This window comes from Pyrgilauda ruficollis, unplaced genomic scaffold (assembly GCF_017590135.1).
Source record: "Pyrgilauda ruficollis isolate IOZ18807 unplaced genomic scaffold, ASM1759013v1 scaffold55, whole genome shotgun sequence".
Classification (NCBI taxonomy): Eukaryota; Metazoa; Chordata; class Aves; order Passeriformes; family Passeridae; genus Pyrgilauda; species Pyrgilauda ruficollis.
In genome coordinates, this window is record NW_024527155.1 from 8,698,199 (window position 1) to 8,765,426 (window position 67,228).

Consider the following 67,228-nt stretch of genomic DNA (forward strand, 5'->3'; position numbering starts at 1 on the left):
TTCATGTATGAAAGCATCAGTAAGACAGGGAACCTTCATTTTTGTACACAGCATTTGCATTCTACACAGGATTTTCCAAACATGCTTCCAGATTCACGTCTTATTCTTCATGCTATGGATTATATGAACTCATCAGCCCTGCACAAAATTCTGAGCTTCTGTGACACAAATCTACATCAACTGTGCATCTTTCTATCTCAGTATCAGATGAATAATTTTTAACACAAACATGGTGTTTGTCTTAAAGCACATGTCCTCTATGTTTGTCCTTTCATCTACACACTGCAATTAGTAACCCTTAAATGTTGAAACATTTTTACTTAAAGACACTGAGATTTGGTGCAGTTATGTGGTTTCTTGGACTTTGTAGCCCCTAAAACAACAGGTAAGCTACACAGGTTGAAAAAAAAGAGAGAAAAACCACACACAACTACAAGGAAAAAATTATATCGTTTTGAAATGGTAAGTACTGTTTTTCTCTTTTTTTTTTAATTGCTGCTACCTAACAAGTCTGCCTCTTACTTAAAAAGGCTCTGCAATTAAATATTAAAGGAAATAATTAGTGTTAAAAATACAGGCTAAACACATGGTCATTAGATTTAGAAACATCTCTATATTAAGTAAGATAATGAAATGTTTTTGAGGCAAATGAATTGCACAATTGCACTGATATTAAGAAACCTGAATAAAAAGACAAATTTGTAAAAAGTCTTAATGTAAGAAAATAGTCTTCTTTTTTTGGTAAAAGTCAATGTGCTTTTGATCACCCCAAGAGAGTCTAAAAAGGGTTCTCAGAAACAGCATAATCTATAGAATACCAAATTTTATGGTTCACAAGTGAAATAAATGTATTTTTCTCACCAAAAACTGTATTTTTAATTCTGGTGTTACTTCTAGCACATTTTGAAAGCAGAAACCATTATACGCAGAAAGTATAGAGTGCCAGCTAAACTACTGTGTGAACTAGAAAATACACACAATTGAAAACACACAAGCCTTCACAACCCATTTCAAAAAGAGGAAAAGGAATGTATGTTGTACTTTACATTGTAAGAATACAAAATTAATTTTGAACTTGTATTTAATTCCTTCCCATCTAAGGAAAGAGGAAAATGAAAAAAAAGAAACCAAAGGACATCATAAAAGCTGAAGAGAATAATCCCAAGAAACTTTCAGTTGCTTGTCTTAATTCTTGTACTTACTGTGAAGTGAGTAGAACAGAAAAACGCTCAAGCAAATAAAAACTAAAGAACATATTCCAGCATGCTCCCCCTCAGGGTCTTCTCCCCTGCCATTACAGCAAATAAATGACAATTGGAATTTGAAAGGGGAGCACGACCTTTAACTTGAGTGTGTGTTTTACCCTTCTGATGGCTTCTGGCAAATAAAAGCAAACAGGCTCCACACCTGGAGCATTTGCTGAGAGATTTCCACACCCAGCCCCTGTTGCTGTTGGGAGCAGTATCTGTGCTGGTACGGGGCTCAATGTGAAAAGGCTTTGTGTTTCAACTTCTATCAAAATTAAAGACTATATAAAATTATAATAATAAATAATGAAAGAAAGCATGTGAAAATATTTTGAGCAAGGTATTATTTAGGTAAAGAAATACTTCTGTACATTAAAACCGAAATTCAAATATTTTGTTGCTGCTTAAATGAAAACGTGTTCTCCATCTAAACAGCACTAACTTTAGGACAGCAAAACCCAGGGTTTTTTTAACAACTTCCCGACATTTCCAGTTCACATAATTATCTAAATATTACTGAGACATTCCAAATCCCATGACTAAAGAAAATCCCGTAGCCCTCAAGGCTTCTCATTTATAGAGAAACAGTGTCCCTTGGTGGCAAACGGGGGTAAATGCAGAATTATTCAGGGGCTTGTGCTAAAAGTGATTTATATGGAAAGTAATCTATATTAAAACTTCAAATAATTTAAACATATCTATTACTCTTATGTTCCTGGAGTGCCTAGCAATTTTTCAGCTAAAAAATAAATTAAAATAATAAGTGGTGGTGTCTCCATTACCTTTGGCTCATCTGCCCTGTTGCTGCTTAAGAACACAAACACGAGCAGTTGCAAATGAACAATCTATGATACACTAGCTGACAGTATATTATCTAGACAAATATATAAATTTGTACCTATATAACATCAAAATATCTGGAGACAATTTTTGTTTTTATTGTACCTGACTGAAGATACTTATTTCGGTTGTGATAGTCAGGAATTAGATTAACTAATTTTAGCTTTTGTGTGCCACAAGTGTTTGTATGAACTGTATTTGAGTACCTACTTCCAACTGGTGGATAACCTGGAATGAAAAACTGATGATTAGTTTAAATCTAATGAGATGTAATTCCAAGCACATAAAGATTTTCCTATGAGTACTACCTAAAGCTTCATAATTACAGCTGGAATCTCTAAAAACAAATGGATCACTGTGCATTAAGATATTTGCTTTCCCCACCTTGATTTCTGGAAGCACCTATTAAGATCTGAAACTATAGCTCCTTAACACGCCATTGTAACACTTCATTTCATTTATTTAGTTGTGGTTGATAAATCAAGAGCTTTCCCCAGGATAAAGAAATCTTCACATAGATTTTTCTGTTTGTTAAACAGCTGTTGAATAGAAAGTAATATGTTTTATATATATAAAATAGCACTATATATATATATATACACACACACACATATGCAGCAGCATAGCTAGATAAAACTTATTGCAAGTTCAAGGAACTACCTTATTATTCTTGATACGGCATTTACGAAGTGTGACTTTCCATGCTAGCACAGTACAAATGAGCCAATTTTCTCTAGCATATAATTTTGCTATCAGTTACAGCATATAATTACCACAGGGCTGGAATGAGTTCTGTGTGAACATCTGGCTTCCTCTGCTACACTGTGCAATGCTAATAACTTGCAGCCAGACTTATAAACATTTGTACTCTGAAGAATTGCTGTCTCAGTAACAATACTGACTGTCTCTCTTACTTCAGCCAGTAATATGAAGTTTTAAATCTTAACAGGTGTGCTTTAAAACCTACTTTAAATCCCAAACAAAGATAATAAATTTTATAATTTTCCTGCATAAATAATGTTTTTAAAAGACTCAGCATGTTCTATGATTCTACGATTACAGTGTCATCTTCCCAAAAGTCACACTTCCAGAGTAAGCCTTGCTGCTCTCAGTACACACTTTGACCCCTGAATAGACAACCTTAAAAATCCTGTTTTCTAATTACAGAGTACCTTTCAGAAACATCTTTCATGAAAAGCCCAAATTTCTGTAACTCATCTTGCACATACCTCGGAATTTATATTTAAATAAGAATTTTATATTTGATCAAGAATTTTAAGAGAATAATTAAGTTGTAAAGAACATCCCTGCACAGGCAAGGGCTGCTGATGTTAGAGGCAGATTTGAATACTCAGCCCTGGTCCTTTACATACGCTGCAAATGGGAAAAAGCTCAAATGTTAATCAATCAGCTGCCCAGGGTTATTTGGTGCAGTCCCACTTGGCAGTTTGGGTTCAGGTGGCCTTAGGAGAAGATCCCTTCCTAACTATCCTGAACTGGAATCAGAATGTGCAAGGGAAAGACAGGAGCCAATTAGACTGGAGCCTTGAGGACCAGAAACAGGCAAAAATTCCAGATGCTATTTTGCCTTGCTTCGCAATGTAGGAAATCTACAGAGCAACATCTTTCTTTGCCTCTCACTTGTGAACAGATCAGATAGTGTTTGAAAGCACCCCTTACCCTCTGGCACTCAGAATAAAGCCCATTTTAGACAGTCAGTGGTTGGACAGATTCTTCCAATTAGCATAAAACCTTGCCTGCATACTTACTGTTATCATACACAGAAGCACAAGTGTGAGGTAAACCACAGATATCACTGAGGGAATTCTAGTACATAAAATAATGCATGCCTTGTGTATAAAAAGATTAGTGTTTTAACCAAGAACTCCCTTGCAGCATCAATAAAAGATTTTGATGTCATTGCAGTATTACATTCTTGTGAAAGAAATATTACTATTCTTTTGTAAAAGATGTGCTGAGGGAAACAGTTTGAGCATTTCATGTCTTTGAAACAAAAACATTTATTCTTACCTGCAACTGGAGACAGGAATGATATGAACACCTGAAGAAAAGAAACTTTTACTTGTAACTATTTTATGTATTAAATGATTCATTTTTAAAAAGCCAAATGACCAAACAAAAACCATGACTTAGTGATGCTGAAACGGGAGCATGGATTGTATTCAAGTGTAACACTGTGAATAGTCAATTTAATTGTCAATGGCAGAATGATTTCTGCTTGTAATTCAAGTAAAAATATTCCTAAAGAATGACAATGAACAGGAACATACTTCACAGTAACACTGGCATTCAGTGTTTTCAACACCAAGAAGCATTCTCTTATTTCTAAATGGCCCTGAAGAAGTTAGGCAATAGTCACAACCAAGTATGTAAAAAATGACTTAAATTTGAACTACATAAATTGACAGGATAAGTGGGATTTAGTCTAAGTAAGAAATAATCATCTGAAACTGACTACAAATTCAGCTGTACCACAAATCATTGTTCCAAAATGAACAACTGAGTGCTGTGGCACTTCATCACAGGTGTGGTGCCACCTGAGCTCACAGGAAACCAATCTTTCACCTACCTTGCCAATCCACCAACTCATGAATGGAAATTAAATCTGAGCCAGCAGCCAGGAGGGCCAACCCTGTCCTGGGGGCATCAGGGACAGTGATGCTGAAACGGGAAGTTACATATATTTTCATAACATAACAAAGCATATAACTGCTGTGGCCTGTTCAGCATTACCAGATATCGTTACATATTTTTAATATAATTTGTTTTTTCTGTTCAGTTCTGGTTCAGATGCATTCACAACCATAATAGCATCACACTTAATACCTACATTTGTGTTTTCAAAAATAAACCAACTAAACAGAAAATGGAACAAAGACAGAAACCAACTACAGCTGGGTTTTCTAGTTTCAAACTGGAATTTGTTCGAACTTGACAATTTGCTCTCCACCTGTGTGTGCTGCGCTTCCTCCTTACATAGAGAGCAGTTTAGGAAGGTAAGCAAGCAGCATAGAAACAAGCAATCAGTTTTATTTCAATACAATTTTTCTAACCTGATCAGAATTTCGCTCTAATACCTTCAAGAAAAAGGGCAAAGGAAGGAGACATTCATATATAGTGTGATGATAAACTGTAAAAAAAGCAAGCTGGTCACAAAGATTTTTCTAAATTTAATTTATAGCTTCTGGTACAGAGATGAACAAACTTTCATTATCTTCAACTTATCTTTCTTTCAAGAAAGCAACTGTTCCACCTGATCACATCTTTATTACCTGTATGACTGTTCCTCCTGGAGGGAGAATGCTTGAAGTTGAACACTGAAATTCCTATGTGGCATCACTACAGAAAAAAGAAAGTGGACACAATTTGATGGCAGACAAGGCTGAATCCACATGTTCAGCTTCTTCTGGGAGATTTAATTCCTTGTAGTTTTAATTGTTCATTAACACATTCCCTATTAACTAGAAGACATGTTTAAATCACTGCTAAAATAAACTGAACAGTTCACTGCTGCTGTTCCTAACTGGATTTAGCAGCAATGGTTTCACAAGTCCTGAATTTCAAGCGACTACGGCAAGGGAGCTGGGAAGAAGATACAAAAGATATTAAACATTGTTCTAAGTAGTGGTAATTGTGAAATTTTATTTTGTTTTTTGAAGTCACAGAAGAAAGTAGAAAATAGAGACAAAGCGTTGGACGTAAATAACCAACAACAGATGTAAAGTAACTAAACAAGATTAAAAAAAAAATCCACCACCTTAAATTAATATATTTTACATGAGAAAACAATTGGTACAAAGGCTGAATTAGAACCATGATTTTCAAGGTCAGGCACACACTTCCCTAGTCGCTCAAAAGCCTCAAGCCTTAAAAGAATATTCAGCTGGGAACAGTACTAATCCTGAACAATGGTACCCTGTAAATGGACTCCATGCTTGCCTAACTTCTGCCATGAAATAGCTGAAATAATAAATTTGAAAAATGCTCACTCAAAGCATATTCCACCAATTCCACATTGCCATTTCGTAAACAGAAAAAATTATCATCATCCAACCTGGCTTTTAGCCACCTCCTCAACCCTAAATTTGATCTCCTAAACAATTAATTGAGAATCAATGATTCAAAGTTTTAGTATCAAATTAGCAGTTTTACTGGAACATGAACATTTAACTTTACAATAAAATACACTGTACTAGAAGGTTCATTCAAATCTAGGTAATTTCAGTTACATTCCTATGGCTTTGAGCAAAAAAACCCAAGCAGTTTTACTCTATGTACACAATATTGAACATCAAGATTTAAATTATTTATTAATAACCTACATTCACTGTGGATTTCTAAGATTTACATCCAAAAAGCATATTTTATTTACATGCTGCTGACATTTTAAAGAAAAAGAAATAAAATATTATCTGCTCAGGAACTATATCTATTCCAAAATTTAAAAAGATACATTTAACACCACAAAATATTTTAAACATTTACAATAAAAAACAGCTTTCTGTGCCAATCATACTTACTCTCCAAGAATGCAAAATTGCACTAACAACAATTAGACTAGAAACACTTAAGACCTGAGAGTCAAATCTAAACCTTTTTTTTTTTGTTTAAAGAAAATCCTAAAAGCTAATATGTTAATTTAAACACAGACTGGTCAGTGGTCAATTAAAAAAAAAAAAAAAAAAAAAAGCCAACACTAAAAACACCCCCCAAAACCCCCAGTGCATTATTTTTGCAGCTCCAAAAATAGATCACTATAAAATTGTTGCAGTAGCTTGATAAGTGCCAGGCCTGCCAGATGCAGTAAGGCTTATTTCAAAGTGTCCTTTCCCACACACTGTACCCTAATCAAATAATGAGTGTCTTGGATCATCTCCTGTGAGGATTCCCACATTTATGTTAGCATGCAGTCACTTAAGTATGCATCTTGGATTTTTGAGGGTTCCCACCCCAAGGACACACACACAGGTGTTTGAATAGCTAGATCAGAGTAAAAATAAGCATGAAGAGGCATAGAAAATTAGAAATACTGGCCAGAAAACATTCAAAGTCTAATGAGAAGTTTTATATCCACCCCAAGGGTCTTTTAAACTCAGCAGAGCTCAGGAGCATCATTCACTGTATTAGTAACCATCATGTACCATATATAAAATAATATTTATAATAACAAAAATGGTTGTGCTAACAAGTTCACTTTACTGCACTGCAGGATGTAAAAAAAAGTACCACAGCTATAAAGCCTGGGGAAGAGAAGCATCATGCAGAAGTTGCTCCATTTGGTAGCAGCCATTTTATTTCTGCACTCAGAAACACCATGCTCCTTCCTGAGTAAAAAAACTTCCCCTCCCTCCCTCTATCCTTCAGAAACTGCTTGACCAAGAGCATCTCCCAGGAGAGGTTTGAGAAGGCCACGATTTTCCCACTCTGGAGCTATTTCCCATGGCTTTAGCAGCTTGCCCTTCTCCTGCAGGTGGCTGGCAATGCAGCAGTGGTCCTTCCAGGCAGACTGCAATCCATCAGCCCACACGGGCAGCCTGGCTTTGCAGGCTTCCCAACAGCTTGGGAACTCAATTAACGTTTCCCAGGACCCAGAAACCCAAGTGACCACCAATTCCACCCACCAAAACAAACACATGAATATCTGTTAATCCCAAACAAAGTCAGTCCTGCCCTTCCTAAGGACCGACCTTTGCTATTTCAGACAGGAGCATTTCATTAGAATTTTAAACCTGACTGCACCACTTGGCAACATATTCACCTCTGCTTATGCCACTTCATCCTAATGTGTAATCTGAAAACCAGATCTGCCTTACTACAACCTTCCCTCTTTCACCACTGAAACAACTCCCAGCATGTGCCTTTTGCCTGGGCTAAGGATCTTGTTTTTCTAAGGCACTTGCATGAACAAGCACACAGGTCCATTTATTTATACAGAAATAAAATCAATGTCATGAACAGGCTTGCAGGCAGTAAGAAAAATGTGATACCTGCTAATGAGGGGACACATTGTACTATCCAATGGCTGGGTTTCCTTTTTTTTTTTTTGCTTTCAAAAATCATAACATTTCTACAACTTAGTGTGTTAAGGTGGGTTACAGCAAAGATTTTTTGGTATGTTTGACAGAGTTTACCTCTAAAAAGAAACCAAGGAAGGCAGATGGCCACAAGTTTTGTCACACGTTTGCATAAAGCAGCAGATACACTGAAGAACATTTTGCTATTAATACACAGCAAATCTAGCTTTTTCTAGTATTTAAGTCTGTGTGTTTTATCCCTTTGATTCTGGAAACAAGTAAACGAATTTAAAGTTAAAAAAAAAAAAACGAAACAGAGAAAGTGTATACAAATTAAGAGAAAACTGCAGAAGTTAGAATATACATGACTTCATGCAATGATACTATGCTTCCTCCCTAGAAACACAGAAGATTTTAGAAGTCATCCTTTGTTGAAATAAGCTCTTCCATACTACTGACAAAAAAAAAACCCCAAAACAAACCACAACAAAAAAGACACATTTAATATACTGCTAAGGTTTTAATAGGTGATCAAGAAGGTGCTGACTCAGTTTCTTCTCCAGCTACTCTTCAACAAACCTTGCTCTTGTTCACTGTGCAGCAGAGTTCTCATCCCACCAAGAGGAGATTGCTGGGCATCAAGAAAGCAGATCACTTGGTGCAGTTTTTGCTGAGGTTAAATAAAGCCATGATGTCAACCATTGCTTTCTCGATGTTCTTTCCAAAGCGATGAGAATCCTTTAAAAACAAACAAACAAAAACCAAAACCAAATTCTTGTACTGTCCATCAACAGATATTTTTCAGGCAAAAGAAGAAACTTTTAAATATTTTGTAGTTTTCGAGCTTCTGGAATTCAGGCATCTATTTTACCATACAATGGGGATTTTAATAACAGAACTTTTAATGCTATACAGATTAATCCAGGTTTATGCAGTACTGACCAATGAGTTCTTCATTATGCATTTACTTTCCTACAGTCAGAAATGAGATCATATCCTCTTGAAATCAGATGCAGGCATAGCTTTCTGCTACTTTTACAACTGCTGGTTTTGATATTGCTTTTCCCACAAGATTTTGCAACAGCTCATTTTCAGAAAACAAAGGAGTGTTCAGTGAGTGGATGACTAATGACCAAGAAGTACTGAAAGAGCAGAAAAATTATTTTTATTTGAGTTCCTATCAGAAATGCTGAATCATTTGCCATTGAAAAAAGAACTGGAAATGAAACTTTCTAAGTGTAAACAAAACAGGAAGTTGTTCTGTTTATTCTAAGCATCAGATGAACGGTATAAGAAAGAAATTAAGATTACAAACGTAAATTATTAGGTACATTACAGGATCTACAATGACCCTATTAATATCAAGGCCACACACACAAAATGGCTGCCTTTTCTGTATGGACCTTTGACTTGATTGATAAGTAAAAAGAACAGAGTGAAATTTAAAGTACAAACTAACATGCATCTGAAGAACAATTTCAACTATGAAAAAAACAAAGTTGTATGTCCTAATCTTTAATGATTAACCAGAAGCACCATGATCTCCTGGACAAGTTAAGGTCAAAAGAGGAAAAGTAGGTCAGCTATGGAACCATGAATGAACTCAGCATACTTAGTAAGGCCATAAAAATATAAAGGGGAAGGATGAATTGAACTCAAAGCAGTCCTCCACAACAGCAGCATATTCAACGTATGACATCTACTATCCTCTAATAATGGGTGTTATTTTAATAAATTTTTTGATTAGTTATGTTTCTTAAGCACAGATTACAATTTATGGGTCAGCTTTGCTCAGTATTATTTAAACCAGGAAGGCTTAAATAGACAGCATACATTTTACTCTGTCTTTTCTGTCTTTACAGCTGCAGCCTGAGACCAACCAAAACTGTAACAAGAAAAACCAAGATATGCCCATCTTTCTGTTCAGGGGACACATGATCATTACACATGAGTTGCAGGGAACTATACATGTGCAAAGATGATCCTGGACCACGTGTTTTCTTTATGCTTGAAAGTGTAAGTGAAATAGAATATGGTATCCTTGATTCATGAAACTATTAAATTGATACAGCTGGAGACAAAAAACTCCAACAAAGCAGCATATACTGAGAAAGAAAAAATACATTATTTATATTTTAGACAATGAGTAGAACAGTTCTATAAGCACACAGCAGAACAGATTTATTAAACCATAAGAAAGGACTGACTCTTACCGTCTCAGAACAAGATATTTTGCTGGAGACATGGAAATGGATGCAATTTTCACCCAAGATCATGTAAGAAACACCATAACCATCATCAGCCACCTAGGGGAGAAAGAAAAAGTTCAGAAGGTATTTGTTTCTTCTTTCTCCTTCATTCTCAATCAAGTTATGTACAATTAAGAAATTGTTACAGTTTTTAAAATCAGTTGCAATTTCCTCGAGTCAAATTTCAACTTCTATATTTAATGCATAATTTCTGAAGATTGGCTCCACTTAAGGAATAGTTCTAGTCTCATCTGAAGTGCCTGGAATAACCACTTTCTGAATATTTGTCTGCAATATTTCCCAGCTTTAACAGTTTGAAATGAAATGCCTATTCAGGTACTTTTTGGAAATAGAAAGGCAATAGGAAGTCCTGGTGCTAAGCACCTATACAGCTTCAGTGTTTAAGCAGCAAGGAATAAATTAGTTCAGTTGTACACCTAAACCATCAGCCTCCTGGGGTGATCCTGCAGATGTAAACAAACAGTGTAAAAGCCTTGCATCACCAAAAGCCTTGCCAAATGCAAGTTTTCTTCTGACTCTACAGCAAACACCTGATTCTGAACACCTGTATCACGAGCAGAAGTCTGGTCCAATTTCAACATTAGCAGCATTAACTGTGCCAAGTTTCAGACTGATGTTATATTCAAACTGTGCCTGGTAAACACAGATTATCCTGATGTCACCCCTCTTCATGTCCTTCCTAACTCAAAGGATCACAACCTTCCATGTCCTTGCTGTGACTGCTGCTTAGCAGTTTGACAGTCTTCTCACTCTTCTCACTGTGAGTGCTACAGAGATAAACTCTACTGAATGCTTAAAAAACCCTTTAAAACCAACAAAAACCACATGCATGGAAAGCTGAGGTACTGAATCTCTGGGCTAATTCAGCAAACCAAAGCACAGTTTTTGTAAAGAAAAACAAAAGGAAAACAGTGTTAGAAATTCCTGCAGTCAAGACCCTTTTCTACTGCCTTTTGAGCATTCAGAATAGTGATCTCATAATGGCTTGAGGAAGTCAGTATCCCAAAAATGAGCCATAGCTAGGCCTCCTTGATACTGCAAGTCAAATCCATTCCAACTTCAAAACTACTGAAAGCTGAATCAGAAACACGAGTAAATAAATATCAACAATTTAACACACCCCACCTCCCATGCCCCATCTTCCAGCTTGACAACCAGCCAAAATACACTGGACTTGTCACCCAGATTTCTGTGGGGCAAAGAGCAATCCTGTGATACCTCTCATTGTTCCTTCAATAGAAATGCTTCTTGAAAACAGATTAATCTATTATAATAGCCCCATAAAGGCTGCTTAAGAGGTCTTGTTGACACCAATATTCTCATCAACGGTCAAGCTCAAATACCAATAAAAAATCACAGCAAATAAGCAGCTTGTCAAACCTCTAACACTGGTTTCTTGAAAGTCTACAGAAGCCACAGAACACGGCTGTATTCTTGACTTGGCCATTATTCACTCTTAGGTGAAGCAGTACAATGTGAGCAGCTTAACCTGGAGGAATGTATGAACCTACTCATTCATCAAGCAGGAAATATAAGAACAAGTGAAGTACAAGTACTTTTACAGATCCCAACCTCAAAATCTAGTTTAAGTAATAAGGCATTTGTCACTGTAATAACAGCCTGATGTACAGAAGATCTAGGCACATGCAATGTGCTAAAAACCCAAACTTCATCAGAACTCTTTGCCATGGAGCCCTGTACCACATCTCATAACTGTGCAATTCCTTAAGAATAATCCCTTCTTGTAGTGGGACACCAGCAAAAGGTGATGCAGATTTTTCTGAGCACAGCCACATTATAGGAAAGTATTAAATACATACATTTAAAAGCATGATCTGCCCCTTTGATATGCAACAGTGAGGGATTACAGATCTGAATTTTTTTGACTGGTGTCTTGAATGTAAAACCCTTATTTAGTGGGTACTTGTATTCAGGAAACATACCGGTCCAAACCCTCCACCAGAGGACAACATCTCTGGGTTCTTCTTCAGATCAATGTGCTGCTGGGGTGTCTGGCTCGTTGATAGCCTCCAAGGTTCTGACAAAACCTTTATTAGATATGAAAGAGATGCAAACAAATAGAAAACACTGTTTAAGAACATGCAACTTTGTCAAAAAGTAGTCAGGATAGCAAGTGCAATACTGCTTTATAAAGCAATATTAAGGACAACTCCCATTTCAATGGAATGAAAAGCTAAAAGCTTAATGAAACAGTTAAACTTGTCCTGATGTGGAAACCATTATCATATGAGGAAGTGATGTCAATTCCTCAAAGAGAATAAAATAGAATTTCAATAGAAATGCTACTTCAAACAAGATTATCTGGTCTACAGCCTTGTAACTTACACACAAAAGGTCTGGTTTTAACAAGACCATTTTTAGTCATATTCAAATCCCAGGAAGATCCTACATCAAGATAGAAGCTTGTAAAATCTCTAACAACACATCTTGATAGTTTGTGGAAACTGTAGGAAGTTGTTTTATTCTTGACTTAGCCACATTTAGGAGAGCCAGCACACAAATGTGAGTAGCTTAATTTTGAGGCAAGGTGGAACACATTTTTTATTAACCAGAAAAACTGAACAAGTGCAGTGTAATTACTTTTATAAAATCCAACCTTAAAATCTAGTTTAAATTACTAATTTGTCAGAGTAATAGACAGCAACATTAATGCCATATACAGCTCCTTTAACTCTTAGTAAATTAAAAGGATTTGAATTTGCCAGTTTCACAAGAAAATTCTCAGAGAAAACACACAGCCTCTGCTGTACTCCTTTGAAAACACACAAAGAAAAAAATCTTTTCAATACTGACTATATATTTCCTGCAATTCTAAGTAACATGTATTATGCTAAAAAGCTCACTGAAAGCATTCTTCTAGGTCTATCAACAAATGCATACATAAAGGAAAATAAAGGAAAATGAAACTAACGCAACAATTTATCAGCAGATGTTAAACAGCACTAGCAGCAATTTTTCCTTAGGAAAACCAGAGCTGTACAAGTATCTTGAGCAGACACCACAAGACACTAACTCACCAAAGGACTAATTATGAAGAGTTACCAACAAAAGTCACCTACCTCCTTGAGGAAAGGAGAATCCACGGCGAGGTACTTGGACACGACGTAAAGGCAGAAGAGGTGGCGGTCGATGCCGGCCCCGGTCATGGCGAGGCGATACAAGTGCTGATGCTTGTCAGCTGCCTGCCGGAAGAACTTCAGCGTATTTTCTCTCTAGCAAAGGAAAAAAGATTAAGAAAACTCAGTTTAGTGAGCTGCATTAAGGGTGAAGGCGCAGAAACTAAGTACAGCAATGACTCTCAAGCTTGAGCACTTAAAGGTCAAGTACAAGACAACTGATCTCAAATAATATCCCCTGGCTTTTCAACCTCATGTGTTTAATTTCAGGTATTAGCAAGTGTCTGCTGCTACCTGCTGCTAAACTGCATAATGAAAACGAATCTGTATTTTAAGTGTTATCTAACCCTACAATCAAACATGATTACAACTCAAGTTTACTACGTTATTTATAGCTTCTATAGATACTGGTATTAAAGAGTTACAGAGAGCACATCTCAACGTGATTTAAAAAAACAAACTGCCAGGGATATTTTAGAAGGCAAACTGCCAACACTGAAGGTACAGAGGTCCATAAATGCTGGTCATCACAATCAACATATAAGAGCAACCACTTCCTTCCTGTTAATTATTCTTGCTCCCCTGTCAGAAAGGAAAGCTTAACTGGTATGAGATTAGTTGTTCTACAAATCTATGTCTGAGTTTTACAAGACAAAATTTTCACACATAATCACAGTTTCCTGGAGTTCAGAAGCAGGTAAATAAGGGTATATTTGGTTAAGTCCTGCTATTCTTTTTTTGGTATGCCCCAGAAGTTCTGTTTTATTGACAGAAAACATGGACAATTACCTTAAGGAGCTCTTCCTTCTGAAAAAAAAACACATTACTCTAAATGCTTAAAAACTATTTGGTGACTTACATGGTTATCTAGTGGTAACTCATGTGCCTTATGAATTATCACAGAATCCTAAGTTGGCTGGGTTGGAAGGGACCTTTAAGATCATTTCATTCCAACATCCCTGCCATGGGCAGGGACATCTTCCATGAGACCAGGTTGCTCAGGGTTCCATCCAGCCTGGCCTTGAACACTGTCAGGAATGGGGCAACCACAGTTTCTCTGGACAACCTGTCCCAGTGCCTCACCACCCTCACAGTGAAGAATTTATTCCTAAAACCCAATCCAAACCCACTCTCTCAATTGTATAAGGCACCAACACCATGAGCTTACACTCTCAGTGGGGTCTTCCATGGCTTGGACGAAACGACAGGACTCAACCGTGCACGAACGAACCGTTTCGGTCCTGCCTTCTCGGAACAGCCGCGTCATGGACGCTTCATACGTTAAGGAAAACTTTCCCATGTCCTTGAAAAAGGGACAAATAAGAACTTCAAGGTTTAGATAGACTTGGGCCCTCTTTCCTAATCAACAGCCCAAGCTAAGCACACAGGCTATGAATCACTCCACAGATTAAACTCAACATTTAAGTTTGCAGTAGCCCACTATTAGCCCGCTTACCCAAAGATAATGAAGGCAAAAATAAGATTAGCAGCAGGATTTGATAAACACTAACAGAACAACCAGACTAGCAAGGATGACTCTCTGCATTTCATATTCAACCTTCTTCAGTTTATAAGAGAAGCTGAATGTTGCTACACTGGTCTTTTCTGACAGCACATTACAGGAAAGGAGAACTAACAGAAGAAATACGGATAGGCATTTCTGTTAATCCTCTTAGGGAATGTCCATGACTACTGCATCCTGTGTGACTCTAATCTAAAAGGTAAATTTAACATTGTTTAGACTATAAACACAGCTACTAGAAGTTTCATATCTTCCTTCTAGTCTAAAATGCCTAGGGGTAGACCAATTAAGCAGAAGAAAAAAAATCAGAAATGTATCAATATGTGAACCACTGCAGAATTGGTTTCCAGCTAGTAATCTGCTTAGGGTTTGTATCCTTTTGCACTGAATGTCTTTAACAACCTTGTACAAACAGAGCAAGATTACCCTACCCAGGGACATGTTTTAGCCACAGACACATCACGCCCAGCCTCAGGAGGTTCTGTGGGGCAGAAACAATCTGTTCTTACCCGGTAGTGAGCGAGCTGCAGGGCAAGCTGCACAAAGGCATCAGGGCTGGTTTTCACTTTCTTTATTAGTCCTTTCCCAAAAGTATCAAAACAAAAGGAACAGAAGTCCACATCATCTGCTAGAGCTACAGCAGTGCTCAGAGACTTCTCAATCACTTCTTGGCACTTAAACAAACAAACAAACAAATACCTGTGTGTATACAAACATGCATTCATGGTATTTGAGAGAACTATTGAAAAAGTACAAGTATTTTTAACTGTTAAACAGGAAATGCTTGCCTTTATGCATGCTAGGAACATCATCACCTAAATAATTTCCCTTTAGAGAAAGAAGCAATCTTTGCTAGAAAGTTAAAATTAAAAAAGCTAATAAAAATGTTTTAAGCCAGTACACCTCCAAAAATAACTCTTATAAAACCCACCAGCATTAAAACTGTTCAGATCAGAAGAACAGAAAAGAATGGCCTACAGTTACAGAATGGCCTTAGTAGTGCGGCTTCCAAGCTCCCATACATGCTTAATTAAATAAATCACCAACCATTAGCTTTTTATTAAAAATTAAAATCCAAATAGGTGGTGGCAGTTCTTCTAGAAACTCGGACCAAAAAAACAACTTAGAAAAATCAAATCTTATTAGGTGAATTATAAGCACAAAAAAATGAAAGCTATTCTAAAGGAACTATTAGACAAGAGTATTTGTTGTGACAACAGTAATGAAGCCTCAGCCAGTAAACAGTTATTTTAATACAGTCACTATTTAAAAGAGATGGCCACTTATTTTTGACATATTGCCAACCAAGAAACCTTCTAGTAAAATGTTGGCATTTCCCAGTCAGAATTTTTAAAGATTGCTATCAAAACCCCCTGATTTTCTAAGCAAACTCAGTAATGGCTACAACCTGAAGTACACAACCTACAGCACTCAAAGGAATTTAGAACTGATTTATAGGGTTATCAATAATTACATACATTATTTGACCACTGGGGATAAGAGACGTTTCTCTCTCATACCACTAAATCTTCTGAACTTACTTCTTCTGGAATTTCCCACTGCAGCTTGGTAGGAATGGGAATGTTCGGATTGGGATCTCCTCTGCAATGTCCATCTACTGAATAGCCCAGTTCAAGATACTCAGTCGCCATCACATTCTGCAAAGAATGACACTTCTTCAGAATTGCAACACTTTACTTACTGCCATTGTGAAAGCAATATAACCTATTTTCACTACACAGCAAAATAAAATACACAATCCATTTCCAAATACAGAAAACAACTGCAAGTGAAGCCCCCAGTTTTACAAAAAGAACACCGGATGTGCACCAAACACTTATTCAATTACAGGGGTGCATTTTGTTAGATGCTACTGATTTAATAAAAAACTCTTCAATTCAAAACACACCTCAAACTAAGTAGGAGCAAAAAAACTGAACTCAGACTTCACCATCTTTGTTCGATTTAGATTCTTGAGAATTTCTTCAAGTTTGTTATTTGTCAAAACTTATTCATCAAGGAATAATTTATTTCAGAGTAAGTGCAAATCCCTGCAAGAACTCATTTATTTTTAATATTTGTATCTCTTTCAACATTGCAGTTTATTTCACATGTGCACTAGAGCTCCTGGGTGGGAGAGAAGACTGTTTCCGAGATGAAAAACACAACCATAAAAGGCCTTGTCTTATAAGAGATCAAGCATCCTCAATGTTAAAAAAAAAAATTTAAGAAACAACAAACCCACATACAAAACAAAGAACTACCAAAAGATTTGAATCTGCTCAATATGGAAAGAAAAAGCTTGATGATTTATTTCTAATCTCTTATTTTAATTTCATTTTCTCTTCATTTTCTCATTTCACTTACTGGTCAGAACATGACAAATATGAAATAAAGCTTAATCCATTCAATTCTAAAAACAGACAATCTGTAAAGAGCTAACAATAGACAACTTCCTAGAAAATTCAGTCTTGTTTCAGTAATCTTAATTCTTGGCAGAAAAATGTATCAACTAATATTAAGTACAGATATATAAATTAAGCATATAAAATCACTCATTGAAAGCAAAAAAAGTATCCCTCTTTCACTGAGATAGTCTACACTGCACTGTCACGTCACTCTCAAATCCATTTGGCCTTCTTTCTTCCCTGGGTGGAGAATGCAATGAGGCTTTTTTTTTTTTTTATTCTTATACAGATGGAAACATTTCTATAACAAAACTCAGAAATTACTTGGGGGCCAGTTAGATGCAAGACCCATATGAACAAATATATACAAAATAAAAATTAAATAACATTTCTGAAATAGTTTTAATTTATCTGAGTCACGTAACTGTTTGTAGGTTTAAGGTTCAAAATGAAAAAAGGAAAAAAAATCAATTAGGATTTCAAGAACTAAACTAAGCATATGATGAATGCAAAGCAAAGTGAATTTATTGCATTCATTGCAAATAAATACAAGAGATAATGTCAACAGCATATCAGTCTGCATCTTAGCAAACAATACTTGGACAAAAAGTTAAACTGTGTATAATTTTTTAAATTTTAAAAGCAAGCATGGGAGTTTTATAGCACAAGAAAACTTAAGAGCTTTAGGAGAATGTACATACAAAAAATACAATGCCATACCAAAGAGGCAATGATCTGTGGACTTAAAACATTAAAGAAAAGGTAGCTGGGGAGCTGTATCACTTTTCTGTGAAGACATCTAAGCTCACTGAAATGCTGTCCTTCAAAAAATAGCAGCAAGGGTTTGGGCTCTTTTTCAAATTCTACAGCTGCTGTAGACATAGGCCCCAGGTCACTCATCAGCAACATGAATGCAAAGGAGTGAAAGTTGCTGCTGGCCTTCAGGGCTGCTTCAAGCCCCTGTCACATTATCTTCTGCACCAGCTCTTTGTGCCAAACACCTACCTCCCACAGGTGTCCAACAATAGGAGCATCTGCCCAGGAGTGCTCTGCATTCAGACCCATTCTGCCATTTTTGAATATTACAAGAGTGAATGTCTTATCAAACCACCTACAAAAGAAATCAAGATTTCTTTATGGTTTTGTACATTTCAAAAGTGCTTTTGTATTGTAACTTCCTCTCTCTCTAAAATTCACATTCAAATGCACTAGAACTTATCCTTTTTTTTTTTTTTAATAAGAACATTTAAATAAATAGACAGAAATCTGAACCTTGGAATTTCAAAAAGGCTAACTACAAGGCCCTGCACCTGGGTCAAGACAATGCCCAGTTCAACAGACATGGATGAATGGATTTGGCAGCTCTGCAGAGAAGGACTTGGGGATGAAAAGTTCATCATGAGCTGGCAAGGAGCACTTGCAGCCCAGAAAGCCAATCATGTCCTGAGCTGCTTAAGAAGCAGCATGGCTAGAAAGGTGAGGGAGGGGATTCTGCCTCTTGATCTGTGGTGAGATCCCACCTAGAGAGCTGTGTCCAGCTCGGGTTCTCAGCACAAGAAGGACATGGAACTGTTAGCTGGGTCAGAGGAGAGCCATGAAAATGGCAAGAGTGCTGGAATACTTCTCCCATGAAGAAAGGGTGAGAGCTGGGCTTGTTCAGTCTGGAAAAGGCTCTGGGAACACCTACTTGCAGCCCTTCAATATCTAAAGAGAGCTTATAAGAAAAACTGAGAAAGACTTTTTATCATGGCTCATAGTGACAGGACATGGGGCAACAGATATAAATTGAAAGAGGGTACATTTAGATGTGTTATAATGGAGAAGTATTTTTTACAGTGGGCTGGTGAGACACTGGAACAGATTGTCCAGAGAAGTTGTGGATGCCTTGTCATTGCCAATGCTCAAGGTCAGGCTGTACTGGGCTTTGAGCAATCTGATGTATTGAGAATTGTCCCTTTCTGTTGCAGAGGGTGTTGGAACTAGATGAAGGCCCCTACTAACCCAAACCCTCCTGTGATTCTATGGAATTTATCAACTTAAAAGTCATCAATAATCCATATGTATTAGGCAAATTCCAAAAAAAAGGAAGGCATTTTCCACAGCATCAGTACTGCACCTGTCATAACATTTGCCGTGTATCAATGACTTTGCATATGCATCCAGGGACCTCACTGGGTCCTCCTTCTTGTACCCCTGCTCCATGTCATCCAATGTCACAAAAAATGCTGCTTTCTCAACAGCATCTAAGGACTGCTTGTTCTTTCCACGGCTAAAATAAGCCTGACGAGCCTTAGCCCATGGTACTCTGTAGAAAAAAAAAAAAAAATTGGTTTGTAGCCAGATTACATAAATTTGTCAATGTTTGATTACCTTTAAAATCACTATGAGACATTCCCCCTACTTCTGTGGAATTTGACACAACTACTTTCTTTGCATTTAAACTATGAGAGCTGTGAAAAGCTCTGACAATACTAGTACAGTGGAATCCTAGGAACCAACTCAACACATCATCACACACATGCAAAACTTCATCCTCAGAAATTCAACATTTCTGCACATGCAATACTACAGCATTGATCATCTTCACTTAAAACTAAATCAAAGAAAGTGTCTATTATAAGGAAGAAGACAACAATAAAAATAATAATCTGCATATAGGATTGCCAGTGCAAAATTTTTTTAACTCCACACAATTACAAGTGACTTAAGCACTATTACACATCAAAATTACACAAAATCAGTGACCAAAGTATAAAAAACTGACTGCAGACTATTAAAAAATTCTAAAGCCGATATTCAATGATTATGTTATGCAATGATTTCTAAATACTAAACTTATTTAAAAAGTAATAACCACCATACCTATCTCCTGCAGTAAGAGCTGCAAGTTTTTCTTCACCCGGCTGAGGTTCTGAATCATCCTCAAGAATTCTCTGTATTTGCTGTTCAATTTCTCGGGGTCTCAACAATCTGCCATCATGGTACAGCCACACTTTGAAGTAACGGCCCTTGTGATACACAACAATGTGTTTGCTGTCTTTCACATGCTGGAGGGTATCTAGAATTGCAATCACTTACGTCAACACAAAGCTGAAGTCTGAAAACACTAATGCACTAAATAACATCAGATGCCTATTGCATGCACTACAAGTTATTTCAGCACCCCATGGTATTTCATCACAAACATGCCCACGTGGAACAGTCAAATACCCAGATCTGACAATCATTTCCACATATAGCACCACCAGTTTCCACATTGGAGGCCACTATTAAGCAACTAAATCTATACTTCTGTGTCTGAAAAACGAGCACTAGCTGCGTAGCCTGGTGAAGCAGTCAGAAAAGAACCTGCCAGATGAATATCAGGAAAGGTATTTTTAAATCATTTGCACTCAGGTCCTGGACAATTCATGCAACGTCTTAAGAAACTCAGAATTTATACCATCAGCTTTTGTTTACACTTGTCCTGGCAGATGCAGAGTGAACATTCCATATATGGCCAAAATGTGTAATGTTATGTCAAGCACAAAACTAGACCACATTTTTCCCCTCATTTTACTATCTGTTTGGCTTAACTGGGATAAGCCTAAATTTAGTCAAGAAGGCATTGTATCAAACCACAGGTGAAGTCGTTCACTTCATAGCATGTTTTGTCAAAAATCATGACTATTTAACAACTGTTCAAGTGACAGGATAAAATGTTCAACATGATTTTATCACCAATTAATATCAAGACTATTTTTTCTCTTTTTTTTTTCTTTAGGAACTGTAATATACATAAAGTAATTGAAATCAGGAGACAAGGAGTCAAGCTGCTCATGAGAACGTGCGAAAAATGTTTTTGGAACTCACTTAGACATATACAAATGACACAAAACACAACTGTTTTTCCTTTAGAGTTAACATATACAAATGACACAATTGTTTTTCCTTTACAAAAACAGAAACAAAGCAAAATGGAAAAAGTATGATAGGAAACGTGAAAAGCCTAGGAGAAAAAGACAGTGATTATTATATTGACTGTAGTTTAATTTGAAAGACTTTAAACAGGAGAAACTGTGGAGAACCACTAAGATATACAGGATGTATTTTAATCAGGTGCTAGTTAGAATGAGCCAGTTCTACACGTCTGTGCAAAACTCATTTTAGAGTTGAAAGAAAACCAATGCTAAATGTAAACTGTTTATACCTTTTATTTTATTTATACCTTTTATAACATGGAAAGGGCAAGGGTTGCACTCTTAGCACTTGAAGTATTGCAGTATTCTAAATAATAGTAGCTCATAGACTAAAGTTGTCCAAGAGAGATTTAAAAACCCGCTCGTCTACTTAAGCTAGTGGTTATGACACAGAGTAATGACACCAGGGATGTCCTTTCCTTCAGTTTGCAGATAAAGCTGTCTGAGGCATAGCTTGAAAAAAAAATCCACAACAATCTAGCAAAGGCCAGCAGCAGAACTGAGAGCAAAGTCCTTATCTGACACGTGCACCTACTGCTTTATCCACTACCCAATGCCACTTCTCCCCCTTATCCAACTTCTTACAGCAAATGTCAGCCTCCAGCAGGGAAGAGTGGGCAGATCCCCGCATCTGTTTAGAAACTCTTTGTTTTGAATTCTGTAGCTGAGTGGGAGTAACAAGTCTGAAGGCAGTTTGAAACATCAGAGTGAGTTACAGGCCCCACAGAAAGTAAAAAAACCCATCCTGTTTTCAAGTGGCAGCCCGTACGTGCATTCCCAGCGGAGGTGACTAAACAATAACTCCTGCTTGTATTTCACTGTGATGCTGCCACGAGGATGCACTGTTGGGTAAACAGGTGAAATCAGTTCTAAGAGGCTTTTCAGCATATGACACGATCAGAGAAGCCTAGATACAGCTTAAGCTTTTGTAGAAAAACACACCAGCACAAGTCTCCACTAAAATCGGCTGCGAAGCTCTCAAAGAGAAAGGAAATGAATATTTCCAATGTTTTCTTCCACCTGCTGATTACAAATGGTAAGTCCTTCTAGATATAATCTGACTCCACTTACAGTGACAAAACTTAGGAAAAAAAATAAAAGGCAACAAAAAAATGCCACTTTTAATACCTCAAAAATCATCTTGATCTTGGAAAAATAAAAGTAAAGATTATTTATAATTTCAAAAACAGGACAGACAATATTATCTTGAAGTTGGTTTTTTAATTTAAGTAAAGGAGAAAAATCACTAAAAAAAGCTTCAAAATCTCCCCAAAATGAAAATCGTCTAGGAACTCTACAGCAATCCATTACAACCTCAGTCTGGAACACAGTATTGATATACACTTGTGCCAGTCAGATCTTTATCTGGAAAACCAGATTTTTAGTGAAGAGACACCAAGCCCTGAATTCCATCAAGGTGCTTTTTCTCCTTGGCTGGCCTTGCCTACCTGATTCCTCTCCTGGGATACGGGAAGTATTAAACATTCTTTCCCACTGAGCTGAGCAGAGTGGAACAGTGGATCCCATCAAAAGAATCTGTGAAGCAAACATACATTAAAATGTCATTTTGCATATACAATTAGAAAATTAAAAAGTAAAGAAAAAACCCCAAGATCTGGTTAAACAAAGGCTTCAGAAGAGTAAGATTTGTAACACATTAATGCAGTGTTGAGTTTTTTCCTCCCTGTTCATGGTTTTTCCTTAAACTACACGTGGAATATTCCACGGAAATTCCAGAGCCATTATTTTTTCCCCTTCTACCAAAAACTCACCCTCCATGAGGGAAGACTGAAGCTAGCTAGCACCTGAAATCCAAAGAGTTCTCCATGGGTGGTCTGGATGCAAAACTTAACACATGCAGCATGCATTACCCCTTAATTCACTCTTTTAAGCTATTTATGGCTGTGTAGGTACAAAAGTTCACACTTCTCAGATTTGTAGTTCAATACAATTAATTACATCCCTTCAATGGTCTTGAAAAAAACTACTTAATTGTTTCCACAGCTGTTGTTTACTACAATACACAGCCATTGGATAGTACAGGAACTCAAATGGGATATGCCTACCTGTGCTACCTAGAAATTAGCGCAACACAGGACATTACCATCATCTTAAGCTCCCACTGGCCCACTCTTGGTGGCCTCCAGACCTTTATTCCAACCATCCTGTATTGTATCCATACAATTCTGTATTTTTGACAGTTGCTAGTTTCTGCCCATGTGCAATTCAAGTGATAGCCAAGATGATTTGGACCACAAAAATTTGTAACAATAAGACATTCCTCTCCTCTCCCATTCTGAAAACTGGTCAGCTTCTCACAGATTGTGCTGCAAGAAGATCAAAAGCCATTTAAACTGATATACATACTGGCTTGATTTCTTGTCTGTCCAGTTTTTTCCGATAGAGCAGGATGGCATGGATAACATTACCAGCTCTAGCTGCCTGCAGGGTTGTGGGATATAAAGAAAGGAAGTCCTGTAAAGTAGATAAGAATCATAAGTTAATGATTACCAGACTACATTAGAAAAAAAACCAAACCTGATAGTACTTCTCATCCACGTACTTAAATGTTTATTCTGGATAATGCAGAAAAGGCTTTAAAATTTATGAAGTGCACAAGTGCAGTGAGCTGAGGAAACTTTTCTTCAGCAGTCACAATCTCCTTAAACATTATTAATCACATGAGTAGAAAAGACAGTGCTACATAAAACTTGATCCAAGACCATCATATTTCTTTTTTCCTTTTTATTTTCAGTCTTTTACAATTTTACTTCTTGTATGTACATTTGCTAGTATGACCACACGCCTCCTTCAGCTGTGTTACCCATTAAGTTTTACATGGAGCTTTTGGAAGATTTTTTTAAATATTATGGGGAGATCATGACTCTTTACAGTCAGGACAAAACTGTTTAAGTCATTACTGCATGAGTTTGCCGAAGTGGCAGCTGTGCTAGGGCTGTTAAGATAGGTGTATGTGTCACATACTTATGTGTACATGTACTTATATGTCACATACTTCAGGTATGTGACGCACCTGAAGGCACCTGAAGACACTGGCTGCAGGTTATACCAGAAGAAAGGAAAACAAAGGTTACATCCTCAGTGGCAATAGATTTCTAAGCAGAAAGACTCCATGAAGTAAGATGCCTGCCAGAAATGTTACAGTTTCTATGCAACATAAGGTGTTTATAGGATTTACCTACCATTGCAAAATAGTTGCTATTAACCATGATTGGTCCACGTCCTCTAAGGTAGATATATTCTTCCCACCAATCACTAACCTGCAGCAGGAAGGAAAAAGAGAAGCAGTAAAAATCTCATCATTTCCACAGTTTATGTCCTCTACGTTGATGGCTCCACCAGACAACATTCCATCCAGAAGTGGGAAGGAAACTGCTAGCACTTAAAAAGACAATAATCCCCACCCTGCTAATTTCTATCAGACTTCAGGGAAAACAGGGAAAAACGGGCGAGAAAACTAAATAAAATTCAGCTATATCTCTCTGATAAGGTTTCAAAGAAGTCATGATCTCCCCATAATATTTAAAATGTATCAATCTCCTGAATGCTTTACAGCCTTTGCCAGGACAGGTTAGGCTACCTGGGTACAAGTATGTTAGATAATATATCAGGAAGGAATTAACATTACAGTCCTCACTATGATGTTGAGGGTTGGATTTTTTTATTTGTAAGAAAAAAAAGAAAAGACAGCTCACCAACTCAATTAGATACAGTTCTTTATTTTTCTTATATTTGCCTCAGCTGCTCTATATTAAAAAAACTGTTCTAAATCATTCTTCTAAACTACCTGGGTAGCCAGGCCCATTATTGAGTTATCAAGCTCAACAAGCAAATAAACAAACCCTAAAAGCAATCCTAACAGTAAAATTCTCCAGAATAACAAAATGCAAAATAAGGATTAATTTTTTCAAGTTTCATTCACCTTTGCTCACACAGTTGATAAACCATACTGATAAACAGTTGGTAAACCATACTGTTTACCAAATCACACAAATTATTTACATGCAAAGTCACATGTACTTTAATAAAATATTACGCAGTTTCAATTTCCTTCTTTTACATTTAAGAAAGAATGCAGTTTAAGCCAAAAAGAGCACCAGGGAACAAATAATGTAATTTGAACAACTGAGCCTCCTATTTATCTACTTACATAATTAGTGGCCCACCAGGATTTTAGCTTCAAATACCACTGAAGTCTTGGTCCCAAATTAAAAGCAAAATCTTTGGCAAGACCCTCCATTCTTTTGAACTTTTCATCATCCATAAGTGGTCGAACTGACTCCAGATACTAGGACACAAAAAAAGAATTAGCATCAGCACAGGAACTAATATGTAGCTTCTCACCATTCCTACATAAAGCATGTTAACAGCAAATAAACATTATCCAGTCTCAATCCATAAGGCTGCAAATACCATGTTTTTAAAATAAGAGTATATGCTCTTCTAAACGTCTGCTGCAAACTTCAAAAAATAAAATATTTTTTCAGACGTTTGTGAGCAAAACACAAGTGGAAGAGGTAACTTTTCTAAATATTTTCCACTCCAAAGGGTAAGGCATACTGTTTCTTCAGTAGCAGAGAGATTTTTTTTTTTTCTCCTCTAAAAATCAAACCTTCAGTTTCTGTGACATACTGCCATATTTACCCACTTTGTTACAAGGTTTTGTGTTACAACACACACATTTAACAACACTGTACAACGGGGGAGGATAACAAAAGTGTGCTTCAAGCACCCTGGAAATCACACCTTGTGGCACAGCCTTACAACAGGCATGATGCCATCCAATGTGAATCACACTGGCTTCAAACTGCCACCAGTGTCACTGGTTTGTCACAGCCTTTATTTTAATTTCCATGCAAAAGTTTGAATCTGTTACACCATATTAACACACACAATGCAGTTTTTCATGAGGCATGGCAAAAACACCCCAAAAGGCATGGTATGGATCCTGTGTTACTGAAGAAAATGAACTGGTGAATGTACATACCCTATTGACTGTGTCTTTAACAGCTGGAACTGGTAATCGTGGTAAAGATGTCTGGAAACTGTATAACATGGGTTTACGCCCTGAGAAAAGTTTTACAAGGGTCTGGAGAAAAGCAAAAACAAAATACACACACCAAATTATTAGGCTCAATGGAAGAAAAATGACAGAGTAAAATGTGTAATGTAACTCATTGTCCTTTTCACTGGTGAATTGTACTGTACTAGATTTAGGAAGCTACCCCATTTATCACGGTTTCACATGTGAGAAAAGGCCTTGACAGAAACTAACTCCCTAAAGGTTACACAACATGGCAGTGGAAGAGCAAGACAGGCATGGTCATTCCTGACTTCCCAGTTATCATCCTCTCTCAGACAATATTGCTGTTTATGTAGGGCACACCTTGATTTCAATATAAATACAGTTACTTAGCACTTCTTTTCTTCATACATTCCCCTCTGGAAAGATTAAAAAACTCACGTCTACCCGCTGACCTTTTACTATATTACATAGTAGATACAAGAAACATATCTAAATTGTGCTTCAAAACACAATCATTATCAAGCCTGTGACTCAGCTACGGTTTCTAGATAACTACAGTAATCTTTCAAAATAATAATTATGCTTTTGTATCATGGTTTAATGTTTTCCAAAGTTACAGCTCAACATCAATAATAGGATCGATGTTACAGGGAGTTAATTCAAGCATGAATCAATCTCAGGTAGTCTACTGCATGATTTGAACACACCAAATTGTGCAAGCATGCCAGTGTTACACTCAGTGCTTGTGTTACCAAAAAACCCCCCAGCAACAAAACAAAAACGCCAGAGAGAACTTAGCTTCAGATGTTGCAGAATCTCCTGTGAACACAGGAGTGAAAACAGAAGCAGCTTTTCTGTCCACCGCTACTTTTCAGTTGCAGCACACACTAAGCCGAAGTTCTAGGCCATGCAACCTCTAGGCTACTCATGAAAGGATTTCGACACTGTCACCCTATTTCAGCACGAAAGTCAAGTGAAGTGACTTGACTTTCCAACAACCCAGTGGAACTTTTACTGTCAAAGTGTAATCTTGGTCCAACACACAGGGTAGCATATATAAGCCACCAGACAAGATAGAATAAAAGAGAGGACGTCATTTCACAACTAAATTATGAAAACTTCTTCTAACAAAACTGTTAGAATATAGAGCTTTTCCTCCTTCTCAGCTTCCTGGGTCAGCACAGCTAGTGGAGACAGTTTCAGGCAGCACAAAAGAACTAACAATTGCGGAGTATTACCAGCAACAAAGACCTCCCTGCAAATGGATCTGTATCACAGCCATCAGATGTACATGGGACGCACCACACTGGGCTGCCAATGAAATCCAGCTGTGCTTCAGGACAAAATAATTTTGGAAACAGGTGGGAAAGAGAAAGCTCAGCCTTTCATATGGAAATCTAATTTCATACTTGGAGACAATTTTATTCCAAAATTCTTAAGCCAGAAAAGGCTAAAATTATTTTAAGAGAGTACCCGCTCAACTGACAAAAACCAGCAAACACATTTCACAGTACTTATCTCTAAAGAAAACTTATAATAGAGAATTTATAATAGTTTGAGACCAATAAAGTGCTCTGACAGACACACACATTGCATTACATCACTGACTTCATATGCAGACACAGCAAATAATGTCATTCTAACATATGTTGCATCTCTTCACATAAAATTAACACTTTTTCATTTATTTTTTTAAAATGGCAATGAATATTTGGATTTTCCCCTAACACTGATACAGGAAATTTGATTTTACAAGGTGAAATATGCTGATTAGAAGTGCCACTAGACTTCCAAACAGTCTGAAAAATCACTTTGTACTGTGACTGAAATTAGAGTTCAGGTTTTTGATCTGCATGATCATTTGAAGAGAAAACAGTATTATAAAAATCTAGAAAGGGTAGTTGGAGCTGTTTCACTAGTTTTGCTGGGTCTAGTTAAATAGACCTTCATAGATGAGACACTGTTGGGCATACACCTGCAGTGTTCTGTACTTTTAAAACACATACAATACACAGCAAAATACATATGCAACATATATGGTAGAAAAAATTGATAAATACAATATGCACCAAAGCATGGTAAGTAGCATTACAGTTCATACTGATTTAAGGTTGATAAGGCAATATTAAGAGCTTTGAAGAATCTATCTGGTAGGACATGCTGAAAACCAAGGCAGCTACAGCTCCAAGCAATTGACAGAAAGCCTTACCATTCAGAGCCTCTGCACTGTACCAGTTTGGGTCATGAGGCTGCTACTGCTTCCAGGAGAAACCATCAATTAGAAATTTCACTTGTACCAGACAAACATTAAACTCTATTTTAGTGTACACCATTCTGGATACCTAACCTTGAATCGCTCCCATAGTAAATCATGACCTGTGCTTAGTTTGACACACATCTGTTAATTTTTTGAGGCTGCAGAGACTAATTTATCGCAGTACAGAAACTGAGCTATTTCTACCACAATACAGGCAAAAGTGAGATGAAAGAACCGAGTCCAAACAGCAAAACCTCACTTCATCTCTTGCAGCACCAACACCTACGTTTCCTCACTTTATACCTATCATATCCTTTAAGAATCCTTTTCCAAAGCACCACAACAATCCACAGGAGACATACCACTCTCACCTTATCCTTACCTGAAAACTGCATAACACGCTACCTACACCTTACGCTCCTTTCCCAACTCATTCTGGAGGCATGCCAATAAATCGGTTCAAAGAACACTCAGCAATATTTTCTTCAAGCAGAAGAATAACTTTATAATGGATGACTATTTATAATTTTATAATGGATGACTCTATCAAAGGAATCCTAACAAGAATTACAACAAAGAATTAGGGGAGCACTTTCTGTGAGGACAAGATTCTTTGGTGCTGCAGACAAAGACCTTTAACTGTACTTGCACACAGAGAAAAAGCAGGTATTGAGTCACACAGGCCCAAGGTGTTGGACAATTTAGAATTTACTCTTGAAGTGTTTACTCTTCCTTCTAGAAGGCCACGATGATTAGTTTCATTACAGCATTAGAAGGGTGGCAGTAGAAATAGCTACCTAACAGCCTCCTGTCCCATGACACAAAAAACACAAGAAAGAAATAAAATTACAAAATTTTTTTTTAAGGCTTTTAATACTGATCAGTTAGAAGTTAAGATGAAATGAAGTCAACATATCCTTACCATCCAAAACTTGGTGCCAGCACTAAGCTTGCCATGTTCAGCGAACATCCAACCATGGTAGGAGAGCAGCATTTTCAGGGAGTAGCGCATTGTGACGATAAGGGCAACCCAAAGCCCTGTGCCAAAAAGTACTCCACTCACAATGTTCTGTGTTTGGTTTGACATATAGCCACTATTTAAAACAAAAACCAGCATATGCCAGTTAGTGTCCATTTAAGTTCCAAAGAGAAGCTGGTATAAGAAAAAAAAATCTAATAGTACGGACAGGCCTTACACAAGATTTATGCCTGCTCACCCTGCTTTCATAAATTCCTTTCCAAAGAGCTTTTCCAGCATCAAAGGCCACAAAAGTTCCCAAATGTGCCTCCCAAATACCCAGAATTTTGCAGCAATACTTGTACAACCTCCCTATTTCATATCCTCATAATACAGCTGTTTATTTGGCTTATGGTGTCACAAATGTACTGTTCCAAAACGGATACATTTTAACAGAAATAGCTTTAAGAGCAGCTGCAAATAAAACTGATTTCCCTTTAGAGAAACATTAACATTTCAGTCTACTTACGTTGTATCAAGTGTTCGGTTGATCTTGGCTATTATCCCTAAGGAAGGATCAATTTTAGCATACATGGTTGACATCACACCCACAACTACAATAAGCCAGCTAGATGGGCTAGCAGGGTAAACACCGGTGATAATTCCATTCTGCAAAGAAAAGCCTTCACATAATTTTTTCATACCAAAGTGACTGACTTCATATAACCATGGAATGAAACAAAAATCAACACATTTAAGTCATTTAGTTATAAACAAGTAGTTAAGATTATCCAACGTTTTCTTACATGAGATTATCTCAGCAGTAAGGAATGTTGATTGTTTGATTACTACAGAAAATTGTAACAATAATATCAACAATGAAAGGAACTTTTTACATTCTCTTGTAGACACCACTGATCCTGCTGCAAGTCTTACTAAAAATACTGAAACTAAGTAACAACTCTAAAACAAATGACACTGCGATAATTTCAACTTTCACCGAGTTAGACCCTTCCACATGAATACATGGCAAAAATATCCTACTGAACAAGACAATGAGAACCAGAATTAACTTTTTTATACAATTTAAACAGTTCTTCTCATGGCTTTAAAAGAAAATTTTAACAAGATTTCTGTTAATATGTTTATAGTTTTAAAAGAGATGTTGAAGATAACCTCTAGTTTATGTAGATTGCTACTAATGAAACAGATATTTACAATTATAATCCCATGAACAAAACAATCTTTATCAAATACCTCATCAGAAACAATACTACTTAGCTATAATAAGAGTGTAGCCTTGTACCTCTAAGACATATGACACTAAAGATCATGACTGGTTGTACTTCTGACTTCTAAAAGACTACATTATTACGTGGTGCATTAGGAAGAATGAAGTCTGTTAATTTCTACATCTCCTTCACCTTGCTTCAATGGAATAAATAAAAAATATGTACCCTTTCAGTCTTTACAGTATCACCTTATGCCACCTTCCTCAGCACCCCTTGTCTTAAATAAAACCCCTAAGTCTTTCACAACGAAAAACCTTATTTACCATAAAGGAAAAAAAAAATCAGTTTTCCCTAAAAAAACTTCAATAAATTCATGAAACATTAAATAACCCATAAGTTTGGTGGACTGCACTAGTTTAGCATACCTTGAATCTGATGAACTTCTTCTTCCATGAATAGACACCAGACAGGTAAATCTGTTTGAGTGCCTCATGGCTCATACGCAGGTCAATCCCATCTGGAGTTACTGTAAACTGAAAAGCTACTGCCTGGTGAGCTTCCGCCATTTTCAGAGAGAGTTCTGTCAGAAAACAAAGTTTAGAAAGAGTATTGCCTTCTTGTTCAGAGGAACTAAGACCTAGTCCATTTCCAGCAAGATATTTTCTACACCATGATTTTGGCAAAGATTTCCAAGTATGAAAAAATTTACATATAATACTTGCCTTTTCCTTACAGGCTCTGCTTGCACTTCAGTCTGAGTGTCCTGAAGGTTAATTTAAGGCACCTTTTTTAACCAAAGCAGCTGCAAATGGAAACAAAACATTTGTGTAACTCGGGCATTTTGGCAGCATCACAGATAGCTGCGTATCACCTATACACGCAATACATAAAAAAATCAGAGCAGAACAGAAAGTGAAAGCCGAAACATAGAGAAATAGCATATCACAGGTACAGAGCACCTTACATTTCAAAGAACATTCAGAAAAAGTTTTATTTGAAACAACAGGTATCTCAAGTTTTCACCTCAGCTAGAGAAAAAAAGCTGCCATATCTTCTCCCAACATTTTTTTCATATCCTAGTTTCAAGATGATTACTCAAAGCAATAAGAGACTATAGTCCCTGTGGCTCTGGGCTGTGACTGACAAATAACTGCAAAAATCAAAACTATGCAGAGTTGAGGAAACCAAACCACAACTGTCAGAAAAATTACTTCCCCAAAGAAATCTGAAACCATGATGAAATTTCATGGAATTGCAGCTCAGCTTAACTGCCCAAACAAATATCAACAACCATGCCAATACAGACAGAAGACAATTATATCGGGCAGCCACAAAAGACTCAAACTAAAACCACTGGAAGTTTAAACAGAAATGTAAATCCAGTGTAGCCCCAAGAACCCTACCATGTGCCTGAGAGTGATGTGCAAACACCTCTTGAATTCTGTCAGATCTGGGGCTGCAACCACCTCCTTTGGGACTCCCTTCCAGGGCTCAATCATCTTCCGGTGAAAAACCTTTTCCAAATATCTAACCCAAACTTCCCCAACAGAGCTTCAGGCCATTCCCTCGTGTTCTGTCACTGGTAACCAGAGAGAAGAGACCTCTACCTGCTTCTCCTCCTTCCCTCACAAGGAAGTTGTAATTGCAATGCAACACAAATGCAGAATCTGGAACTTGCCCTTGTTAAACTTGTGGGTAATTCTGTAGCTTTTCTTAGTTTCCATAACCAGCATTTACACATAAACACCCTGGAAGTCACTCCTACTAATTATTGATTCAGACAAATGTTTTTTAAGCACTTACAATTAGAAAGTAGATTTTTGCAGATAGAATCTATGTATAACATTGAAATGGTCAAAACTGTGTATTCCTGAGGAGATCATCATGATTCCAAAGTCGATCTCTTGTCCAGCCTAATTTATTAGCTTACAAAACTTTCATGAATAGCCCCAAAAACAATATCCTCCTAGAAGTATGACTAAATAGTAGTGGAATTTATCGTCCCATCTGTAGGTCAGGACTCATGGGCAAGTTTTAGATTGAGATTGGTACAAAACACATTATCAATACCAAGTGTTTTAAGGTTGCACTGGTATTTCTATGTAAGCAGAATCAAAAAAAAATACAACTACTTTACCCTTTTTAAATCCTAAAAGCTAAAATTCACATTTTGTTTGCAAACCTGAAGTAGTAATTAAATTCTGGTAGAATCTCATAGCCTGATGAACAGCCTGTGAGGATTAACCAGTGCAATTTAGGTGGGCATTTCAAAAGCAGTTCATTACGACCAGAGTGCTGCTGCTCTAGTCTGTAAATACCCTACTTAACCAAAGTCATCCGAAACACAAAGCATGGGTGCCAAGGTGGACGAGCAGACAACCAGGCACTTGGAATGCAGCCATTACAGTAGGCTTAGGAAAAAATGCACAATATAGAAAGAGAAGGAGTACTCGGCAGAGATGAGTGAGATATGTGCCGCTGCACATCATCTATTAAGGCTGCTGACCAACAGGCATGGATTCTTTGCAGTATTTGCCGTGCCTGTTCCTGGACCAGCCCACAGTGATCCACCTCTGCCATACAACTACTGCTACAGTGCCTGATGGTAATTCACAGATCTCGCAAATCCATCAGCCACTGCTCGGGTTTTAGAAGCTGGGTGAATCAAGGCACCTAAAGCTCACAGTATCCTACAGATAGTATGCAATTGATTCATATGAATAACACATGTGATTAGAATAACAAAGAAGAGCAAATTAGAAGAACACAAACCAGCTCTGAACACCAGTTTCAAAAGCTTTAGCACAAGCCCTGTGTGCCGAGGAACAACTGCAATTTGTAGTACTTAATGACTCTGTCACTAACAACTACTTACAGGGGCTCTGCTGCAGGCAAGTACGAGGAAGTCAAAGTCAGCTGTCCACTCATTCATTTAAATTGGTCATCACCAGCTGACAAGGGAGCAATAAAGCAGGGAGAGGCAGCAGTGATACAGGGTATAACCTGAACTCAACAGGGTTTGCAAAAGCTTTCGAAGTTAAGAATTTATCATATGTTTACAGTGGCACTATTAAGGGTGGGATGATAAAACCCCAACAAACACATACAAAGAACTCAACCGTAGTTGCATACAAAGAATCAGGCGTCTGGATTTGTCTCAAGAAGGGCCAACAGGTTCTGCTCAGTTCACTCCTGGAATTTTGTATTCTGGAATGCCAGTGTCTGAAGTACAAGATCAGCTGGTTTCCCTTACCCTTCAACTCCTCTGTGACTTCTCAGCCTGGAAATTTGTAATTAACCTTCTTTGTTGATGAATGGAAAGAATTTCAGGAACCCTTTCATTTTTAAGCACATGCTTTTTTTACTGCCCAAGGCAGAAAAATATTCTAAATAGCATCAAGCATTAACAGTCAACCTGACATTTTAATGAATTAAAATTTAGCATTCTCATAAAAATAAATAAGCTTCATTAAGGAAAATATTCCTTATTCCCAAAGGAAAAAAAATCCAGCAAGAATTAATCCTGAATAAAGCAAGCCAGCCCTGAAAACAAATACAGCGCAGTTCTAGGACTGTATTGCTTGACGTTAAGACGTGAAACAATAAAGCAGCTTGTTTCCTTTCATATTCTTTCCCTTCACTTTAAAAACCATAAGCCTTTAAAACTGCCCTGAATTATGATGGCGGAACACCAAAGGCTTCCCTCAGCCCGCCTCTTTGAACACTTGTTTTCCCCCTTCAAGGCCGATTTAATCCTAAGCCGCGGTACACTTCCCCTCGCCGCATTCCTGCGCTGCCACGTGCTCGCCAGCAAAGTAGGGGAAAGGGCGCGGGCGGAGCCTTGGACTTTTAAACTTGACTTGCCACCGTTCCCCAGGCAGCACCCACATCCATCAATCGCCCCAGCAGCGTCCTCCAACTGCGGGTCGGCAGCAGAATTCTGCACAGCGTATACTAATTAACCTCCTTCCCAGCAGAGAGCCATGAACAACAGCTTTTGACTTTGCTAGCAGCTTGGCAGAGTCTCACTCAAAGGGGGAAAAAAAAAACAAACCCCAGCACAATAATTTCTACAACTCCCCTGAAATTGCTACTTTGATTCCTTTCAGCGTTCTCTTATAATACTAATGCACCTTAAAAAAACACACACTTGCCCCTTAAAATTTGGTTTATTGATTGTCTGTGAGTTTTTTTCCCTTTTATTTAAAGAAGAAAGCTGCCTGCCCCTTGCTCTTATCTGGTTTTATTTAAATTCAAACATGCTCTAACAGTTGCAGATGTTTCTCCTCTTTCTTTTTCATAGCTTTGCTTGAGCCAAACTAAACTAAGCACAATTTTTTCCTCATTGTTATAAACAAGCACTGCCAGGCGGGATGTCGCTTTTAAGTCAAGAAAACACATTACACACCAGAAAGCCTATGTGCTGATGGTCTGCAAAACTATGCTGCTACATCTACAATGCAAAAAGCATCCTCACGCTGTTATTTTTGCAGTTTCAGGACATTTACACCACAAAGACTGAGGTTCAACTCGCAGACCTTATGACTTCAGGTTGCAGACACTGAACAGTCAGTGCTGGGGCTTATATGTTCCTACAATCACAGAAGGAGATAAGGCTTCAGCTCTGGAAAATCTGAGGCTAAGAGAGGTCCTACATGCAGGATGCTTCCATTTATGTCAGGCATGCAAGAAGTTGCCAGTGGCTGGCAATGTCTCTCTGAAGCACAGCGAAAGGACAGCCATGTGCATTTTGAAATAGCAGCAAGCCGTGATACAAAAGCTAACTGCATTACAGCACACTGCACAAAACAAGGTATTAATTCTTGAAGCAGTTACTCCTGGAAATGCTACTGAGTATGAATCTTTATCTTTCTGTGGATTTCATACATTTTACATGGATAAAGTGCTAGTGCTAAAAATAATAAAGTCACACCTATACCTCACAACAAATGCAAATCCTAGGCTTTAAGAGGATGTCACTTACTTCCTATACATTGCCTGGCTCATGCAATTCACTTTTTTCCTCATTTCCTCTTCCTCTTGAACAGAAAACCCCTGTCCTTTCTCCCTGTCAGGATTCTAAACATCTAACAAAAAGACACATATTACCTTGATCCCAAACAGCTTTGGTGAAAGACTTAATTCTATGACTCTCACTTTCAAGGCACATTGATAATTTAGTTTGAGTTTCTCCTCACAGGTCTCTAACACCTATTAATAGATTAGCTTTAATATGCAGGGCATATGACTGTCAGTAATCAAACCAAGCTCACAAAACAATTCTCTCCAATTATTCTACTTGGATAATCAAAACTTGACAGTTTTCTACAAAAAGTAATGGCTGCTGCATAGTTTCTCTGAGAACACGGCTAGGTATCACCACACACAGGTCTGATACTGTCAGAGCTCTCAGACAGGTATCACTGGCACCCAAGGCACAGAGTGTTCATAGCAGGTATGATGGCAGTTCTGAAATCAGAACTGCCTGTATCATGGCATTTCTGAATCCAAAATTACACAGAAACCCTCATAACTTCAGGCAGATACAAGGCACCACCAATCAAGCAATGAGAAGCATTTTATGACAAAGGCTTTGTCTTCTGACTCCTGCCAAGTTCCTACTAGGCAAGCTTAGAAGCAAAAAAAAAAAAAACAAAACAAAACAAAAAACCAACCAAACCAAAATAAAACAAAAAATCCAACAAACCAGAACAGAAACTTGACCCTGAAGAATTCTTCATTCGTTTCTCACAATAAACTAACTTACTACAATAAGCTTGGCACTCCAGTTTCAAATAGAGGCTGGTGAGGAGAAAAGTATGATACTAAACTATTTAAAATTACATTGTTTAAGGAAGCTTTCAAGATAAGAAGTGGAGAAAAATATCAGATGAAAGTACATTAAACCCAATTTTAATTAGTAAACATACTTAAAACTCTATTAAAATTTCCATTTAAAGCTAGACACCTTGAATGAAGAATGGTTTTGGAAAACCAAGCAAGTACCCTAAAGTCTTGGTCTGACCCCAAACCAGTTTATTTAAAAGAGAAAAGCGAGGGAGAGGGAATCTATTTCTATTAACATGCAAATCAGTAAGAGTTACTGTTTGAATGTTAAAAGCAGCCACAGAAAACTACAAAATAATTCTGGAACTCCCAAAAGTTCTCCTAAAAGACTTTAAGTCTGAAACCTCTTTAAATATTGAAAATATTGAAGAAATTTATCCAGTATTTTGCTGTCTACACATCAGATTTCCCTTCAGGAGGTGAGCTTACTACAGCTTTTAAAAGGAAACAGACACCCAAAAGATTTATTTTGTACATTTAGTGATAACATATTTTGACACTTTAGGGTAGGTCACTGAATTTCACGAGTCTGAGGACAGACCTAATGAAATTAAAGCCAGTATTTAAACACTTGAACAGCAGCACTGTGTTTGTGCTGACACAGAGACCAAGTATTTTCTCTCAGCTGTGTAAGCCACTACTATGGAAATCTGCGTTTTCTATCTTCCAGAAAGCCAAAACTATGAATGTATTTTGTTTTTCACAGATCACTAAAGAACTTTGTATGCTCATATCTGTTCATTTCATACCAGGCATTAAATCGAAATGAAGAGAATTGCAAACACTGAGATGTTTATCCAATCTCCTCATGCATTATGACACGTTTCACTTGCATTTCTGTTATTGATGGTCCTGTCAGTCCAAGCCTTCAGTACCACCTACACAAAGTATTCAGATGAAACTATGGCAGCTGACTTTGCCCAGACAGTGTGTTTGCAATGAAATGATACATGGTAAAGCACAACAAAGCCAGTGCCAACATCCTCAAATAACTTCCTAGCCCGTTCATTTACTTCCACACTTTGCCACTTGCTACAGTTTAATTGACCTATACAATCATCCCAGAAGTGGATGCAAAAAAATTAAAAAATAAAACCAACAAAAGCCCCCACCCACCAGAGGAAAAAAAATACCCAAACTGAAACTGCTGATGGATTTACAAGTACAGGGACTGAAACTGGGAGCAGTGGCTGATAAATTAAAGGTTTCCACTGCCATCCAGATGGACCCTGACAGGCTGGAGCAACAGGCAGGCTGAAACCTTGTGAGGTTCAACAAGGAGAAGTGCAAAGTCCTGCAGGTGGGGAGGGCTATGCCCGCACACCAGACTGGGAGGCTGGAAACAAAGCTCAGCAAGTGGCACAGGGGCAGCAAGGTGCCCTTGCAGCCAGGCTGCAGAGCATGCTGACAGAACCCTGGGGGCATTAGGAGCACTGCTGCCACCAGGCTGAGCAAAGTGACCCTGCCCTTCTACTCAGCGCTGCTGAGACCCCATCTCAAAAACTCTGTGCAATTCTGGGCTCCCCAGTGAGAGAAATGAAACTACTGGAGACAGTCCAGTGAAGAGCCAGTAAGAGGATTGAGGGCTTGAAATATCAAACCTGAAGAGATGCCTTAAGAAATTTAATGTAGGAGTTTTCATAAGACATCTGCTGCAAAAAATAAACTTACAGAGCACTAAGGCCTGAACAAGAAATCTTGTGCTTCAGTTGCTTTAACTGAACAGCATACCTTGAAATTCAAATGGGTAGTAGCAGCCAAATATTCAAAAAGAGCAAGTTTTCTGCAACTGACAAAAATATGCCAGTAGTTTGGAGGATAAAAGAAGCTGGACTTTGAAGAATGAACCCTTTAGAAAATTATTCACCTCAGTTTTTCAGCGCTACTCCAGTAACTTTGCCTTCACTGAAAAGTACCAAAGTGCCATTATACAAGGTTTTCAAATGTATATTGGTATTTTAAACACCACTACCGTGCCCAGTGAAAGTCTGCCAGTTTTAAGGCAGCAGGTAGATTTCCTGAGCTGCTCCTATCAAATTAAAAATGACTGTATGATCAATAACAAAACAGATGTCACTTCAGTAAAGTATATGGAGGTTTTTCATGGGGTTTGCTATAAATACAGTAACTTCAGGCACTGAAGTAACTCAAAGTCCCATCCACTCTTGGGTCAGATAGTGGTGGGGAGGCAGTCACTCACATAAATGCCAAAATTCTGCCCTACTGCAAGAGGATCGATAAGGTGATGCAGCTAACCAGGGAATGTCAAAAGGATGCCAAAAATGCTCTCTCATGTGTGCATGTGGTGCTCCTTTGATGCATAGTTGAACAAAATTAAAGCTATAGAAAAAGCATTCAGTTTAAGAGAAATCTAAACAAACAGCAAATTTGTCTAGAGTTCTATGCCTTTCAAAGGAAATTCAGGTCTTGTTCTATAGAATCTCCAGTAAACAGTACAAAATATTCAGATGAAACATTGAAACACATGAACAAAAAGACTGTCTGGTCTCTCCTATCTGTTTCTTTGATATTCTCTGAGGTAATGGCACCTCTCTGTATACAGCACTTATGCAAAAAGGTATCATGATACCAAAGCCTCAAAAAGAGCAGTTTATTGAGTTTATACTTAGCTCATGTGACATTCCACAAGGTGCTCACTTCTGAACTTACTATAATGATTAACCAGACATAGTGATTTGCTTGAGAATTTCTATTTCTAAATTGCTTCTCTGCCTACTAACCTTCAATAATGTCTCATCATGCTTCAGTATATAGGATGACAAGGATACTTGCAGCTTTCAAGTCTTACCATTAACTCAGCTATCTTACAATGACTAATCATATTTTACAGATACAAAATCTTTAAGAGAAATATGAGAGGAGTGAAGCCAAATCATATCTGTGCAAAAATTAGCCACAAGGACTAAGTTTACTCAAGGCTTCTCAGGTGAACCTAATGACTATGGCATACAAATAAAACAGAAACCAAAGAGCCACTCTCCTTTAAATGCTGAATTAACATAGCACTGATGAAAACAAAATTAGCCTGACAGGTGTTATCATGACACTTATGTTGGGACAAGTTCTCATATTTGATTATTGCTAATCATGGGCCCCAATCCTTCCCACCCTCATCTACACCTGAAACAGGCGTGGTCTCTTGGAATTGCAAATGTCTTTAAGGATTTCTCACAACTAAGAGATGAACAAATGCTGTGGCTCAAGCCAAGGTAGAGAACTGAATTCATGTATCTGCCCAGCTACAGCAACACTGGGACCCACAGCAAACCTCAGCCACAGGGGAGAGTTTGGAATCGAACAGCTAAGGAGGCTTCAGTGACTTGTGGCTCCACAGACAGTCCTGACCTCAGCAACTTTCCAAGATCACCTGTGGGTGAATATATTCATTACCCTCTGCAGATATCTCTTTTGGAATCTTGGGCCAATTTTCTTATTCCCTTCCTTGGTGGTAAACTGGAGCAACAGGTCTATATGGATGGAAAGAGATAATGACAAAGAGGCCGACGAATGCAACATAAACATATCCAAATATCTGTCTTCCTTAAAAGCAGGCTTGAGATCTATGCACAAGCCTTCTATCCCAGCAGCTCACTGGCCCTGGGATCCTGAATAAGTCAGGACACAGCACGAGGCAGACTCATTCCAATGTTCCCAGCTCCTCACAGACACTGCAGCAATGGCAATCACTCAGCTGTAGCTGCAGCTCTCAAACAGAAAGTCAAGAGAAAGAGTCTGAACTTTGATTCACACACGGCTTTCAACTGCTCAGAGGGGCTGGATCAGATTGGAACCATTTCAGAAAAGCTGATGCCAATGGAGAAAATAGTCACAGACCGTGGTTCTGAAACACTATTTTCGATTACACTGAATGTCACTGTTTACACTGAACATGTCCAAGATGGTGAGGAACTGTGGAGTGACAGAAAGTTCATGTGCTCCCTGCTCAGTTATTTCCGAGGGCTCCAGTAGTGACTGCCAGCTCCTGTGACAAGCAAGTTAATTTCAGGGGCCAGACTCCAGTGTTAGGCTCAGTATCCAGTTTAAGGCATCTAACCAAGTGTTTGTCTGCAGGCTTTAAACTCCCATTCACCCCAACACAGATGCCATCAAGATTTCTCAGAGTGCAGACTGTTTTCACAGGCACTTCAAGGAGAAAAGTCACAGCAAGTTGTCTTCTCACCTGATCTGGAAACAGGGAAAGCAGAGGAGATTTGAAAACAATCTGTTAATTAATTACTAGGCTAACCCTAAGGAATATTAATCCCTGCAGTTTCTGGATCATATGATCTCTCTTCTCTTCCCAATAGCACGCTCCTGTAGAAGATGGTTCCAAAATGTACACTTCAACAAATAAACACACAACCTCCCCAAAAACCCCAACAAACACAAACCACCAACATTCTCCAAAATCAAACCAGAAACTTTTACAACTGTTGGATTATTTCTAGGGGTTTTTTTTTCCTCATACAGGACATACTATATTGTTCCTAGGCCTCTTAGATCATTCTAGCCTCTATTGCAATGCATGTTATATTGTCCACATCCCAGCAAGGTACATCCTCTGACCTTCTAGAAATCTGGAATAATCTAAGAGAGAAGCACACTCTGCTAAAACACTGTGCAGTTATCATACCCCGCAGAAACCTCCCCCACCTCATAAAAACTAGGCTCTAGACCTGGGTATTTCTTTTAAACTCTATCAAAGACATACCCAGGCATTTAGAATATACAAGTTGAACCCTTCTCTCTCTGAAATTAATGAGCTTCTGTGCTCCTGCAGTAAAGAAGAATTATTATCTTCCCTATGACAACAAATGCTTCTGGAGTGACAGGACTTTTACGAGACATAAAAGATGTCACATTTTAGGACTTAAGAGATGCTGGAAGATGGACAACAATGTGTGGTGACGAGAAAGCAAACTGAGTTAATTGCTTTCACAGCAGCTTAATGGCCATTTACTGCACAAGGTTGGAAGACCTCAATAAGGTCTTTCAGCTTGCAGAGGCTCTAAGAATGAAGAACCGGTTCCAAGGATTTGCAAAAATATTGAAATTGACATTAAATTTAACCCAGACTTGAAGAAAGAAGGTTCAGTCTTTGGATCGTGTTTTTCCAAACGTGGAGTTCAGGACTACGATACAAGCATGCTGCAGGGCACAGACAATGCGTTTGGAATGTTAAAAAAAAAAATAAAAAATAGAGAGCTTAGGAGTTCTGTTCACCGGCTGGGGCTTCATTTGTGGATTTTTTTCGGGGGGTGGGGGCGTTATTTGTTTGTCTTTTTAGTGCAAACATTTGCTTAAGTCGCCTTTCACCCCAGACTTTTGAGAGAGGACTTGGGATTCACCGCCGCCCGGGGGGCACGGGAGGCCCCTCGCGGCTCCGGCTCCAGCCTCCCGCCCTTCCCGGCTCGAACCGGGAGCGGAGCCGGGGCCGTCCCCGGGCTGCGCGCGCGCCCCCGCCCCGGCGCGCTCCCGCTGCCCGCGCGCGCCCACGTGACGGCAGCCGAGAAGTGGGTGAAAGGTCGCGCCGCGCCGCCCCGCCCCGGCCGCTCCAGGCCTTTCCACGCGCGCCGGGAAAGGCGCTGCCAAACAAAAGTTCCCAGGGAAAAGGACCGCGAGCGATGAAAGGAGCCGAGCGCAGCTCTCTCAGCGAGCTGGGGGGAAAAGGGGTGCTGAGCTCGTGCAGCCGAGCCATTTCTAGTCCGGTTGTCAGCGCTGAAAAGCCTCAGTAGTTCAAGGTTATGCTTTTCTTGAACAAGGAATAGTGATTTCTTCCTGGAAGAGGCTCTTCAATCAGGGCTGAAACTCCCCAAAATTTTAAAAAGGACTCAGATCAACTTTCAAACTAAGTCACAGCTGTGGCAGAGCGCGATACCTGTGTGACCATGAGAAGTCACGGTTCCTGCGCTAACAAAGATCCGCACAACACCACCTGTGCTATTGTAAACCGGCAGTCATTAGTTTATATCGATATGCTTACAAAAGGAAAAGAACCTGCTAGTTCACCACTTGTTTTATGTAGCATCCAGTCCTGATGGCCAGAAAAAGCATAAAGGAGTTAGCAGATCTGGAAAATGAACACGTCAGATACTCGGGAAAACATAATGAAAGAAGAACGAAGGAATCAGATCTCCATTTTCAGTGCTAGTCCCTTACACACACGTGAAAAGGAAATGAGCAGTTTTCTGTACTGTAATTTCCTTTAGACTGCAGATTGTCCTCTAAGTGCTGACAAACTGCCAGGTTAAGAGGAAGAATGAGACGTTTGTCTTGGTCCTACTTTGCACTTTTCTCTTCCCAAAAAAGGTGCTTCCTGTTACAGTTTCATCAACACTAGTACACATCTATTATAACTGGATCACAGCCCAAGTAATAGTTTAAGTTCCATTTTCTATTTTAGACCAGAGAACATAGAGCGAAGACCAAAGCTGTGGGAATATGAGGCGAGAAAATGTGATGCTGCGAGAACCTCGGTCTACCTTTTTACAAGAAGTCTAATTAGCATTCTCATGCAGTAAACCTGTCACGCCTTGAACAAGGTACTACATTTCCTGTGTTTGTAGTTCCAGCAGTTTGTAGTGACTGCGGTTTTTATAGGTTTTACCGGCTGGAATCACATGGACGTACAGACTAGTCTCTCTCTCATACACACACACCCACAATAAATTCGCTTCCGCACTCGCAAACCCACCACCGATGCCACGCAGCGCGCACACTTCCACAGACGTGAAGCTCCTCCCGGCTACGAGTCAAACCCACGAAGCTGCGGGTCACCCGTGTCACCTTTGTTTCGGCGGCGCCACAGATCCAGCGATTCTCCCGGTAAATTCTCCCGCTGTCCCTGTGTCACACCGCTCCCCCGCCCCCATCTGCGGCACTAAGGCACTGTCCCTCACACCGGGGCAAATCGCGAGCGCGATGCCAAGGACACCGCGCCTTTCCCGGACTCGCCAGCACCGCGCCCACCACCCTTCCCTGCGTTTCCACCCTTTTCTCCAGCAAGAACGAGCCCGCCTAGGAAGCGGCACCCGGCGCACTCGCACATGCACCACGGAACTTCGCGCTCGACCTAATGGAAACAATAATTAGGCTAAAACCGGACCGAGCGAGCCCGTCCGCCTGTCCCCGATGCTGCCCTTCCTCAGCCCCGAGGAAGGCGCACGGCGGCGCCGCGGGAGCGTCCCGGCCGAAGGGGGAGGGGAATTCATCCCGCGGTGAATCAGCCGGACACGGCGGGCACACGGCCGCCGCCGCCCCCCGCCCGGCCCCGGAGGCCGGCCCCGTGCCGCTCACCTGCGGAGACCGGCGGCGACGGGCGGCGAGCGGGCCGAGTGCCGCGGCGGCCGCTCGGGAACAGCGGTGGGACGGCGGCCGCTCCCCTGCACGCCCCGCGGAGGCGGAGCGGAGACGGGCGGGGAGGTGCCGTGGGAGGGATGGGGTGGCCTGGGATGGGCGGACGGCGGGGAGCCGCGACGCTGGCCGGCAGAGCCGCGGGGAAGTGTGGCCGTGGGGGTGGCGGTGCTGGGGTTGCGACAGGAAGCGGGAAACACGGTCCTTGTGGCCTCGCAGTCGTCCGCGGGAAAGAAGCTCCGGGACTGCGAGGAGAGGATGCGGGGCCGTAAACGAGGCGGGGGGAAACGTGCTCCTTGGAGGAGCATTGCGCGTGGGACACCAGTTCGCTGGTGAAGGGACTGCCAAGGAAAGCTGAGATTTCGAGCCCCCAGCCCCTCTGTGAGCCCAAGGCAGCTGCTTTCCTGGGCTCTGGCAAGAGTGGGGTCAGATCTTAGAGCAGGTGCAGATGGGAGTGTGAAGGAGCTTCCAAGGGAAGGCGCAGGACAGCAACCGCTCTCCCTCCTGGTGCCTTTTGCTCGGGAGCCCTGCTGGAGGGTCTTTCATTTGAGTTTTCTCTTTGGAGCCTGGGTTCTCACTGGTGCAGGTGAGCGGTGTCCTTACAAGGCAGCGCAAGGGCAGAGCCCCGGTGAGTGCCAGCAAGAGCTCCCTTGTGTGCGGGAGCCCCAGCACGGAGCCAAGGTAGCCCGCCATGGGAAGGACCAGCCAGCCCACTCTGCTCCAGCCAATAGTGGGATTGGAGGGAAAAAAGTACACTCAATGCATCTCAGTACAAGTGACTACATTCTTTTAAAAATGCAAAATCTTGAAAGTAATTAAAATTCAAAGGTGCCAGTCTCAGGGCAGAATGGCAGATGGCAGTCAGTTTGAAAATGACTAGTTTTTGAATTTGTAATGAACTTGCCACTTTCAAGAACTTGGCTATCAGATGCTTTGTTTGATGTTAGCATGATAACAGCTGGAAGCCTGCTCTGTCCCAAAAGAAGGTCATGGCCTGTTTGACTACAGTGGTGTCAGTATGGAGTCTCTCCTTCGAACTGCTAAGAGCTGGGATTCCTACATTTTTCCCATGTGGGCACACCCACCCAGCCATGCAATCCTCCCTGCTGCAATTTCCAGGATGTGGCTCAAAGCTTGAAAATACACAAATGGGACCAAATCCAGAAGCATGGACACTACAGACTAAATCTTTCCCTTACTCTAAAGATCATGGAGTGTCAATGAAAAGAAATCCCCACTTCTGATCAGAATTTTCCCTTCTAGTGTTGTATGCCTAATGATGCAATTTTAAGGTGTTATTCTTCCAGAAGGAAACATAAAGCCTAGGAAAAAGCAAGGGAAGGAGAAGAAAAAGCAGAGGCATTTAGATCTATTAAATCAGCAGAGCGAGAAAGAAAACAAAAGAATAAATCATCAGCTACACCCATCAACAGCACTCATATCTACATACGTTTGGCTAGGATAGGAATAGTGGATAGGAATGTAAGGTGGACAGTTACAAGAAGGTGATTGGGTGGGAAAAAGCAGGTGTGTTTCTCATTAGACACAAAGGTAACGTAAAATGTCTTGTTAGACATTTATTTACTTATTGTATCTTGCAGGTGCCTTTTACTATCAAGATATTTGTATAAAAAGAAAAGAACAAAAAATAACAAGTCTGTCTTTGTTCATTCTACCAGTACTTGTATACATATCTTAGTCTCTAGTCCTTGTTTTCATCTACACATGAAATCAGGAGAGTATCAGTCAGCTGAGAACATATGTTGATGTTAATTATTTTGTTCTCCAAATAATTGTGTGAACTGTCATGACTTAGGAAGCTCTGTCAAGACAGAGTGCTTACTTTAACATGATTAGGCCCCCTGCAGATAACCTTAGTGAAGATATGAAATCTATTGCCTTACGTAAAGCTGTGATGATTGCAATTTAGCTAAACCTGACTTGGCTCTGTTTAGCTGGCAAGTGTAAACATCACAGATAATCCTGCGAGTAATTCCCACTGGTCCTGACACTGGCATCTAGGTCAGGTTGTATTCACCCATTAACCCACAGAAGCCAGGTTGGTAGTTCTATAAGAAGAACCTAATCAGAACATTTTGTGCCTTTTACCGTGGCAGTACGCACTGCTGAAATGCTCTATGTCCTCTGCTAACTGTGTTTCTTCAGCTAAGAAGGTGATAAGATACAAGGTGATTCTGACACCCATGGCTGCAACTGCAATTTTCTGCATGCCTGCAGCATGGCCTGTGTTTCTGTAGCAACCTTGCACTGCTCAGCAAAGTTAACTCAATTTTTTCCCTTTAATCGTCCTATTTTTAATTTCTAAAAAATTATTAATATCATCAGCACAGACCACATGTGTTTGGTGCTGTAAGACTTATTGTAATTAATTCTGATCCTTGTAATCCAAAGAAATCAAAGTAATCAATGACAGGTCATGATAATCTGTGTTTTGTCAGACTGAAATAATAGCAGTTTACCATGAAGGTTATGTAGTTCTTGACTTAAATATATTTGGTTATCTTACCCCAAGCCTTCAAGACTTTCTGGTTTCTGTACATGCAGCATGACCTCTCTGTAGCAGCTTTTCTTACTCAGTGTACTTACCTTACATTATTTTTACTTTTGTCTATTTTTAAGGTATGGCAAAGTATTACACCCTAAACCTGGATCTGTTATGGAAGCATGGCTATCTCCAGTGCAATTTTGTGTTTCTCTGTTTTGGTTTATTAAAAAAAAAAACAAACAAAAAAAACCCAAAAAAACAAAACAAAACTTCAGATTCTCTAGTTGCTTATGTCAAGCAGTTTAATATTGGTAACAGAATTAGTCTGCTCATTGGAACTGAATTATTCAAGATCTTCTGAGCACAAATTTATTGGCTGCAGTCTCAGTTTCTTGAGCAGGTATTTTCCCAATTTTCTAGTGAAAACACCACTGCAGTTTCATTTTAAACAGGGCCAAGACTGCTTGGTTTGTTTTTATTTTTTCTTTCATGTTATCTCCCATGGTATTTAAAAATTAAGGTGTCCATAGTTAGAATGTAAGCACAGGTAAGTCAATGTTCCACAGTCACTGATATCCTGAGTGGCAACACAAGGTAGTATAGAAAATGAAATGAAGAACAGCTCAAAAATGTAGCTTTGTAACTTTGCATGAAAAGGTAAGTGTATGCATGTTTGTGTGCCAGCAGCCAAGGGTGAGGGCAAAGCAGGCCGGACAGGACCCTCCCTGACAAGGGCATCTTCTCTTGGCATCTGAGCAAGATGAGCAGGACAGGTCCTCTGAGAGCAAACTGGGCTGGCTGGATCATTAGACGAGTCCAAGGCTGTCAGGTGGAGAACAGCCAGGTGCGAGTCAGCTGCAGGAAGGCACTGAGAATGAGACTGGGTTCTTAAAAGGAGCTCCCAGGCTAAGCAGGGAGCCCCAGTGGGACCCTGCAGAGCAGATTCTCCCAACAGCTCATTTAAAAACCAGACAGCTGCATCCTTTTCTAAGGAGGCCCAGAGGTCTGGCAGCCAAAAGCCCAGGAGAGGGGAAGGGAGAATATCCTCAAGGCCCTGACAATGCACACGTGTGCATGAGTGTGGTCTCACTAAATGGCCACATTTGCCTTGCACGAGGCGATGCAGGAAAAGTATTAATTTATTTGTTTTCCAAATAATTGTGCAAATTGGAAGAACTCCCTGGTCAACTCCCTGGAGGGCAGAGAGGCCCTGCTGAGACCTTGACAAATTAGAGGTCAATCAATCTCCAACCATGTGAAGTCTAACAAGGGCAAGTGCCGGATTCTGCACCTGGGACAGGGCAACCCTGGTTGTGTGTACAGATTAGGAAATGAGAGGCTGCAGAGCAGTGCTGCAGGAAAGGGACATGGGGGTCCTGTTTATGGGAAGTTGGATCTCAGTCAGCAGGGCCCTGGCAGCCAGGAGGGCCAACCCTGTCCTGGGGGCATCAGGGACAGCCTGGCAAGGGAGGGGATTGTCCCACTCTGCTCTGCACTGGAGCAGCCTCACCTCCAGTGCTGGGGCAGTGTTGGGTGCCACAATATAAAAATGACATAAAGCTATTAGAGAGTGTCCAAAGGAGGGCCATGGGGATGGTGAAGGGCCTTGAGGGAAAGCCGTGCCAGGAGCAGCTGAGGTCACTTGGTCTGTTCAGCCTGGAGAAGAGGAGACTGAGGGGAGATTCTGTAATTCCAGGGAGAATTACAGAATTAAGGGAGAAGCTGTAATTCCAGTTACAGCTTCCTCCTGAGGGGAAGAGGAGGGGCAGACACTGATCTCTTCACTCTCATGGCCAGTGACAGGACTTGAGGAAACAGCATGAAGTTGAGTTGGGGGAAGTTTACGTTAGATATTTGGAAAAGGTTTTTTACCCAGAGGGTGGCTGGGCACTGGAACAGGCTCCCCAGTGAAGTGGTCACAGCACCAAAGTTGACAGAATTCAGGATGTGTTTGGACAATGCTTTCAGGCACTTGGTGGGATTCTTGGGGTGGCCTGCACATGGCCAGGAGTTAGACTCGATGATCCTGATGAGTCTCTTTCAACTCTATGCTTCTATGAAAGATGCTTCTACGAAAGTCTTTACAAAATCCAGCATCCAGAAGGGATAAGATGTTTTGCCAGGATCAAAATATTGCAAAACTGTGTAGTGCACATTACTGGTCAGTGAAAATCATTTGGTGATTTCATATACCACAAATACTGCCCATGCCTTGCTACATCCTCCTTCTCTTACATGTTCCAGACCAATCATGTGTCCCAAGCCCTCACTAGTGTGAATCAACCATCTCATCCACTGCTGTTATACTGAGTAGCACTAAGCTCTGCCAGCACACTAATGTCTCAGACTTTGAGCTGGCTTTGTCTTTTTCCATTCTAAAATAGTTTCTCATGAAGATGCAGTAACAATTCAAGAGATATTTAAGCAGATCAGAGTGTCTTGCCATGTCTTGCACTGCTTTTTTTTAACCAGAACTAACTTCACTTGACTGAGTTGTCAACAGAGTTATCAGACTACCCTGTGACAGATCTGGCACAGAACATGTGGTGTGCATCTGTGATTGCAACAACAGAAAGATGTTTTGGGAAAAAAAATATGCCCCTCTTCTCCTAACCAGGATCCTTTTTAGAACACTTTTAGTTTATTAATTTTTTTGAGTGAGACAAGTGTTTTGTTTTTAAGGAACGGCAAAATGATCACTCAAAATATGTCACAACTTTAAAGTTGGATGGGAATTTAAATCCAAGTAAAACAAGTGTACAGTGCTTTGTCAAACTAAATAGGCTTTACAGTTTGTCTGCAAAGTGCAGGTGCCAGTTAACCACTAAGCAACCCATCATTGCTTTAGAAATTAAATCCTCTCTAGTAATTCTCCATGGCCACGGTTATGTCCCCAGTCTCTGATATTACTGTGTGGAACAGCTAGGATAGTCTCACCTGTTGTAACAATACCTCCAAAGAGATGACCAGGGAACCAAGGGAACACGAGCACTAATCAATATCCATTGGGAAGTGGGCAAGTATAGGTCTAATACACTATTGACCAAAATGTCCATAAACTGAGCAGGTACCTAGGTTTTTTAAGGAAAGTTTAAATTTTTAATTAACTAACTGTGAGTAAACCCCATTGGGATTTCCTAAAAGTGCCTGAGCCTCTTTGGCAGAAGAGTGCAAAAGAAATTAAGTGACAGCTGTATACTCAATGTTCCAAGCAATTCACTCTCTCTCCACGTTATTTTTAATACATATTGACCAGAAAGACAAGAATGAAAGCACTGCTGTAGCACACAGAAGAGAGAGCCTTGCTGGGCAGTTCATAGGGGATCCTCCACTCAGAAAAATGGGCCAAGAGGCCATTTGGTGGGAACACCTGCAGCAAGTGACAGAACTGCATCACATGCAGGTTTTTAGATCTCATGGTTTTCATTTCTCTCCTTCTGATGTTTCACTTCTTATCTGCTGCTTTGTGTATTTATGGCTCCTGCCTTTGTCCTTCAAAGTCACATTAGGGGAGGAATACAGATGATCTGACACCATCCTGGATGTGAGAAGATGGACGACATCCCAGGTCTAAAGGGTATTACATGCAAGCTTCACAGCATGTGCCTAAGGTTATGCTAACAGTAGCAAAATGGAGCCCGGCCAAGCTTTGAAAAGAAAGTATGTAGTTGGAAGTTTTCTAAGGTAAGGGAATAAGTCAAAAATACAATACTAAAGGTTACTGTATTAAAGGTTACTATATTAGAAAAAGCCACAGTGAATGTTGCAACCTAATGGTGGTTGTGTTTGTGCCATTCCCTGAACTCTGCAAAACTTTGAGAAAGAAAACTCTGTAGCCTGAAAATACACATAATTTCTAGCAAAGACTAGAAGCATATTTAGAGATTATTTTAAAAGTTATTTAGAGGTTTGGTTTTCAGATTGGTGGATCTGGCAGATACTTTTGGAAAGATACTATTATGTCCACTCCTAAAATATTTAAAATTATCTACTGTCAGTAGAAAATTTGTAATGCAGACTAACAGCCACTGTAAAACTGATAGCATAGTTTTCCTTAACAATTTCAAATGCCAGCCAAACTGAATGGGTTTGCATTGCAGAATTTTTTTGCTCATTGGGCCATAGATAATGTATGTGCCATTTTCTGCTGCAGTCTCCTGGGTGGAAGCAGAACTGTTTGTTACCCACGTAGGTCTGCAAGGACAATAATATTAATTATTTCTGACTATTTGCTTGATTTCTGGTGTACCAATTACATGCCTTACAGTAGTTCTCAGACTGGTTTCAGAAGTAGATTGAACTGTTGTTTAGAGATGAAACTTTAAATGAAGGAAGTAAGTTCAATTCCTTGCTATTCTAATTTACAGTGAAAGAGTATCAGCTGATTTCCTCCTTTATTTCAAGTTAAGCAGACGACATGAGAAGGCTGCACAAAACCTCATCTGTGCAGGTGGGGAGTAAGGAGGAGAAAAATCCTTTTGTTTCACCTGGTTTTGCCATTTTAGAAAATGAGAAATGCGCAGGATAATACAACATGCTGAGTGGACTAAAGTAGTAAACTGAAGTAAACTAAAAGATTATTCCTCTTTCCTTGTAGTTTTTGATGAAATGAAGCCTCCAGGCCTTGCAACACTCACTAGGACTGCTGTTGGTTGCATAGTGTTGCTGTGTCACTGTAGCCCAGTGTTTCCCTTCAAACCTCATCTCTGCCTGCCTGCCTGAAGCACATCCACTCATCTCCCATACTAAATTTCCTTCTGACTCAGATATGCCTTCTTTAATGTGGATACAGCAGTGTGAGGACATGCTCTTCCATCCTGCCTAGAGCTTTTTGATTTTTTTTTTTTTGCTCTATATTTCAGGATACCTCCCAGAAAATACAGGAAATTTGAATTGCAGCAGCTCTGTCCCCATCCAGCTTCTCTTGGCATCTAGCCTCTGTGCCAGAGCTATTTCCAAACTAAGCCAGATGAAATATCCAGTATTGACCACCATGGTCACAGCAATCAAACTAAGATCCACAGTGCTACTGTTTATGAAGACTGTTCCTTAACCACTCTTTCAGGAAAGGTAAATGTATTCTAACTTTAGTCTTGAAAGAGGGCTCGTTTTCATTATAATGCTCATCCTAAAGTAAAAACTCTCAGTGCTGTGGTTTCTCTCAGATCACACCAGTAATTTCTATAAATAAGCTGCAATATGAACTCGATTCCTTAGACTTTGTTTCAGATGTATAATGCATAACCAACAGATCTTAAGGCCTGTAGATTTGCAGTGTATGCAAGTCTCATCTTCAGTCAAAGCTGAGTGTACACATATGATTAAAATCCACCTTTGTACCTTTTCTGTTGAATTTCCTTATCTTTTTATATTTGCAGCCATAATAAAGCATAATTTATTTGTGATGTGTTTCCTTTAGCTTTTATAGTACTTTCAACTCAAGCAAAGCAGAGTGCTGAATGGGGAAGAAGAGGGAAAAATCCTTCAGAAACTGGGACAGGACATTAGAAAGCATTCCTGCCCTTCTGTTGTGTTCTGTTGCCTTTGATGTCCCTGATGACATGGTGAAACCTCTTACATCCTTACCAGGAAGAAATGTCTGGCTTCCAAACCAGGATCTTGGTTACTGCTCGTGAATGTTTAACTTAAAAGCCCAAATCTTCCTTATATCTGCCATGAAATATCTGACATCAGCAAGATGGGTTTTTGCATTTATTTCCCCTCATCAGAAACTGACACTAACACCAGCAAAGTTTTACCACCAAGGCCTCATTAGAGAGCAAAATTGTTTAAAGGCGAAGAATTCGTTCATGGGTTACTTTGAGTGTTGGGTTTTTTTGCCCTGTAGTTGTCTGTTTTGCAGGTTTTATTTATTAGCCCTGCTGGAGCAATTCCCAGAGCAAACAATTTGTCATATTGGTCTTCCTTCCTCACTTAATAGGCAAAATGTATTGCCTTTATATTTTTGTAATTTAATACTTCTGGAGAACATTGATGTATCTACATGTATGAAAAATAAATCAAGTCTGGAAAAGGTGTTTTGTATGGGGTGCAGAAGTAGTGAATTTTGTGGTACACTTCACCTAAGTATGTGCAGGTGAAAGATTGGCTCTGCACTAAGAAGTGCACCATAACATTTTTCAGTTTCTGGAGAAATATATGTGCAGGTGAAAGATTGGCTCTGTGAGTAAACAACTAAGAAGTGCACCATAACATTTTTCAGTTTCTGGAGAAATTGAATTATTTAGTCACATTTAATGACCCTGTGTTTATCAGACCATCCCAAGGAGTAATAAAAATTGTTACAGAAAGCAAAATGTTTGACTAACCTATTTACCAAAATTAAGTTCAGGTCACAGTAAGCTGGGCAGCAGAAAGTAATCCAAGTGCACAAGTCCTTTCCTGCTGTTGTGGAGTGACCCTAAGCATGCAGTGGACTTTGTTCATGTTTGTCACTGAACAGCTCTAGTTCGTGTCATTCTGCTCAGTTTTGTGGTCGTACACAAAGCACAAATTCTTCCTACATGCATCTAAAACACGTATTGTGACCACATAAACTGCAGAGAGCAGATAAGTAAAAGCGACTGGAAGCACAGACCATCAACATGTTTCACAAACAAGTTTTTCAGGACCTAAACCGTTACAATATGCCCGACTCTGTGGGCTGTTTACAAACCTGAGGGCAGGTCAGCTTCCCAGGTAATCCAGGTCTGCCAGGCTACTGTCAAAATACTGTCAGCCAGAGAGTGACTATTGCAGGTCCCCTGTCCTCCCTGCTGGAGCTTCACACTCTCTTTGTGTGTGAGAGCAAGCCTAGTTTGCATTTGTGCCTGGGAAGCTAATTAATTTAGCAATCACACAGATGAACTGCTGATGACTAGAATAACACCTGCAGTTTAGGGCCAGGGGAGAACGGCTAAGATAAAAAAAGGCGTGGGTATGTGGAATTATTAAAAGCAAAGGCTGAGAAGTTTGTTGTCTTCTGTATAGAAGACAATATAAAAGAAAATCAGCTGGTCAGAGGAGGGACTGCAGTTGCATCTCTCCTTCAAAGACTGTACTTTTTTAATGATTTAAAATGAAGAATAGTGGAGAAAATCAATATTGTGAAACATCACAGGATGCAAGGAAAGAGTGCTTTCTACCAAAGCTCATGAAAATAGTGGAGTGCTATTCCTCAGTGTATCTTATGCAGGCCTAGTATTTGTAACAAAGTGAGAATGACTCTGCCAGTGACTGATTTTATGTGGCTTCTAGGAAGAAAATATTATTTGAATAATGAATTCCATGCAGGCAGATTTTGCTTTTAGAAATAATTGCATGAAAATTACTTTGGAAAACATGCATGGGGGAAAGATACGTGCTCTAAAAGAAAGGCATAATACCATGTCCCTAAATGTACTTATCTTCATGAATCCTGAGTTTAAGTTAGGATTTCAAAGTGATCCTCACTTTGAAAACTTGGTGAGGTACTGCACTGTGTCGCATTAGGTCTTTAGAGTGCAAGTATCAATGCATATGTTACTGAACAAGCACTTTGTGCAAAACCTTCAGTAGAAAATAGGTCATAGTGCCGTCATGTGGCTGCTGCGAGAAGAAATAATAAACAAAGGCCTTGGAAAAATGTATGCTTCAGGGTTTAGTGCAACATAACTATCAAGAAGAGGCACTCACAAAACATAGACTGCGTATTTTTCTCATTGGGAAACTTTTCTTCTTGCCTTTCCAGCAGCTGCTTTCAAGCAGGACTCAACTAGATGACCCATTGACCTTACACTGTCTGACCTTTACGTTTTCCTTTTGAGGAGATACTTCAACTCATCTGTTTGGAGAGAAGAAGGAAATGATGGATTCATTTTTTGATCTTATCATTTTTGTGACTGATCTTTTGTTATTACATCATTTTCTCAGTAGCATAGGACTACCTACATGGCGCTCAATATTCTTCTTAAACCAGCATGAGATGTGTTTAAATAGTTTTGGATTACTGCACTAAAGAAATTAGCTAAACTTAGAGTTACTCCACTTTCATACTTTTTCAGAGTGTACTTCTACAAAGCCCCTTGAAAGCAAAAGGTGTTTGCTTGTTCATTTTTATCTTGGTAAAAAGTCCTGCACAATACTGGCTTCTCACAGGTATCTGCAATTCTCAGCCCTCTCCTGGGATTGAGTTGGATATGACTTCCAGAGATAGAAATGTGCAGTTTTGCTGGATTTGTAGTGATAGTGTACAAACAGCGTGTATATTGATGCAAATACGATTGGGCTTTTGGAGATATCAGCTAACTTCCCTCACCCCCTTTCATCACTAGCCTTCTGTGGAGGGGATCCTGGCTACGTGCATCACTACTTTTCAGAAGCAATATTAACAATTACAATGACAATGCTGCAACAGAGATGAGGTTGCAAAATCTCAATTTTTTTCACAGGGTTCACACCTTCATAATCTTCCTGTGATAGCTGGTGATGACATTGGTAACAGTGTTAGCCCTGTGAGCCCACGACTGACCTTTCACACTGTAGCTGCAGTCCTCCAGTGAAGATGTCACCTGTCAGTGTCATGGGATTCCAGCACTGCATGAAGGGCCATTACCCACCAAAGACACCCTTGCCTGGAGTCTCACATGTAGGATGCTGTCACTGGCCATACTCCTTACCAGGGATGATAAGTAATGGGTATTACAGCATGTGCAGCTGCACATGGGCTGTGCATATGTCACAGTGCCTGTAGGGTAAATATCAGAAATAAGACCTGACTTTACTCAGAAAATGTAGACATGTTCTCCATTCCTGCCCCTCCCTCACACAGATTCTTGCAGCAGTCAAGAGACAGTAGAGACCTTTGAATCATCCCTTAAAAACAAGTGGTGAGGACAAATAGAGGGAGTCTTTCTCAAACAGCTTGTCATTTCAAAAGAAGGCCACAGGCACGAAAACACTTGGCACCCTTGCCCAAAATGGACTCTTGAACTGGACAAGATACATGCTTTGAGGTTTAGCAACTTATTTATTTCTCTCTCTGTAAATACTGGTGCTAGGACACTATCACCTATGCTGGTGTTTACATTTCAGGCTGCTGACAGAAAAGGTGGACAAGTGTGGCTCAATCACATCTTGTTCAGCAAAATCTCACCAAATACCAATCAGTCATGGTGGAAGTGGCTTAACAACAGATCCAGTTGTTCAAAATTAAAAGAAGAAGACAATGAAACTGCATGCTTGGCTGGGAAAATCACTAGAGAAAGCATCACTGCTGGTGCCACAGCTCTCAGGGGCAGTGCCAGGGTAGCACAGGTTTTCCTCATGGCCCCAGACCCTGGGCTGCAGTGGTTAATGAGACAACTGGTGTTTTCATGTACATGGGGAGTTTATGATTTATGCCTCAGAAGGAGAAAGCACAGTTTATTCGGAGGGTTAAAGGGGAAACCTCCCACTTTAGAAAGGGAGGGTACATAAAGCCAAGGTGTTGTTTTTTAGGTCAAGGAGCGGAGTTTAGTGAAAATTTGCCAACATCCAGGCACTTGCCCCAATCTACCATCATGGCAGAGGTTTTCTTACCTCATGGTGGCTCTCTGATACTTAATCTACTAAATCTGATCCCTGGTCTTTCTGTGAGCAGTGGCAACACATCCTTTTCCAGGCAGCTGGAACATGCCCCACAGGTATTGCAATGGCTCTCCAGGGCTAGGAGAGGAGCCCACAATACTTATCTTACGCTTAAAAATTAATTCTTAGACACCTAAAATGAAGTGAGATGGATTCCTTCTCAAATAAGTTGGTCCAGTAGTGTCTGTTTATGGCCAGATACTGCCTGCCTGCCTGCTCCCACTGATGACTGCAGTGCAGTTAACTCCATTTCTTCCAATGTGCGTGAAGTGTTTTGCTGTGGGGGTCAGAGCTACAGGTTTGGTCTTCTATGTGTCTTTTGTGTCTTCTGACATTGTGTCTATATAGCAACTGAAATAATGAAACATTTAATTAGAAAAGGAAGTGATTCATAACATCAGCTTTGAAGCAAAATATTTTACCATAATGAAGCAAGAAAGTTGCAGTGACTCATTTTATCTTCATTTAAATGACAGGGCATCCCAAGAAATATCTGCAATTTGAGGGAGTCTCCTTTGAAATCCAGCCCAGTGTACTTAATTCTCTTAGCTAGAGACACAGTGTGGGAATGCTTGGGAGCCTAGGGTGAACTTCCCTCATGACACTCCATGAAAGACTGACTTGGGTGAAGAAACCCTACTGTAGAAAGATTTACACCCACACTGCAAGATTGCTAATTTAGCCTGCTGAGATCCTGTCTCCAACAGCTGATTGTGTTGACAATGCCAAGAAGCACATTCAAGCACATCCATGCTCCTCTAGGCTGAAGGTCATAGTGCACACAACACTATAAAGAATCACAGCACTTCATCAAAATTGTTAATTGTGCTTACTGCACCTGCATCCTGGTGACATTTAAATAATAATAGTGCTGTCCATAGTCCTGTCTGACTCTTGGGGTAGGCTCTTTCCACTTGTAGTGCTGGGCTCTTGTCAAGGACAGAATGAAAATCAGTAGCAGATCCTCCATCTTCCCAAGAGAAGTCCATACTGTGAGGTGCTGAGTCCCTGGCTCCAATCCAGCAAAGCATTAAAATAATTTACACGTGCATTTTGTGTCAGTGTTCCTGTGCTTGGAGATGAACCTGCATTTTGATGGTTGCTGCAGAGGAGAACAAGTCCTTTACATGCCAGGTGATGTGGAACAACAAGAGCAGCATTAAACCAAAACATGGTATTTGAACTTCTCATTTTTAAGATTTTCAGGCCTTCTGTCTGAGTGACATCCATGCTCAAACAACTACTTTCAGCAGTGATTTTTATACTGAAGCCTCCTTTTAGGCTCTGCAACATTAGAGTGTAACCGTCCCTTCAACTTATAATCAGTCCCACTAACAGGAGTGCCAAATAAGACAGAATTCAAAGAATGTGTATTTTTGGTGCATGTCTGGTATTTGAAATACCTTTCTCTGCTAGATGCCACCACCAGTTAATTTTCAGAAGTAATTTTCACCAATATACAGGGAAATAAGTAGCCAAACAGTGTGAAGTACAGAAAAAGTTGCTGTGAGACATGCAGACTCAGCTCCAAAGGCAAAAAATTGTGCAAGAATTCCCTGTAACTGATGACTTATTAAACTAAGGTGTGTTTATGAACTACAGGAACTGGGTAGTTATCTACTTCCTGGAAGTTCTTAAGTGTTGCCTGGAACATTTAATTCACTTTAACTGAACAAAGTCAACTATAACACAGAAAAATCCCACAGGTCACAAACAAAGCCTGGCAAGCTTTAAAAGAGGGGAGAGCAAGATTGGCATGCACTGCAAACCACTAGAGCCAGTCTCAAGCTGTTGTAATGTACTTGCTGCATGTCTGGTGTGTCTTCCCAAGCAGCCCTATCTCCTGGTGCTTTCTATTCAACAACCTTGTCCTAGCAAATGCTGAGTGCTGCTCACCTTCTCTTTAGCCTTGCAGCCTGTTAACTACACCACTGCCACAGTGGCTAAGCACTCTCCTTCCAAAGGAAATAAACCATCACAATATTTTACACTCCACAGAACCCATTTCCAAAATAAAAAACTTTCAAGCACAGCTTCCGTACAAAAGCCATTCCTGGCTTCCATACATGCCAGGACAGAAAGCTGCTGCTGGCTTCTTCCTTGCCCCTGTTGCTCATCCACAAACCCACTAGATGGGGATAAGCAGCTGCCTAGCAAACTAAGTGCACCATGGCACAATATAACCTACCACAATTGCAGCTCAAAACTGAACATGTCTGGTGACTGTTCACACACAAAAGGTATCTGGAAACAAAGCAGCTGCAGGCCTTCAATTTTGCATTGCAGCCCACAAACTACACAGCCTGTGCTTTCAATATACCATGCTATTATTTACTTTCAGCAGGTTAAAGCACAAAACCTGAAAACAGCCAGCATCTGTTACCAAAAAAATCCCAACAAACGTCAGGAAAGAAAGCTGTTGCTAGCTTTCCTCACTCTGTGGAGCCTATAAACTGCACTTCAGACTCTGGGACTGTATGTGCTTCCCATGCCCTGTACAGCTGCCTGTGATGTCCTTGTTGAGCATACAACTTAGTAGCTTTTGCTAATAGCTACTTGTGTTTGAATGGAAATCCTGGGTTCGGCAGGTGTTTGCAGGGTCACTGGTGGCTCTGTTGTGATGGTGTGGGAGCGGGAAGCAGGGCTCTGCAGCTTTTGCTGATGGCATTGGTGGCAGACTGATGGCAGGGGAGAAGCAGGGCACTGGTGTGAATTGGAGGAGTTATGCTGATGCCATGTATTGAGGAGAAGGAGTGAAAACAGCAAGGTTTTCACCTTCTGTTCAGCAACTGTGGTGTGTTGCACAGGGGATGAGCCAGAAGATGGGAAAATGCCAGTTCCCTCCTTTTCACCCTATCTAACATTGGGGCAGGGATAGATAAAGAGGATGTGATTTATTATGCAAGTTAAATACTCACATAGCTGGGAAATCCTGCATAATTGCAGATCCCACAGGAAAAGGCATGGAAGACTCGATCTTGTTAATGAATGAACCAGACCTTGGAGGAACCTGAGAATGACACCCTGGATGTGATACTGAATACTGCTTGAGTGTCAATCTGAATAGAATATATTCCCAGTAAAGAAGGCCCATTCTGAAGAGCATAGGCTGGTGCAGGATTTCAGAGCAACAATCCAAATAAATAAAGGGCAAGTACTTATTTGACTGTTCTGGATTTTGAAGATGCTTTCTTTTGCATTCTGGTGGATGAGCAGAAATCCAGCAATGGGAAGAAAGATGCAGCTATACTATGACAATACTATGACAGAGATCAAGCAACAGCTCTACTCTCTTTGGTAATGTATTTGCAAAAAACTGGAACAGTGGTCAGGTAACGATGATAACGTAACTCCATGCCAAAATGTGAATGAAAGGAGGTCAATTGGCAGAAATACTGAGACATTCATAAAAGAGAAACAATTTCTGCAGTTTGGTGGATAACTCTGTGTTGGGAGGAATGGGTTAAAGGTGAGGAATATTACCAATAGTTCAAGTGACTGTGCAGCTGGGAATAATTCCTGATAAAGCAGAGTGAACAGCAGGCCAGTGAGGCTGTAGCATGGACAAGTTCAACAGCGCCCGCTTGTGCCTCTGCCTGGGTGTTGCTTTGGGGATACCCCAGTTAGCAGGATGACGGAAAGAGATTTACTCTTTTCAAGTGTTTTAACTGTGGGTTTGTGGGATTATGGTTGGCTGCCTGTGAACTTTGAATCATTAACTATGAATTGATAAATTCTCACAACCACTAGAAAATCAATCTGCCATGCAAATAATCCTAAAATCCCTGTAGGAGTGGTAAAAGGGGGAATAGCTCCAGAGGAATACTGGCAAATAGATTTCTCTGAGTTATCTAAATGTAGATGTTATAGGGATCAGCTAGTTCTGGTTGATACTTTTTCAGGATGTGCAGAAGCTTTCCATTGCTGCCCCAGCTGAGCCAGGGAGGTTGTTAAAAATTTTAATAAAAGAAATAATTTTTAGATTTGGAATTCCAGAGGGTTTATCTTCAGACAACAGACCACATTTCATTGAAGAGGTGGTTCAGGGATTGTCTAATTCCCTTCAGTTTAAGGGGCATTGGCACACCCTTTGGAGAAAACAATCTAATGAAAAAGTAGGAAGGTTGAATCAGACTATGAAGACAAATTGTCAAATTTTAGGTAGATGTATTATCTGTTGCTTTACTGAGAATCCAGATTACTCCATGTGTTAGAGAGGGAGTAAACCCCTTTGAAATTCTGTATGGCAGATTGCACCCAGTTAATACAGTTAATTTGATCACAAAAGGTGATCAAATGCTTGTGAAAGATCATGATATGTCGAGAAATTATCTGTTATCTCTCTCTTTCTCTCGGGTTTTGTCCTCTTTGCGTGGTACCTCAACTGGCAAACTCTCCCTTCCTTTGGATGTGGCTGCCCACAGCTTTCAATCAGGAGACACTCTTTATATCCAGCCCTGGAAGGATGAACTGCTGGTGGGAAAGAAAATGTTTATCTCCAATGTTGTGCTGCAGTTTATAAGCTGCAATGGGAAACTGAAGACCACCAACATCTTTCTATCCTGGCTTTGTGAGGGAACATTTGGCTGACTTTTTCACTTTTGGAGCTGCACGCGTGCTCGGTGAAGAGGCGTCAGGGTACGTTTAGATTGTTAGGCAGATGCACACCACCATCTAGTGGTGTTTTGGAACGGCATCGGGGGAAGGCAAAGAGCCAGCTCTTGCTCATCTGCACTTTTCCATTTCACCCTCCAAACTGTACCACCAAATCTGAGGCTGTGCACTCTCCTTTCCAAGAAATGTGTCATCTCATACTTTCACTCTAGGAAAAGCCCAGCTCACAACGAAAGAAGTCCAGCAATTGCTCCCACACAAAAGGTGCCAGGACAGAAAATTGATGCTTGCCTTCTTTCGGCATGGAGTCTGTAAGCTGCATTAGCAGCTCTGGGGATATGTGCTTTCCTTCCCACCTAAATATACCACCACGTTATTTACTCTCAGCAGACTCCAGCTCAAAAATTGAAAACATCCAGAGACTGCTTGCATACAGAAGTTTCCAGGACAGAAAGATGTTGCTGGCACCTTTTCCTTGTAGACTGTCAACTGCACCACCAGTACTGGGGCCATGCACTTTCCCTGCCAACAAAATCATCACACATGATCACTCTGGAGAGAGACCATCTTCATACCAGAAAATGTTCAGCAATAGCTCCCACACAAAAGGCTGAAGGCTGTTGCTGGACTTCACTCTCCCCTGCAGCCCATAAATTGCACCACAAACACTGGGGTAATGTGCTCTCCTTCCCACCTAAATCTACTGTTAGGAAACTTTCCTGCCTGACCACCCAGCAGCCACTCTGGCAGTCACACTCCCAGCTCCAGATGCTTTAATTGCTGGGACTGAGGCCCCTTCACAAAGGATGGCTCCAGTGATCCCTGGGTGCCCCTCCTGACTCCCCACACTCACACAGTCAGAGCAGGTTTCCTTACTGGATCAAGCCCCAGTTTCCCATAGCAGAGCCCCAGATATCTGGGTCAAGCATTTGCTCTGGGCAGGGTTGGGACACACAGAGTGTGGCCTGGTGTGGGGTGGAAGGGCTGTGGGGATATTACAAGTGGAAGTGGAAGGTCAGCAACAGCTCTGTCCTGTCACCTTTGCCGTGGGAGCAGCCACTGAACATTTACCGTTTCAGAGCTGGCTCCAGAATGAGAGTGTGAGGGTGGGAAGGGGGGCATATAGTCCCGGTGTTGGTGAGACACTTCAGAAAATAACTCCAGAAATAGTGGAATTTTAGTTGCCCAGCCAACTAAATGTACAATGACACTCTCTAAAACACCACAAGCATAGCTCCAAACTTGAAAACTTCCAGTGACTGCTCCTACACAAAATTTGCCCAGACAGAAAGCTGTTACTTTGCCTTCACCTTCCCTTGCAGTTTATAAACTGCATGACCAGCACTGGGACTCTATGCTTTCCTTCCCACCTAAATGTACTGTCACAGTATTTACTCTTGTCAGAGCCCAGCTCCAAAACTGATAGCTCCCAGGCACTGCTACCACACAACATTTGTCAGGAGAGACAGATTTTGCTGGTCTTTACATTCCTGCTGTCCCTGTTCCACAGCACCACTAGATGGGGCGATGCACCTGTCTGGAAAACGAAATATACCCTGGCACCATATCAAACCAAACATAGCTCCAAAATAGAAAATGTCCAGCCACTGCTCCCCACAAAAAAAAAGATTCCAGGACAGCGCACCTTTGCTGGCTCTAGGTCTGTGCAGAAAGTGATCTGAGGGATGAAAAGTGAACAAAAGTGTACATAGGGTCCCTGGGTTGCGAGGAAGGGCACTCAGAGGACCATGGGGTACACAGGATGGCATTTGGTTCTCAAATCCACACAGAAAGGGACATGAAAGGTGAGAGATGAACACATCATAGTGTCATTCCCTCCTGCCCTCATTCCCCTTACTTCTGTGAGTTTTGTAACATTTGGTTGGTAGAGATGAAGCCAGGATGTGATGCAGGTGTGCAGTCAGTGAGAGCCACCCTGGCCACTGCCCACTAACCCTGTGTAACATGGTACCAACCAAAAATGTTATTGCAGCAGCACTTGATTTGATAATTCCAGTCCTTAAACCAAATGCTTTCTGTAAAACACAACTGCTGTTGCAGGCATGGCCATAATCTTCTGATTTTCAAGAATGAGACTTTTAGGGCTAAACAACAAAGGAACTCAACAATGAACTGAGGTTGTGTGGAATAACATGCTGCAAAGAAGTCCGCTGGAAAGCAAGATCAGAGCCCTGAAAGCCACCTGTGGTTAGCCTAAAATTGCTGATGGATTTACAGCTGTTGCTTTAATTTGTAGTGTGTAAAAAACAGTGTCCGTAAAAACTACCAAACAGCTCTGATGCTTTCAAAAAAACACAAATGAATTGTCATATATCGTATTTCATTCTAACCAATTTACTTATTGTGAAGTTCAGGTAGGGAGCAGCTGAGAGCACTTACTGCGCATTAATTGTTACTACTTTATGTAAAACTGTATGTCATAGACTGCTTTGAAGAATTAAAACTATGGTTGCACAGATGTGGGCAAAAGTTCTAGAGAAACTTTGCCACAAATAATAATTTGCATTTCAAAATTAATCTACTTCAGCAAATTCTTATACCCTTTCCTTTGCTTCTTCCAAATGCAAAGGCTACTTGAATGCACCTTCAAAAGGGTTAGTAGAAGAAAATTCAAACTTACATGCATGAGAAGTTGTAGAAAGTGAGCTTGGATTTCAGTGAATATTTTCCTGAAAATTCTTTGTAATAAAAATCATATTCATTCTGCCATGTAACAAAATTGATATCATGTGAGCAATTGCAACTCCCAAATACACAGCACAAAGAAGAGTGATAAATAATTGCAGTGAATGCTTTTTGGCTCAAAAACCTAAATCTACCACATATATATGGATTGATACATTTGCACAGATGAGATTATTAGGCAAAGAAGGTAGCTCCTTGATAAATAATTCAGAATGGAGTCTTTTTTATTTGTTAGCTTGGTTGACTGGGCAGATTCAAGCCAGACGAATAGAGAGGCTTGAATTGTTCATTTTGGATGAGATGCTGAATTCTAGCATATCTGAGTAATGTAATGGTTTAGGGTACAATGGATCAAAAAAGCTTTTTCTTATGAAATGAAAGAAAATTTACTGTGTTACTCCAAAGTATAGGAGCCTAACTGGGAAATGTACTTAAAGAATTTATTTTAAAAAGCAGTGAAATGTGGCAGAATTTCATGCTTCCCAGTGTAGTATCTCATGACCTGTAGAAAAAAACATGAAGAAAATAACCACTCATCTAATCATTCCCCCCAAATCCCAAGTTTTCAGGATAATTATGAAAGTTATGTCAGGACTTCCACTCTTTCATAACCTTCCTGACAAACTTTTATAACTACCCTGAAAACTTGGGAGCTGGGGGGGCAATGTCAGTATTTTAGGGTTTTTTTTTTTAACTTTGGGGGGTATTTTTCTTACCCTTTGCATTGTGTCTGTATATTTCTGTTCTCATGATTAATGTGCTTTGTTTCTTTGCCCTGTGGTCCCTTAGCACTTCACTTTTGCCATCATCTGTATCGGTTTCTCTCCCTTTCTTTACTGTTGGATTAGTTCTTTCTCATTCAGCTCCTTGTGCCTTGAAAACTACTCCTGCAGTCCTCCCTCCCTCCTTTCCCTAAGTAAAAATCATCTAATGCTGGAAATCAGATCTTCACAGGGCTGGAACTTGCCTACCTTATTAGGCCAGTATCACCTTTTAAAGGACCAACTACATTCACAAAACATCAGTAAATGCCTGCATATAGAAATCTGCAGATTAAATTCAAGGAACTTAACTCATGTTGTGAGTGCGGCATTCAAAACTGAGAAAAACTAGAATTAAGCCTGCTTGTGCAACCATAGTTTGGCCCACTGATTATGCTGCAGTAAGGTTTGGCATTGCTAGACCACTGTCTTTCCTCACAGGCCTTAAGTTATTCATGAGGTGAATATTCATGAGCTGTTGTAGTTTGTTTCCTGACAAGTGTCCAATCTTTCTACAGACTATAAAAAGTTAATTTTCTTAATGAGATTTTCTTCACAGCTCTGTATTCTTTAATTCCCTTAATAACTTCCTTATCTCCTACATTTAATAATTGCCTTCAGAATGGCCTCTCTGACATGATATATGAACACAGTGTGGAAGAAAGTGACGACGGTCAGTCCCACAGCAGAGCAGCGCCAACATAAACACAGGGGTGTTTTGCTCTTGTGACAGTCTCTAGTCTTGCTCACCTTTCCCAGCCCACTGACAGCAGTCTCAGTCCCTGCACAGCCCTGCTGCACTTTGATAAAGCTTACCCACGTATTTTCTTACTGCTTTGCCTCTGGTCTTCCAAGTCTGTCAGTGATCCCGCTGCAGTTTCAGCCTGCCCCTCCCTGCTCACCGTGCACCCAGGTCACCCTCTGCTGCTCCTTCTGCCTTGCCAGCCTCCACTCCCCACTGGGCAGTTCAAAGGTGGCTAGTGGACCAGTGAGGGATGGATAAATTCCAGCGCATTGTGACTAAGCAGGTGCTCATCACTGGGAGCCACTGGCAATGTCAGCTCCCACGAGATCCTCCAGGACTTGCATGCCTAAGCCTTTAATCCTTTTCCAGCAGTCATAAAACTCCAGTTTGGTCAAATACTCCCCTAAGCCAGAGAAGGCTTGAGCTGCTGAGGGATTTGAGCAGCTAAAATGCTCCTTAGCTTCTCATTGCTAGGGCGTAGGGAAATGACCTTCTGAAATTCTGTGTGGAAACTCTTTGTTTGTATCATCACAATGGAGCTGGGTAGAATTGCCAAAGCTTGGCATGCACACAAATTGATCTTTGGCAGCAGTGAAGAGCAAGAAAGGGAATCTGCAGCCACAAGTGCACTTCTATTTCACTTACAGTGAACTAGCAATTGCTTAGTTTTTAATCTTAGCTCATTTAAGCAAAAATAAATCTTCTGAGACAAAGTTGAAAATAGTAAATGAAAAGTGTTTTCATTCAAGTGCATCATTAAGCATACTACTAATATCAGTGCAGTATGCACAATAACATCTTCAAACAAAATGACTTTACTTTTTAAGAAGCAGACCAATCTTCACTACTTTGAGTTACAGGAATAACAATGTGCTTTGTCTTCCTATACCCTGTCAGAATTCAAACCTCCCTTGGAGCATTCAGGTTGACCACTTTGAGTAGAAAACCAAAGGAGAGAGCAGAGCTTGCGCTCCTTAGGAAATCTGACTGGTTCTCCAAGACGAGCCTGGACTGTGTGTGATTGTGAGGCCAAAGCTTGCAGTAATTGCTGTCTGCCTGCCCCTTTTCTGCATACTCCTCATGCAGAACCCTAAGTGGCCTCTGTATTTTGCCTATTTTCAATGCTCAGGAATGTGGATTCCACATTTTTTGTTAAACTCACACAAAAATGCAATGCTTTATGTTTTGACTTTGATTTCTGGAACGCACGCATCCTGCTATTCTGTAAGATGAAATGCAAGTATTCTCCACAAGGACCTGAAGATCCACAAACTGTTCCTGGGTCATGTTGCATAATTGCAAGCCATTGATACTAAAGTGGGAAAAGGAAATGCATTTGAAATCTAGTTTGTACGGGTCACAGCAAAATTGCAACCACTCACAGACATAGTGCTCACTCCAGTATTCTGAGAGGGTAGATGTCCAGAAAGAATTAGAACCTGTAACATATTTGACAAGAAAGAAAAATTACAGTGAAAAATTCACATAAACATTGGGGTTTTTTAAAAAAAAATTGATTATTTCAAGCAAAATGAATCCCTTTGCCTTCTCCTGACTGCAGTCTTCCTTCTTTATTCCTGCAGAGCACATCAAGCCCCGTGTTTGGCCTTTTCCTGCTTTCTATTGTTCAGCCTTTTGAAATTTATTTTATGTGAGATATTTCAAGAGAAAGTGTTTCACCTGGAAATAAAAACTTCCTATTAAAACTGCAATAAAAAAAAATTTAAAAGGTCAGACAAGAGAATTTTTGAGAATTTAGAACTCTGTAGTAAAAGCAGTGATGCATTTTTAGACTGAAATAACTTGACTCTTAGACTCAGTTAAAGCCTCTTAGCTACACTTCATGGCAGATAGATAAGCTAAAATTTATACCATTTTAAATTTTATACTTTTTTCCTGCAATTCCAGCAAGTTCTTTTACTCATTTAATCCAAAATAATGTTAATGTCATCATAGAGAATTTTTTTTGTTAGATTAGAAAATGAAAAATGTGTTGCTCTCAACACACATCACTGGACAAAGAGCTTCCAAGTAACCCTGCCAGACAATTATAGCCAATCAAATTCCAAACTTTTTAACAGCTTCTCTCCTCAGCTATGCAGTTACCAGGAAAATGGGGAGAAATATGTATATATTTGCAATTTTCTCCCCCCCCCA

The 67,228-nt window shown here is 40.0% G+C and overlaps 1 protein-coding gene across 8 annotated transcripts; it reads right to left on the reverse strand.

The window, feature by feature from the left end:
* Positions 1–5,730: 5,730 nt before the first annotated feature.
* On the reverse strand, positions 5,731–44,212 carry CPT1A (carnitine palmitoyltransferase 1A). 8 transcript variants are annotated; one of them, XM_041481139.1, is made up of 21 exons: positions 44,077–44,134; positions 40,961–40,965; positions 31,635–31,714; positions 31,338–31,492; positions 30,210–30,349; positions 29,645–29,816; positions 26,427–26,528; positions 25,590–25,727; positions 24,622–24,699; positions 23,786–23,893; positions 22,867–22,954; positions 20,322–20,517; positions 19,576–19,764; positions 18,465–18,570; positions 16,593–16,709; positions 15,561–15,725; positions 14,698–14,832; positions 13,473–13,625; positions 12,336–12,440; positions 10,336–10,428; positions 5,731–8,860 (listed from the first exon to the last, which is right to left on the reverse strand). In XM_041481139.1, the coding sequence occupies exons 4-21, from the start codon at positions 31,476–31,478 to the stop codon at positions 8,774–8,776; spliced, it is 2,313 nt and encodes a 770-aa protein (XP_041337073.1). In that variant the 5' UTR covers positions 31,479–31,492; positions 31,635–31,714; positions 40,961–40,965; positions 44,077–44,134; the 3' UTR covers positions 5,731–8,773. The 8 variants fall into 8 exon arrangements, with proteins under 8 accessions (XP_041337073.1, XP_041337072.1, XP_041337069.1 ...); XM_041481138.1 differs by having other exon boundaries at positions 40,171–40,965; positions 44,077–44,129; XM_041481135.1 differs by lacking the exon at positions 40,961–40,965 and having other exon boundaries at positions 44,077–44,212.
* Between the last annotated feature and the right edge of the window lie 23,016 nt (positions 44,213–67,228).

Coding starts and splice junctions, on each gene's coding strand:
- CPT1A (XM_041481135.1), bottom strand. CDS start 31,478: ATGGCGGAAGCTCACCAGGCAGTAGCTTTTCAGTTTACAGTAACTCCA. Junction 20,518..22,866: donor TATCCCAGGAGAGGAATCAG/GTAGGCAAGGCC, acceptor TTGCAATTCTAG/ATACCCTCCAGCATGTGAAA. Junction 12,441..13,472: donor ATTCTCCTTTCCTCAAGGAG/GTAGGTGACTTT, acceptor TATCTAATAAAG/GTTTTGTCAGAACCTTGGAG.